The 72,089-nt window shown below is 37.0% G+C and overlaps 4 protein-coding genes and 1 long non-coding RNA gene across 5 annotated transcripts; all 5 read left to right on the top strand.

Moving 5' to 3' along the window:
* Positions 1–36,220: 36,220 nt before the first annotated feature.
* Positions 36,221–39,284, top strand: LOC104215357 (uncharacterized). Its single transcript, XR_011406350.1, has 2 exons — positions 36,221–36,571; positions 38,735–39,284. It is a non-coding gene; the product is annotated as an uncharacterized lncRNA (long non-coding RNA).
* Positions 39,285–41,730: 2,446 nt separating this feature from the next.
* On the top strand, positions 41,731–43,493 carry LOC104215358 (uncharacterized). The gene is made up of 3 exons (XM_009765145.2): positions 41,731–42,444; positions 42,560–42,732; positions 43,152–43,493. Exons 1-3 carry the CDS (start codon positions 41,845–41,847, stop codon positions 43,327–43,329), a joined length of 951 nt encoding a protein of 316 aa, XP_009763447.1. The 5' UTR covers positions 41,731–41,844; the 3' UTR covers positions 43,330–43,493.
* A 1,711-nt stretch (positions 43,494–45,204) lies between these two features.
* LOC104215359 (methyl-CpG-binding domain-containing protein 11-like) lies at positions 45,205–47,632 on the top strand. Its single transcript, XM_009765146.2, has 2 exons — positions 45,205–45,597; positions 46,406–47,632. The coding sequence occupies exons 1-2, from the start codon at positions 45,523–45,525 to the stop codon at positions 47,363–47,365; spliced, it is 1,035 nt and encodes a 344-aa protein (XP_009763448.1). The 5' UTR covers positions 45,205–45,522; the 3' UTR covers positions 47,366–47,632.
* A 5,356-nt stretch (positions 47,633–52,988) lies between these two features.
* Positions 52,989–54,599, top strand: LOC104215360 (cucumber peeling cupredoxin-like). Its single transcript, XM_009765147.2, has 2 exons — positions 52,989–53,853; positions 53,963–54,599. The coding sequence occupies exons 1-2, from the start codon at positions 53,670–53,672 to the stop codon at positions 54,397–54,399; spliced, it is 621 nt and encodes a 206-aa protein (XP_009763449.1). The 5' UTR covers positions 52,989–53,669; the 3' UTR covers positions 54,400–54,599.
* A 4,119-nt stretch (positions 54,600–58,718) lies between these two features.
* LOC104215361 (blue copper protein-like) lies at positions 58,719–59,003 on the top strand. Its single transcript, XM_070170572.1, has one exon. It carries the CDS (start codon positions 58,719–58,721, stop codon positions 59,001–59,003), a length of 285 nt encoding a protein of 94 aa, XP_070026673.1.
* Positions 59,004–72,089: the final 13,086 nt, after the last annotated feature.

Genomic DNA, 72,089 nt, shown 5'->3' with positions numbered 1-72,089 from the left:
TCACTTTTTTTCTCAAAATTTCTATTTTCACCCACCGATCAACATGCAAATTCGAAGCAAATTAAATGTGCCAACAAACAAGATGTAGCAGGATGGTCTTTTTTGTTCCAGGATGCTTTTCCTAGACGGGCCCAACCCCTGTGTTGAGCCCCTTAAGTCAAATGCAACGTGATGCAAAATAAACGTTTCCTACTAGGGATCCGGCATGAAGTCATGTTTTACTAAGTTTCAAAACTGGGTTTTGTTCTAGACCTGGCTTACCCGAGCGGACAACTCGAGTCTAGGAGGGGGCTACGTACCGGGGACCCGCGGGATCATCCAACTTTGTAACTTATCCGAGCCTCTTTCTACTTGGGTATGACACTAACAGAATAGGGAGTCTCAAACCAGTGAGCAGCATCCCCGAAGGTAAGAAGAGAAGGGTTCGACACGGTTTATATATACAATCAAATAATATCAAAGCGGTAACACGTATCATTGGCATATGAAGCACATATCTCATGATAATATCAGATAATAAACAAAGCCAAAAACAACATTTATTCTAAGCTCGAATTTCTAACCCTGAACCGGTGGTTCAGCAGCGAAATTTGTCCCCAGCAGAGTCGCCAGAGCTGTCACACCTCCTTTTTCCACCCCCGCGAGGGGTGAAGGAGTTTTTCCAATTAAAGGACAATCAAAACGAGATTTGTTTATTTATTTCAGAGTCGCCACTTGGGAGATTTAAGGTGTCCCAAGTCACCAATTTAATCCCGAATCGAGGAAAAGAATGACTCTGTATTACAGTCCGCGAACCAGAAATCCGGATAAGGAATTCTGTTAACCCGGGAGAAAGTGTTAGGCATTCCCGAGTTCCGTGGTTCTAGCACGGTCGCTCAACTGTCATATTCGGCTTGTTTATCTGATTTTATACAATTATGAGCTAATGTGCAAGTTTTAACTTTTAACCGCTTTCGTCATTATTTATATATTTTTTCAAGAATTGCAACATCATGGAAATACATCTCCAACCACGTCACAATCAATGTACCCGTGGTCGTCGACACACTTTGACTCTGTTGAGATTTGGATTTGGGTCACATAAATGTGCACCCGAGTTTAAGAAAATTAAATTATTAAAGGCGCGCCTAAAGCGACTAGCGTATCATTTACTTTGGGTAGGGCCGTGAAATTTTGCTAAACGGTCCATCCCGAAGTCTAAGCAATTTTAAAGCAAATATTTACTGAGGGCCCTGCAATTTTGTATTTTTTATTCGGTGAGGCTCATCTCATTCTTATTTTTTGAAAGGAATTTGCAACATCATGGACACGCTTCTCGAACCACGTCACAATCAATGTACCCGTGATTAGAGACACATTTCGATTCCGCTGAGATTTGGATTTGGGTCACATAAATGTGCACCCGAATTTAAGAGAGTAAGATTAATTAAGACGCGTCCTAAAGAACTAGCGTGTTGTTATATTGGGTAAGGCCGTGGAGTTCGCTAAGCGGCCTATCCCGAGTTCTAAGTAATTAACACATACATTTTTTGTGAGGGCCCCGCAATCTGTGCGTTTTATTTGGCGAGGCTCGTCTCATTTTTATTTAAAAGGTCGTCCTATAGTGGCTATGTTTTCTATTTTTGTTTGTATCTAAAATAAATGAAAAGGTCCTACTTTATTTACATACTTATGAGTTATCATAGTTAAGTTTCGAACGTGATTTGTTGAAAGAGGGACGTGATACGGGCAGTTCGTTTGGCAGTTATGGGCCCAGGCCCAACGCACACTGTATGGACTGGACCTGGGCCATTCCTTTTCCGATAAGGGCCTGGTAATTCAGTCGACTCAGGCCCAACATTTATAAAGCTGAAATGGGAACCAATGTTATTTTATTCTAACGGTATTGTTGCAATTTATAACGAGGCAACCTACTAAATGAAGTGAGATTAACTAGCAACGGATAGTTCAGCACTTAACATGCGTTAGAAGATATGCTAACCATAAACACAGCTAAAATTCAAGATATTGCTTACTACACTATCACCTTCTTTATCTACCAGCATACATACACAGTATGACATTAAGTTGCCATACATGACGTCTAGTTTTACATGATGACTGCCTTCATTATCCTAGAAGATATGAACTATTATACACAACTTAATGTTCAATATATAGACTATGTATGATTAAAAAAAAACAACTTCAACTCTTCCTTTTTTGTATTCATGTTTCAACTTTCAGCTTACATTGACAGTGTATCAGTGGTGTACCTGGTATTGAGAAAAGCAAGAGAAGAAAAGGAATGATCAGTGGAAGCAGTAGCATACACAGCAACAACAACAACAGAAAAGAAGCAGCACAAAGACAGCAATAACCCAGCAGTCAGATTTTTGGTGATTAACAGCAGGCCCAGTAAGGCAAAATCCAAGAATACCCAGTAAAGAAACCAACAACAGATTTGAACCAAACAGGAATCCAGTGAACTTTCAAAAAACTCAAAATACCCAGCTGAAACAGTGTTGTACCAGCAGGGAAACCAGGGAAAACTACGATGAAAAACCAGCAATGTCCCCAACAAATACAGGCTAAGCAGAGAAGGAAAACAGATGCAGAAAAGTAGTAACTTCTGATTGTTATGTTCAGAAATCCAGCACTCTCTTAACTCTCTATTAAACTGAAATTAGGCCGACCTATTCAAGGTTTGAAAGTCCAGCCTTGTTTTTGCTTTTCTTTTTATCTCTCAAACACTCAAAGCTGTCCAGCTCTCAACTTAACTGTCCAGCCCTTAAACTTAACTCTCAAGCCAAAAACTCCAGCCCTCAATTTCTGATGTCCAACCTTAATTCCTGATTTTTCTAACTAATTTCTGATTTTCTAACCCCTGAACCTTACCTTAAATGAGCATATTTATAGGCAAAATACAGGCAAGCCCCAGGCTGCCTTGAACCCTTCAGCCTTTTCCTACCCATACCCCTTTAATTCCCATGCCTAAGTGTCTTTTATTGATCCCACTATATTGTTCCCAATGCTTATCCTATTTGTTTTAACCAAGAGTCATGGGTGTATTATAATGTTCACTTAATTCCCATGCTTGTTGTTTTGTTCCCCATTGTCATTAAAATAAGTTTAATGAATGACCCCTAGGCAGACCCCAACTTTAACAGCCTATTAACATGTTACTAAACTCCCAAAACTACCCCTTAACCCTTGCATATTACAGTATTACCCTAACCCTTAACAGTCAGTATATAAGCCCTCTGAATTTAACTAATAATTACTGACTATTAGCTAATCAGCTTAAGCCTAACACTGATTACTAACTAATCAACTTAAACTCGATACTGGTTTTAGGTTGGTCTATTAGATTTCTATAGCTATACCCAACTCTCTACCTAAGTTCAACCAATGATTCAAACACAATCAAACAAGGGTGCTAATCAAATGGCAAGAGTTGGTCATATTGGGAGCCAATCCTGACCAACTCACAGCCAAACAATGCAAAAGACAACAGCCCACAGGCTAAGCTCGAAGCAGTGATGAATATCGAACAAGATTCTATGAAAAGCCTGAGGTTACTGCCTGAACGAGTAGCCTAATTCACAGACAAAACTGAACATATTCCAAAGGTTCAATATATGCTAGTATACAGATCTAGATGAGCTATTGTCCTGGCAAACACACATGGTTTATGAGCTACTGTCATGTTTTCCTCTAATCTCAAACAAATTAATTGACGACGCTTGTTTAAACGACTATACAAACTATAATATACATCAGGCAATCAAATAAAACACTAAAACAAACTAAACATTATCTCAGGGTTCACAGAATTGACAGAAAAATCAGAAACAAATCAAACCAAACATGAAAGACAGATAAAATCTATAGGAGAACAAAAGAAAAGGGAAAATTACCTCAGGGATTTGAAATTAAAACTGACTCAAGCTCGAACTCGGACTCGACCATCTTTGGGGTCGAATGGACTTTAATCGAAGTGTTCTCAACTGAGAACACCTCGGTTAAAGTCTATTAGACCCCAATCCTTTTGTTGATTTGGACAAACCCCCATTAATCTGAGTTCTAGGGTTCTTGGTGGTCTGATTTGGGATTCGTTCAGTTCTGGTCAGATTCGAATGGAACCAGCAACATTTAGGGCATGAGGGAGGTCAGAAGGTGTTGTGGTATGAGTATGGGGTCAGTGGGTGTAGATCTGTTTTTTGCTCGAATCTTCGATTGAAGATTCGAGAGGTTGCAGGGTGATTCGAGGTAAATGGTTGGTGGATTCGTGTTCAGGGTGGTTGGGTGCATCAGGGGTGTTGTTTTGGTAGCCATCGGAGTCCGAGTGGCCGGGTTTATGGTGGGGAATCCTAAGGCGGCTAGGGTTTGAGGGGGGGGGGTCTGGGGACGAAGGTGAACAGTGTGTGAGGAGGGGTTTGGTTTGGGGCGTGGGGTGACGAATTGGCTTTATATATGGGGTGGGTGGTTTAATCCTGGCCACTGGATCATTCAGGATCGATGGCCAGGATTAGGGGAGCTTATCCATACGGTGTCGTTTGGTTAAGTGGGGGGGGGGGTCGGTTCGAATCCAGGCAACGGGTCGGGTTCAGGGAATGAGTAAGGGAGATGAGATCCTGGCCGTTGGATTGATTTAATCCAACGGCTCCGATTAAAAGGAGCAAAACGACGCCGTTTGAGGCGTCAGGAAGCTTGACCAAATTGGACCGGGCATGGGGTTGCTTTGGGCCTGGATTTGGGTCCTCCTAGGGTAGCCCAATCCCGATTTTCCTTCATTTTCACCCATTTTCCTTCTTTTCTTATAATTATAAAAATTAAACAAAAATCCTAAATAATTTATACAATAAAAAATTACACATATATTATTTAATACCTATAATTAAAACTAAAATCACACAATGACAAGAAATACGCGTGCATATTTTTTGTGATTTTCTTTTAACCAAATTATGGTTAATTAATTCGTAAATGCACCACTAATTCCTAAATGCATGCAACATATGTTTTTTTTGTATTTTTTACTATAGCGAGGCGAGCATTTACGGACAAAACAATTATCAAAATGTCACGCAAATTCTCAAAAATTGTACACAGATGAAATTTGTTTTATTATTTTTTTTTGATTTCTTTTGGAGTAGTTTTCCGTGAAACAAAAATCATGTGCTCACAGCACTAAATGCTTCATTTCACTTTTTCCCACAGAATACAAACTAGATACATACTTGATAAGAGCAGAAGTTCCATGCGTCCAGCTGTCACGGTCCAAAATCCTTCCGAAGGAGTCGTGATGGCACCTAGTCTCTAAACTAGGTAAGCCTAACCTTTACTGAAATAACATAAACATTTACTGACTTCAAATTAAATAACTCTCAATAAATCACAATTCCCAAAATCGATGGCACAAGTCATAAGCCTTTCTAAGAATAGTTATACAAAATAAATATAACAATGTTCCAGAACGAGAAGGAATCAATGGAACGTAAATACAAACGAAGGTGACTCCGAGGCCTGCGAACGCAGCAACAGGTTACCGTGAGTCTCCACTGTCACACCTCCTTTTTGCGCGCCCGCCCCCGAAGGACTATTTTTCTATCGGAGTCAACAAACAACTTCCCAAAAATAAAAGACTATTTTTCTATCTTTTTGTTTTTCTTTTTCATAGTAAATAAAACATTTTTCCCTTTTATTATCGCAAAATTTCGGCAGAGTTTTGACAGTAATTGGGCATTGCTATTTTTCAAAGTAGAAAATTAGCCTTATGCACTGATATTTTTTTTTTATTATTTTCAAATACTCCAAAGTCAGGTAACATGCATGTCCGAGACAAATAAATGCGCGGAAACAAATAGGATGCAACAAGATGGTCTTTTCATTTCAGGTTGCTAGTCCTAGACGGACCCAACCCCTGTGTTGAGTCCCCTAAGTCAAATGCAACATGATGCAAATAAGCGTTCCTACTAGGGATCCGGCATGAAGTCGAGTTATACTAGGTTTAAACCTTGGTATTTGTTCTAGACTGTGTACCCGAGCGGACAACTCGAGTCGAGGAGGGGCAACTTACCGGGAACCAAAAGGCCGTCCGGCTTCGTAACTTATCCGTCCTCTTTCTTATTCCAGGTATCGACACTAACAGAATAAGGAGTCTCGACCAGCGAGCTTCTCCCCGGAGGTGAAGAGAGAAGGGTTCGGCACAGTTTATATGCAGTTCAGATAATATCAAAGCGGTAAAAGACAACATTTAGTATGTTATGTCAAAACATGTAATATATATCAGATAGTGAGGCCAAATACAACAATTATTCTAAGCTCGAATTATTGAACCCTGAACCAGTGGTTCTGGGTCTAATTCTCCAGCAGCGGTTTTGTTATACTGGGTTTATAACCTGGGTATACGTTCTAGACTGTGTACCCGAGCGGACAACTCGAGCCGAGGAGGGGGCTACGTACCGAGGACCCGCGAGATCGTCCGGCTTTGTAACTTGTCCGACCTCTTTCTTATTTCAGGTATTGACACTAACAGAATAGGGAGTCTCGACCAGCGAGCTTCTCCCCGGAGGTAAGAAGAGAAGAGTTTCAGCACAGTTTATATACAGTTCAGATAATATCAAAGCGGTAAAAGACAACATTTAGCACATTATGCAAAAACATGTAATAAAGATCAGATAATAAAGCCAAATATAACAATTATTCTAAGCTCGAATTCTTGAACCCTGAACCAGTGGTTCTGGGTACATCCCCAGCGGAGTCGCCAGAGCTGTCACACCTCCTTTTTGCGCGCCCGGCCCCGAAGGGTTAAATGCGCGGGTGGAGTTTTTCCAATTTAAGTGACAATATTCGAAATGGGATTATTTATTTAATTCAGAGTCGCCACTTGGGAAAGGTTTGGTTTTTGGTGTCCCAAGTCACCGGTTTATCTTGAATCCCAAATCGAGGAAATTTTCGACTTTTCCAAATGAAGTCTGCGAACCAGAAATTCTAAGTAAGGAATTCTGTTGACCCGAGGGAAGGTGTTAGGCACCCTCGAATCCCGTGGTTCTAGCACGGTCGCTTAAATTGTTATAATGGCTAAATAGCTGATTTAAATACATGTTGTGACTTATGTGCTTTTATTAAGTTTAAACCGCTTTTATTATTATCATTTATTTTTATAGAATTGCAACGTCATGAAAATGCATCTCGAACCACGTCATAATCAATGCACCCGTAGTTGTTAACACATTTCGACTCCGTTGAGATTTGAATTTGGGTCACATAAATGTGCACCCGAATTTAAGAATGTAATTTAGTTAAGTCGCGCCTAAAGAATCTAACGCGTTATTATCTTTGGGGAAAGCAGTGGAATTCACTAAACAGCCTAGCCTGAATTCTAAATATTTATTATGATTATTTATCGAGGGCCCCGTGATTTTGCATTTTTATTTGGCGAGGCTCGTCTCTATTTTAGAAAGGATATCCTAAAGTTGCTACATTTCTAGTGTGTTTGTTTCTAAAAATAGAAGAAAAGATGCATGCTAACCTCATTATAATGCTTTGGCCAAATCCAGATTTTTAGTTAATCGTCTGATTAATTATTTACAGAGTGAAGAAACGTTGTACCTCATGAAACATACTTTTAACTTGATAGAAGAATTATATACAAGATTGATGAAATGCTACGACTGCTTGCAAGAGCTCCCTAACTCTGACTTATTTAGACAAGATTAATTAAAACTACTTATTAGAAAATGCGACTAATGATATTTGAAACTCATCCTATAAACTGCCTAATGAAACTGAAACTCAAGAATCTGAAACTGTATTATCTTTAGCTAGATTTAAAACAACCATTTGCCCTTACATATTCAAAGCATGCTGAAAGAGCGAGTTTAAGTTAAACAATCGTATTAAATAGCTGCACATTTCATGAATTGTATTTACATCTTGTATACTACTTAAACGAATAAAATGTCGCAGTTTCAGATTGGCATAGACTTTAATTAAGTACCACCTTAATAATGTATCTCTATTAGGCTAACTGACTAGAGACTTACATATCTTAACAACATTTATATAAAAAATTCGTAAGCAATGCAACAGATGATTATAACATTCTTCAGATCTTTCGATTCAACTTTCATTGCAACATCAGACAGATTCGAAATGTGTACCTGAGGAAATGCTTACAATGAAGAAAGTAGGGGAGTCAGTTGAGCAACAGTGCAAGCGGAACAGCAGTAACAGATGAACAACAGCAGGACAAATTCCCAGTGCAAAAAATGCTATTTAGAGCCAATGAAAGATGGCAGAATGTAGCAAATTCCCAGCAATATAGAATCAGAATTTAACCAGAATGGATCCAGAACTGAACTGATATTACACACAACCAATAATCTCAAACAAAACTCAGGATAGATCAATATAGAACAGGCAAAATCCAGACTAGTTGAGAATCAAGACAGAGATGAAAAATGCAGTTCCCTTCTTCTGTGTTAGGCCTCTCTTTATCTATTTCTGTCCGTGTGTTTTCAGATCACTCTCCCTTTCCTGTTTTCTTGTCAATGCCCCTTATCAGTGTATTCCCTTCCCTCTAATGGTTCTCCCTCTGTATGTGTGTCTATATGTGTATATGTATGTATTTTTGCTCTCTCTTCTCTTTCTTCTCCCAGTCTATCCGATCTCCTCTATTTATCTTCAGGGTCCATCCCTTTATAAGCCTTCAACTTACCCCTTTTAACAGCCTGTTTAGAGTATCAACACTCCTCCCATGTGCCTTCAACCTTTTCAGATTCCGATTAGTTATTTAAGTATTAACCCCATCATTCCCTTGGCAGGCTTAACTTTAAAAGGCTTAATATTTCTTAAACTAAAGCAAGGTATGGGGCAGTAGAATATATCTGACAGCATATGCTGTCAAACCATTTTAAAATTAAAAGCCCTTTTATGCAGGAAACAGGCTGTGCATAAAGCACATGAAGTGCACCAATGCACATGCTGTGCATGAGTGCACATGCCCTCCAATTCAGAGTTTAAACCAAACATCTCTTTTACATTACTGATCCAAATCAACAGCTATAAGTAAGCAAAACTGGTTCTTAATCGATTCAGGCAAATGTTCAACAGAAGCAAATCGATTTACTATGCTCAGACAGTTGAAACTAATTGACGACACATGTCGACTCGACTATATTAGCATCAACATACACAATCGTAGCCAAAAATCAGACATTTAAACAGTATCGATACATGGTTCGAATTATACTGACTAAGCAGAAATACACTCGAGGAGTCAACTAGTCAGTCCAAACTCGAAAATCAGCTACTTGCACAAACAAATACATAATGCCTTATCAGAATAGGAGGGGGGAATTTAGACAAAGAAACAAAGGTTCAGGCAAAGTGGTTGAAGCACAGTTGATAGAGGTCAAGGACATAAACAGAAAACGAACAGACCCTTACAACAATCAAACAAACCAAAACAACTAAGAAAAGAAAGAAAACTCACCTTAAACCGCAAAAAGATCAAAACCTTAACTCGGACTTGGTCAGGCCTTTCTTAAGGCTGAACGGACTTTAAACGAAGTGTTTCTCAGACGAGAAACACTTTGATTAAAGTCCATTAGACCTTAATCTCTTCGGTTGAACCAGTGACGGAGGAACACAAAATTTCCAAAACTCAGATCTGGGATTCATGCCTCCCTGATCAGATTCGGACCAAACCAAGTATGGTTTGGTCACGAGGGGGTCTGGGGAGTGTCTGGTATGAAACTGGGGTTAAACTGAGTAGATCGAGTTTTGACTCGAATCTTCAAATGAAGATTCGAGAATGTGGGGAGGGATTCGAACTACATGGTTGATAGATTTGGGTTCAGGATGGCAAGGGCGTTCTAGGGTGTTAAGGGGAAGGTCACCGGCGTTCATGCCGCCGGCTTCCATGGTGAAGGATACAGGGGCGGCTCTAGGGTTTGAAGGGGATGGGGTTGAAGACGAAGGCTGGGTATCGGATAGGGGGGGCAGGGTAAGGTTATGAACATATATAGTTAATGGGTGGACGGATCTCGACCGTTAGATCAATTTAGATCTACGGTCTGGATCTGATGGTTAAGTGGAACGGTGTCGTTTCAAGTGTTGAGGGTTTGGGTTCGGTCCGGGTAAGACGGGTCATGTTAGTTTATGGGTTATGGGGAATTGATCTTGGTCGTTGATCAATTTGAGATCAACGGCCCAGACCATACTGGATTAAAACGGTGTCGTTTAGACACCCTGGGCATCACTGGTGTTGGACCGGGCAGGCCTGGTTTGGACGTTGTTTGTTTTGGGCCAATTTAATGAATTGGCTCAATCCGGAAGAAGAAAGGGCCCTTTTCTCTCTTTTTATTTTTTATTTTTATTTCTTTTCTTATTTATTTTAAAAACAAAACTAAGCAAAAAAAATCAAATTAAAATTAAATACACACTCAATACAATTATTTGCACACACACTAAAGATATTTCAAAACAGGTAAAATCAAACAAAACAAAATCACGGACAAATAGGCCTGTTTATGCCTTTCTATGTTACGGTTCAGATTATGCATGACACGTATACATTTGAATTTTGTTTTAATAAAGTAAATAAATAAAAATGGGCCAAAGTCGCAAATAAATCAACAAAGTGCCGCACAGAAATCCAAAATTATACAGCAGGACCAATTTTTATTCTTTTGGAGCGACTGTCGTGCAAAAACAAAAATCACGTGCTCACAGCTGCCCCTCTTTGTTCGGAAACACGAAGAGTTTTCGTGCAAAGATAAAGTGAGCGTGTATGAGCGATTTTTGCCCATGGACCACTCCGTATGAAGCATGTTTTTTGAAAGATCTGACCGAATCTTGCTTCAAAGATTTCCTACATATCCTGGGCTAAACAGGAATCAGGTCAATGTAGTTCGAGAAGTTTTGGTAGCTGGGACTACCATGGGACTGCAATGCTTGCTGCTACTGCTGCTGCTGTTGTCACTGCTACGTCACTGACCGCCTTATTACAACCAAACGAAAATTAGAAACTGAACTAACTACTATATGTATGTCAACTGCTAGTTACAAGATTCCTATCTATGATTCTTTTACGACTTGATCTTGGGTCTTAGCTGATTCTGCTTGTAGACTCCGATCTGAATCTTGATGCTTGCGAGTTGCGGCTACTTGTTCAACCTCTGGGATACTGAGTGAGACGCGATTGGCAGGGTTTAGGACCTTAGTCAAACGTTGGAGTCGATCTGCTCTCCATTCACTCTGATATCTCGGGATGTCTCCTTTTGTCTTTTTCTTCTTTGATTCTGAGTTGAGACTCATCTCGTGGGTCATTTCGATCCGTGTGGCTCGAGGTTAGACCTGCGGGAAAAAACAAACAAACGAACGAAATTTTCTGCCCCAGTTTCACTAGGAAAATTTCGTTAATTATTTACCAGGAAGTTCATAAAATTGATGAAAGAGGATATGCATGCTCAGTTCAGGGTTGGAGCCCTAATACCGGCTAGCTGGGGAAAGGTTCAGTTTAGAGTTTAAAAACTCTAAAGCCGAACAAAGGAAGAATTCAGTTTAGGATTTAAAATCCTAATGCTGACTAAAGGAAAATTCAGTTTAGGGTTTTAAAACCCTAATGCTGATTGCATGGAAAGGTTCTCGGGTTATGCCGAAAAAGATTTATTGAGTTATGCTGGGAAGATTCATCGGGTTATGCCGGGAGGATTCATCGGGTTATGCCGGGAAGATTCATCGGGTTGTACCGGGAAGATTCATCGGGTTGTACCGGGAAGATTCATCAGGTTATGCCGGGGAGATTCATCGGGTTATGCCGGGGAGATTCATCGGGTTATGCCGGGAAGATTCATCGGGTTGTACCGGAAAGATTCATCGGGTTGTGCCGGGAAGATTCATCGGGTTATGCCGGGAAGATTCATCGGGTTGTACCGGGAAGATTCATCGGGTTGTACCGGGAAGATTCATCGGGTTATGCCGGGGAGATTCATCGGGTTATGCCGGGGAGATTCATCGGGTTATGCCGGGAAGATTCATCGGGTTGTACCGGAAAGATTCATCGGGTTATGCCGGGAAGATTCATCGGGTTATGCCGGAAAGATTCATCGGGTTATGCCGGGAAGATTCATCGGGTTATACCGGGAAGATTCATCGGGTTATACCGGGAAGATTCATCGGGTTATGCCGGGAAGATTCATCGGGTTATGCCGGGGAGATTCATCGGGTTATGCCGGGAGGATTCATCGGGTTATGCCGGGAAGATTCATCGGGTTGTACCGGAAAGATTCATCGGGTTATGCCGGGAAGATTCATCGGGTTATGCCGGGAAGATTCATCGGGTTATGCCGGGAAGATTCATCGGGTTATACCGGGAAGATTCATCGGGTTATACCGGGAAGATTCATCGGGTTATGCCGGGAAGATTCATCGGGTTATGCCGGGGAGATTCATCGGGTTATGCCGGGAGGATTCATCAGGTTATGCCGGGAAGATTCATCGGGTTATGCCGGGAAGATTCATCGGGTTATGCCGGGAAGATTCATCGGGTTATGCCGGGAAGATTCATCGGGTTATGCCGGGAAGATTCATCGGGTTATGCCGGGAAGATTCATCGGGTTATGCCGGGAAGATTCATCGGGTTATGCCGGGAAGATTCATCGGGTTATGCCGGGAAGATTCATCGGGTTATGCCGGGAAGATTCATCGGGTTATGCCGGGAAGATTCATCGGGTTATGCCGGGAAGATTCATCGGGTTATGCCGGGGGTTTTGGGTAGGAAAAGTTCCTTGGGTTATGCCAGGGAGATCCATCAAAATGCATGAAAATATTATGGGAAACTTACCTTTGGTCGTTTTCTGCTGCAGGGTTGTTTCAATGCTTGCGCGCTTTATCTCTTTTGGGCTAAACCTGCTTCTTGCACAGCTGCTTTGAGTCGCACCTGTCTCAATTTTCTTAAACAAAGAAAGATTATTAGTTTGACAACGGCGGTTGGTTTGGGGGCCTTGATTGTTCCAATTGCTCTGTCTTGGCCCAATTCTTGTTGAGAAACTCTGCTATTGATTGGATTTCACATGCGAAAACCTTTGGACTACTCAGACTTGCGTTTCCAGATTTTGTGATGATTTGTCTTATAAGGCTTTGGCTTTTCTGTCCCTTTCTGCTTGGGGATTTTGGTGGGGATTTTATCAGGGAGACTCTGTGGGGATTTTTTTTTTTTTGTAGCAAACTTGCTGGGGATGTGCTGGGGTGGACTTCTTTGGGGAATTGTACAAGGGATAGCCTGTGGGGATTTGTCAATTTTGGAAGCAAATCAACTATCATGGCCAGTCGGGATGGGACTGACGCGCCACCGAGGTTGTACATTTTATTCGACTCTCGCCAAACGGAGCCCTGTAAAACCGATCCTGCCACCTTTCTTTGCGATTACTACGGAATTAAGAGTTAGATCGAAAAGAACTCAAAGAGAACTATGTAAAGGAGAACATATGAGTTTAAAGAGAAACGCCCCTTTCGGGGAGAAAAGAGGGACTTATCTGGAGTGTATGCCAGTTTCAAACTGACATGACATGCCTTTTGGACTGCATGCGCGACCTCCGAGAACTTGCATTTCCTCATGAATCAAAACAGATCTATATTTTTTCAAAAACCCGGGAACCTTGCCAGGACTTTCTGAGGTGGAATCATCTTTTTGGCCGACAACGCCCTTTGCGGGTTTTCGCTAGTCGACCTCTCTCATTTCTCTTCTTACTGTCGCATGCTAGTACTCCTTGCGAGTTTTTACTAAACAAGCTCTCTCATTTCAATTTCTCTTCTCTCGTCGCCTCACGGTGCCCAAAGGTTTTCACCGACAAGACTCTCTCATCTTTATTCTCCTCATTTTGTTGTATCGGACCCAAATAATTCCATCTTCCTATTTTGAAATGCTTTGCTGATTGATCAGAAGGACTTAAAAAAAAGGTTTGGGGTGAAAAGAATTTGGATTGAACTACAACTTTGGAACCTTTTGGGTGGGATTATTGCTGAATCGTTATAACTTCTGCCCCAGTTTTACTTTCGGGGGAATTCCTGGATTTTATTGTTGGTGTGACTGAACCCCAAGGAGAGGTTGCCTACGTATCCTTTCGGAATCAAGTCAAACGTAGTTCATACACACTTTTGTTTTTTTGGATTTTTGTTTTTGTTTTTGTTCTGTTTTTGTTTTGTTTCTGTTTTTTTTTTGTTTTGTTTTTGTTTTGTTTTTGTTTTGTTTTTTTTTTTTCACTTTATTTTCAACAATATTTTCAGGTTCCAAAGAGGGTAATCAAAGAAGAGTAACCAGCTCAAATGGGTTTTGCAAAGGGTTGATAGTGTTTGGGTAGCGAGAATGAAAGCCTTCGTCATCTCAAACTGTGCAAAGATATCGCCAGAGTGATTTAGACATATCGCTGCACCTGCTTTCCAAGCAAGGCTGACGTCGTTTCTTTCGACGTCGCCCAGATACAAATGCTCCATTTGGTAACGTTCTTCAATGACGTATGGACCATTCTTTCTGGGTATAATTGCCCGTGACAAACCGCAATTATTAAGGTTATCATTCTGTACGGGTCTAAACCCATTTACTGCTCTCGAACTCTGCTTTAGTAACGGACATTTTCCAAACCATGAACCAATTTTCTTTAGTTGTTCCTACTTTTCAGATTCTTTATATCTCAAATTTTGACTCATTATTTGAAGTCTGATCGGAGTTCTCGTGATCCGGGCATGAAGTCCTCAAACATGTCATGTTATCTAAAGCTGCATTTATCAGAATTGAAGGGAACACAAAAGAAAACGTAGAAGAAGAAAGTGAGTAATCAAGCACGATTTCATTTCTTGGCATTTTGGGGAAGATAAGGAAAAAGGTTGACATTCAGGAAATTAAAAACATGAAACTGAAGAAAAACATCCGAGCCACCTTCTGGGGTTACTTGTGATACAGAGAAAGTGGCAAGACAGGTTCATTAGGACTTCCGTTTGATCAAGAATGGCGTAGCCTTCTAGTTTTGAAACTAGGTGCTTGGTCCCATGTACGATACTTCAACGATGCTAGTGCCCTCTCCTGGCTGGACCATGTGTATTTTGCATAGCTCTTCCCTTGTCGCCTCACATATTTCCTCACTCTCGTCGAGCGGGGACACCTCATCATCTCCCTCTTTGTTGTATTTTGGTTCCTGTGGTATGCGTCCGACAAACACTGGCTCGTTCGGCCGAGGTGTTTTGACCGTCCCCCATACCATGGAGGCCTGCTTGAATACATCACTTATTCCTTTTTCTTGTTCCGGAGTTACCCTGGGTCCCTTTTCTGTATCAGCAATAGCAATTATGGCTTTCAGTGCCAGATCGACTTCCTCGTCTTCACAAATCATCCCAACTATCGGCCCGTTGTCGTGGGCGGGCAACGGATTATTGGTCACATTTGGGATATCCTCGTCTCTCAACACAATCTTCCCTTGGTCTAACAGATTCTCTACAACTTGTTTCAATGTCCAACAGTCATTGGTGTCGTGCCCTTCTACCCCTGAATGGTATGCACATCTGACACCCCGCTGATATGATGGTGATCCCGGGTTCTGCCCATTTGGTGGTATGGGCTGCAACAAATTCATTTGGACAAGCTTAGGGAATAGGACGGAATAGGGTTCACCGATTGGTGTGTAGTTGGGTCTCCTGGGTGGTTCCCGAGGACGGAAATTATTTTGAGGAGGTCGAGGATTGTAGTGGTTTCGGTGAGGAGGCTGATTCCTAGGACGTGGGGCCTGCCCCCGATTGACTGGTTGTGACCGCTGGATATAAGGCTGGGTGCTCATAACCATGTAAGGCTGAGGGGCATAGGTCGCATTTTGGTGGGGGAAATAATGTTGCGAGGTTCTTTCCGAAGAACAAAGCCCGGGATTACGATATTCTCCCACCTCTGACACTACCATGGATGTTTCCTCTTTCTTCTTCCCTCTTGCTATTCCTCCAGACCCGCTTTGGACGGCTTGGGAGGTTGCCTTTATGGCTGCCTGACTCAAAATTCTTCCCGTTTTTAAACCGTTCTCCACCATCTCTCCGATCTTAATCGCTTCTGCGAAAGGCTTTTCCATGGCCGACATCATGTTTTGGAAATAGTCGGACTCTTGAGCCTGGAGAAAAGTAGTGACCATCTCTATCTCGTCCATGGAAGGTTTTACCCTTGACGCTTGCTCACGCCATTTGATGGCGTATTCTCTGAAACTTTCCGAGGGTTTCTTCTTTAAGTTTGACAAAGCATTTCTGTCTGGTGCGATGTCAATATTATATTGAAACTGCCCTACGAAGTCTCTGGCAAGATCATCCCATATATGCCAGCGAGATATGTCCTGGTCCATATACCATTCCGAAGCGACTCCCACCAAACTTTCTCCAAAATATGCCATTAGCAGTTCTTGTTTTCCGCCGGCTCCCCGCAATTGGTTGCAGTATTTCTTAAGATGTGCAATGGGGTCGCCGTGCCCATCGTATTTCTCGAACTTCGGGGTCTTGAAACCCGCTGGCAGGTGCACGTGAGGGAACATGCATAGGTCGGCGTAAGAGACGCTCTTCTGTCCGCTCAATCCTTGCATATTTTTCAAACTTTGTTCAAGGCTTCTCATTCTTTTGGCAATCTCATTTTGTTCTGCAATCCTGGGGCTCTGATCCTGCCTGGGCGCAAGCTCGCACTGAGGCGGTAGAGGATTAGTGCTGGTAGCGAATCTAGTTGGTTCCATTGAGAACGATGGTGCTTGGAATGTAAAAGAGGATGAGTCAAAGCTTGGCTTGTACGTGGCAGGCTGTGCCGTAATCGGGCAAGGCGATGCAGTAAAGATGTTCATGCTTGCATCGGTGGCTGACATTCGGGGATGAGGGTCAGAAGGCGATCCAGCAGAGAAGGCTGAGGTGGCTGGGTACCCGAATGGGGTAGCAGGATAATTTATGGGAACATTTGAAGTCCCACTTGACCTGGAGAATAATTCAGGGAATCCGGGGATGACACTTGGCGGCTCTTTCCCACTATTCCAGTCGTCCAACATTTCCAGCATGCGGATCCGTAGGATTTTATTTTCCTCCGCAGTTGCGGATTCAGGTGTGAGGACGGCTGAGATCGAGCTTTCCTCGGAAACCGGGGTTGTTTGCAACGGAATTTCTGAAGACATTTCCACACTTCCTTTTGACCTGGTGAAGTAAGTGTGAGTACTGCTTCTGGCCCTAACAACATGCAGTTGAACACTTCCCCTCGACCTTGTGAAGTATGAGTGTGAGGCCAGACTTTCACCAAACCAACCGTCTTTTCAAAAACCCTGGATATACTCAACGACAAGCGCACGGTTAATTTGTAGCAAATAACAGATAGTTAATCTCACGTTAGGCATGATGCACCTATACAGTTAAGTGGACTACTATATGTTTGCTACGAGAGCATGCGTCGTTCCGGTATTTCCCTCTTATTAGTTTTTTTTCTTTCCTTTTCTTTTCTTTTTGTTTTATTATTTTGCAGTAAAAGAAGCGCGACCGGATCCGATGAGGATTGCCTACGTATCACGATGCCTACGTGAATCAGATCATTACGTAGTTCGAAGCTAAAAAAAATAAAGAAGCAAGTGCTCATAGGACTCAAAAGATTTGTCTATTCTTTGTTTATTTACTTATTCAATTTATATATATATATATATATATATATATATATATATATATTAAACGAAAAAAAGAAAATTTGTTTGGTTGATTTTTTTTTATTTGTTTCACCTTTTCTACGGAAGAAAGAACGTATGTGATGTTGCCTCTTAAATTTTGAAAGAGGGACTTTTAAGAAAATGATGCGGAATTATGAGTTTTATTTATTTACAAAAGCACTTCTAAAGAAAAATCCTAATATTTTGAAATTCAATTTTTCAAATTTTTTTTTGAACATTTTACAAAAGAGAGACTAAAAAGCAAAGAGTATTTTTTTGGATTTTTATTGCTGATTTTTAATTCTTATTTCATTATTTCACATGAAAGACTTCAGAAAGAAGGAAACTATTTTTATTTGAGTTTAAAGAAAACTTCTATATTAATTTTTATTTCTTTTCTTTTCAAAGGGAAATATATATTTTTTTTTATTTTGAAAATTGGGGCCGGAACCGATGAGGTTTGCCTACGTATCTCACATCCGGTGAGAATCAGACCCGCGTAGTTCGGTCAAATTAACCGAATTAATTTAGAACAAAATTCTTTCCTTTTATTTTTCAACAAACAACTTCCCAAAAATAAAAGACTATTTTTCTATCTTTTTGTTTTTCTTTTTCATAGTAAATAAAACATTTTTCCCTTTTATTATCGCAAAATTTCGGCAGAGTTTTGACAGTAATTGGGCATTGCTATTTTTCAAAGTAGAAAATTAGCCTTATGCACTGATATTTTTTTTTATTATTATTTTCAAATACTCCAAAGTCAGGTAACATGCATGTCCGAGACAAATAAATGCGCGGAAACAAATAGGATGCAACAAGATGGTCTTTTCATTTCAGGTTGCTAGTCCTAGACGGACCCAACCCCTGTGTTGAGTCCCCTAAGTCAAATGCAACATGATGCAAATAAGCGTTCCTACTAGGGATCCGGCATGAAGTCGAGTTATACTAGGTTTAAACCTTGGTATTTGTTCTAGACTGTGTACCCGAGCGGACAACTCGAGTCGAGGAGGGGCAACTTACCGGGAACCAAAAGGCCGTCCGGCTTCGTAACTTATCCGTCCTCTTTCTTATTCCAGGTATCGACACTAACAGAATAAGGAGTCTCGACCAGCGAGCTTCTCCCCGGAGGTGAAGAGAGAAGGGTTCGGCACAGTTTATATGCAGTTCAGATAATATCAAAGCGGTAAAAGACAACATTTAGTATGTTATGTCAAAACATGTAATATATATCAGATAGTGAGGCCAAATACAACAATTATTCTAAGCTCGAATTATTGAACCCTGAACCAGTGGTTCTGGGTCTAATTCTCCAGCAGCGGTTTTGTTATACTGGGTTTATAACCTGGGTATACGTTCTAGACTGTGTACCCGAGCGGACAACTCGAGCCGAGGAGGGGGCTACGTACCGAGGACCCGCGAGATCGTCCGGCTTTGTAACTTGTCCGACCTCTTTCTTATTTCAGGTATTGACACTAACAGAATAGGGAGTCTCGACCAGCGAGCTTCTCCCCGGAGGTAAGAAGAGAAGAGTTTCAGCACAGTTTATATACAGTTCAGATAATATCAAAGCGGTAAAAGACAACATTTAGCACATTATGCAAAAACATGTAATAAAGATCAGATAATAAAGCCAAATATAACAATTATTCTAAGCTCGAATTCTTGAACCCTGAACCAGTGGTTCTGGGTACATCCCCAGCGGAGTCGCCAGAGCTGTCACACCTCCTTTTTGCGCGCCCGGCCCCGAAGGGTTAAATGCGCGGGTGGAGTTTTTCCAATTTAAGTGACAATATTCGAAATGGGATTATTTATTTAATTCAGAGTCGCCACTTGGGAAAGGTTTGGTTTTTGGTGTCCCAAGTCACCGGTTTATCTTGAATCCCAAATCGAGGAAATTTTCGACTTTTCCAAATGAAGTCTGCGAACCAGAAATTCTAAGTAAGGAATTCTGTTGACCCGAGGGAAGGTGTTAGGCACCCTCGAATCCCGTGGTTCTAGCACGGTCGCTTAAATTGTTATAATGGCTAAATAGCTGATTTAAATACATGTTGTGACTTATGTGCTTTTATTAAGTTTAAACCGCTTTTATTATTATCATTTATTTTTATAGAATTGCAACGTCATGAAAATGCATCTCGAACCACGTCATAATCAATGCACCCGTAGTTGTTAACACATTTCGACTCCGTTGAGATTTGAATTTGGGTCACATAAATGTGCACCCGAATTTAAGAATGTAATTTAGTTAAGTCGCGCCTAAAGAATCTAACGCGTTATTATCTTTGGGGAAAGCAGTGGAATTCACTAAACAGCCTAGCCTGAATTCTAAATATTTATTATGATTATTTATCGAGGGCCCCGTGATTTTGCATTTTTATTTGGCGAGGCTCGTCTCTATTTTAGAAAGGATATCCTAAAGTTGCTACATTTCTAGTGTGTTTGTTTCTAAAAATAGAAGAAAAGATGCATGCTAACCTCATTATAATGCTTTGGCCAAATCCAGATTTTTAGTTAATCGTCTGATTAATTATTTACAGAGTGAAGAAACGTTGTACCTCATGAAACATACTTTTAACTTGATAGAAGAATTATATACAAGATTGATGAAATGCTACGACTGTTGCAAGAGCTCCCTAACTCTGACTTATTTAGACAAGATTAATTAAAACTACTTATTAGAAAATGCGACTAATGATATTTGAAACTCATCCTATAAACTGCCTAATGAAACTGAAACTCAAGAATCTGAAACTGTATTATCTTTAGCTAGATTTAAAACAACCATTTGCCCTTACATATTCAAAGCATGCTGAAAGAGCGAGTTTAAGTTAAACAATCGTATTAAATAGCTGCACATTTCATGAATTGTATTTACATCTTGTATACTACTTAAACGAATAAAATGTCGCAGTTTCAGATTGGCATAGACTTTAATTAAGTACCACCTTAATAATGTATCTCTATTAGGCTAACTGACTAGAGACTTACATATCTTAACAACATTTATATAAAAAATTCGTAAGCAATGCAACAGATGATTATAACATTCTTCAGATCTTTCGATTCAACTTTCATTGCAACATCAGACAGATTCGAAATGTGTACCTGAGGAAATGCTTACAATGAAGAAAGTAGGGGAGTCAGTTGAGCAACAGTGCAAGCGGAACAGCAGTAACAGATGAACAACAGCAGGACAAATTCCCAGTGCAAAAAATGCTATTTAGAGCCAATGAAAGATGGCAGAATGTAGCAAATTCCCAGCAATATAGAATCAGAATTTAACCAGAATGGATCCAGAACTGAACTGATATTACACACAACCAATAATCTCAAACAAAACTCAGGATAGATCAATATAGAACAGGCAAAATCCAGACTAGTTGAGAATCAAGACAGAGATGAAAAATGCAGTTCCCTTCTTCTGTGTTAGGCCTCTCTTTATCTATTTCTGTCCGTGTGTTTTCAGATCACTCTCCCTTTCCTGTTTTCTTGTCAATGCCCCTTATCAGTGTATTCCCTTCCCTCTAATGGTTCTCCCTCTGTGTGTGTGTCTATATGTGTATATGTATGTATTTTTGCTCTCTCTTCTCTTTCTTCTCCCAGTCTATCCGATCTCCTCTATTTATCTTCAGGGTCCATCCCTTTATAAGCCTTCAACTTACCCCTTTTAACAGCCTGTTTAGAGTATTAACACTCCTCCCATGTGCCTTCAACCTTTTCAGATTCCGATTAGTTATTTAAGTATTAACCCCATCATTCCCTTGGCAGGCTTAACTTTAAAAGGCTTAATATTTCTTAAACTAAAGCAAGGTATGGGGCAGTAGAATATATCTGACAGCATATGCTGTCAAACCATTTTAAAATTAAAAGCCCTTTTATGCAGGAAACAGGCTGTGCATAAAGCACATGAAGTGCACCAATGCACATGCTGTGCATGAGTGCACATGCCCTCCAATTCAGAGTTTAAACCAAACATCTCTTTTACATTACTGATCCAAATCAACAGCTATAAGTAAGCAAAACTGGTTCTTAATCGATTCAGGCAAATGTTCAACAGAAGCAAATCGATTTACTATGCTCAGACAGTTGAAACTAATTGACGACACATGTCGACTCGACTATATTAGCATCAACATACACAATCGTAGCCAAAAATCAGACATTTAAACAGTATCGATACATGGTTCGAATTATACTGACTAAGCAGAAATACACTCGAGGAGTCAACTAGTCAGTCCAAACTCGAAAATCAGCTACTTGCACAAACAAATACATAATGCCTTATCAGAATAGGAGGGGGGAATTTAGACAAAGAAACAGAGGTTCAGGCAAAGTGGTTGAAGCACAGTTGATAGAGGTCAAGGACATAAACAGAAAACGAACAGACCCTTACAACAATCAAACAAACCAAAACAACTAAGAAAAGAAAGAAAACTCACCTTAAACCGCAAAAGATCAAAACCTTAACTCGGACTTGGTCAGGCCTTTCTTAAGGCTGAACGGACTTTAAACGAAGTGTTTCTCAGACGAGAAACACTTTGATTAAAGTCCATTAGACCTTAATCTCTTCGGTTGAACCAGTGACGGAGGAACACAAAATTTCCAAAACTCAGATCTGGGATTCATGCCTCCCTGATCAGATTCGGACCAAACCAAGTATGGTTTGGTCACGAGGGGGTCTGGGGAGTGTCTGGTATGAAACTGGGGTTAAACTGAGTAGATCGAGTTTTGACTCGAATCTTCAAATGAAGATTCGAGAATGTGGGGAGGGATTCGAACTACATGGTTGATAGATTTGGGTTCAGGATGGCAAGGGCGTTCTAGGGTGTTAAGGGGAAGGTCACCGGCGTTCATGCCGCCGGCTTCCATGGTGAAGGATACAGGGGCGGCTCTAGGGTTTGAAGGGGATGGGGTTGAAGACGAAGGCTGGGTATCGGATAGGGGGGGCAGGGTAAGGTTATGAACTTATATAGTTAATGGGTGGACGGATCTCGACCGTTAGATCAATTTAGATCTACGGTCTGGATCTGATGGTTAAGTGGAACGGTGTCGTTTCAAGTGTTGAGGGTTTGGGTTCGGTCCGGGTAAGACGGGTCGGGTTAGTTTATGGGTTATGGGGAATTGATCTTGGCCGTTGATCAATTTGAGATCAACGGCCCAGACCACACTGGATTAAAACGGTGTCGTTTAGACACCCTGGGCATCACTGGTGTTGGACCGGGCAGGCCTGGTTTGGACGTTGTTTGTTTTGGGCCAATTTAATGAATTGGCCCAATCCGGAAGAAGAAAGGGCCCTTTTCTCTCTTTTTTTTTATAATTTTTATTTCTTTTCTTATTTATTTTAAAAACAAAACTAAGCAAAAAAAATCAAATTAAAATTAAATACACACTCAATACAATTATTTGCACACACACTAAAGATATTTCAAAACAGGTAAAATCAAACAAAACAAAATCACGGACAAAGAGGCCTGTTTATGCCTTTCTATGTTACGGTTCAGATTATGCATGACACGTACACATTTGAATTTTGTTTTAATAAAGTAAATAAATAAAAATGGGCCAAAGTCGCAAATAAATCAACAAAGTGCCGCACAGAAATCCAAAATTGTACAGCAGGACCAATTTTTATTCTTTTGGAGTGACTGTCGTGCAAAAACAAAAATCATGTGCTCACATCCACCGTGACAACCCGCACAACTACTATCGATCAATACCTGAATCTGTACACAAATATGCACAGAAGTGTAGTATGAGCACACCACGGCGGTGCCCAGTAAGTATCAAGATTAACCTCGGTGGGGTAGTGACGAGGAACAGTCAAGACACCTACTGGTCAAATGATATGAACAGGATATGATAATATAATATCGAGATAAAGATAACGAAGTAATATCAACAACTGAAAGAAATCAAAATACAAACAGTAGAAACAATAAAGGGAGAACACGGGTAGTAACAAACGATAACCAAGTAAATCATATAACCAAGTAAATCAACACTGACATAACAGGAACAGAGACAAGTAAGAATGTATTCAATTAAATAAGGCAATGCCAACTCAATCAATCACATCATGTCTAGTACACAATCCCGACCATCTCAACCCTCGATTTTTCATATCATAATCTCAACTTCCGAACCTTCAGCACACATGGCACCTTGTGCCCCCATATTTTCCATCTCACTTTTAACAACAAAATCCACATGCTATACAATACATAATGTCCGTACAATGCACTCACTATGTCCAAGAAGTCTCATTTACCTAATATAAGTAAAATTACAATTTCTAAACTAATTAGGAAAGCCAGCGAGAAAAGATGAAGTTGTTTCTTTTGAAATCATTTGAGTAAAGAAAGTACCCCTTTTAAATTTAAAATACAACATCGAATGGATTATTACCTTTTACATGAGAGTTAATAACTTAAAACTTAGTAGAAATTCCTTTTTAAGTAAAATAAAACCTCAGACGGTTTAAGGGGATATAATTGTGAAACTGATTGAATTAAGGATGTAACAATTTTTGAAGTTTGAAGTATTATATATATATATATATATATATATATATATATATATATATATATATATATATATATATATATATATATATATATATATATATATATATATATATATATATATATATATATATATATATATATATATATATACAGTGAGGTATTGAAAACACTATCGATTCTACCACAAAGGATCACAACATTAAAGAGATTTAAACAGTTTAAACACTTGAATTAATAACAACAAATAAATACAGAAAGTTGGCATCACCCTTCGTGCTTTTACTCTAGTTTTCCCATAAGAATCAATATTTACTTTTATTCTTTCTTGTTGCGGCGTGCAACCCGATCCTAATCATATAGTACTGTTGCGGCGTGCAACTCGATGCAAATCATATAATGATGTTGCGGCGTGTAACCCGATCCAAATCATATAATATTGTTGCGGCGTACAACCTGATCCAAATCATATAATGATGTTGCAGCGTGCAAACCGACCCCACCTGTCCACCCTTATTACTCCTTGTTGCGGTGTGCAATCGGATCCCATATAATATTGTTACAGCGTGCAACCCGATCCCATATAATACTATTGCGGCGTGCAACCCGATCCCAATATACAAATCAATACCAATCACAAAAGAATCTCGGCAAGGGAACAATAGTATAACAACAATATCCCGACAAGGGAAACAATATCATAAGTAATAACATCCTGACAAGGGAACAATAGTATAACAACAATATCCCATCAAGGGAAACAATATCATAAGCAAAAACATCCCAACAATGGAAACAACAAGTACATAATAAGCACGTGATAACTACGCCAGTAACCACAACAATTGGACATGTAACCTATTTTCACGAAGTCATAGAGGAACTCACAATCAAGAAGTATCAAAACAATAAGGAATGCATTCACTTCAATTAAGGCAATTAAGGGTCAATGTAACACGTAAGAATTAGATGAAAGCTAACAACATCACATGGAGAATATAGAGATAATTTAAGTAATTATTAAACCCAATCATAACAAGATACTTTCCACATAACGAACATAAGGACCTAAGCACCCTAGAGCAAATTTTCCACAAATAAGTCCGAGCACACACTCGTCACCTTGCATGCACGAACAACAATTACATAGAAGACCCAAATCCTAAGGGGAAGTCCCCCACACAAAGTCAAGATACTTACCTTAAAGACGACAAATAGATACTCTAAAATGCACTTCTCGGGTGAAAAGACCTCCGGATGACTCAAATTTAACCAAATTAACTTCAAAGCACAAATAAAATACATAAGAAACTATTCCAGATCATAAAGTCTCAATCTTTAACAAAATCCAATAATCGGTCCAAAAGTCGATCCCCAGGACCGCGCCTCGGAACCCGACAAATTTTACAAAAATCCGAAAACCCATTCCAATATGATTTGAACCATACAAAATTTATTAAATTTCGATACCATTTGGCCCCTCAAATCATGATTTTTCATTTAGGAATTTTCTTCAAAAATTAACATTTTCCTCAACCCAAATCACAAATTAAATGATAAAAATGAAGACAAATTTATGGAATATAATCAATTTTAGGTGAAGAACACTTACCCAATCATTTTGCTTGAAAAACCCATAAGGTATCTCCCAAAACCGAGCTCTAGAACTCCAAAATGATGAAAATGGCAAACCCTCGGAATACAACACTATTTATTCTGCCCAGGTCTTAAAGCATCGCGAACGAGGAGGAAGTATCGCGTTCGCGAAGAAGAAAAAGGAAGGCTGCCCAGTTGTGCTTCGCGAACGCGAAGATGGAAAATATTATTGCCTAGAGATTGCTCTTCGCGAACACGTGAACTAGTACGCGAACGCGAAGAGTGGAACGATATAACTACGCGAACGCGTAAGGGGGACGCGAACGCGATGAAGGATAAGGCAGAGCTTCGCGAACGCGAGGCGTGTTACGCGAATGCGAAGAAGGAAAATGAGGCAACCAACAACAACACATCGCGAATGCGAAAGGCTGTTCGCGATCGCAGAGAAGGAATACCAGAAGCAGAATACAGCAGTCCAAACAATGGGAAAATGACCCGTAGCCCACCCAAAACACACCCGAGGCCCCCGAGACCCCATCCAAATACACAAACAAGTCATATAACCTAACACGGACTTGCTCGAGGTTACAAATCACATTAAACAATGCTGAAACGACGAATCACACCAAGAATCAAACTTAGGAACTTTCAAACCTTCAAACTTCCAAACCTCGTGCCGAAACCTATCAAATCAATCCAGAATGACGTCAAATTTTGCAGACAAGTCCAAAATAAAATAACGGAGATGTTCCAACTTTCGGAATCGCATTCCGACCCCGATATCACAAAAGTCAACTATGAGTCAAATCTCTCCATTTTCCAAACTTCAATTTTTCCAACTTTCGCCGAAACACCTCAAATTAGACCTCCAAATCCGAATTCGGATGCACGCCTAAGTCCAAAATCACCATACGAAGCTGTTGAGATCACCCACGACCCATTCCTGGGCCGTTTATTCAAAAGTCCAATTCCAGTCAAATTCTCACGGTTTAAACTTCCAAAACTGGTTTCCTTCTTCCAATTCGACTCTGATGCATCCGGAAACAGAATCCAACTATGCATGCAAGTAGATATAAATAATATGAAGCTTCTTGTGACCTCAAACTGCCGAACTTGATGAAATTGCTCAAAACGACCAGTCGGGTCGTTACATCCTCCAACTCTTAAATATATGTTCGTCCTCGAACGTGCCCGGAGTCGTTCTAAAGCTATCGAACCACTGCATGAGCTCACCATACATATACCCGGGGGTGATTCCCCATCACCCAACCTAAACAGAACTGACAATGCAACTTAATTGAAGATCCCATCTCCTCCTTAGCCCATAACCAAAACCTCAACATCTTAAATTCATCATCGGATCTTAATCCTGCGTCATCACACTGCATAAACCTGAACAAGATGAATCGATCCAAATTCCAATCCAGAATACAATCACGCATTGCTCCACACAACCTAAATGCCCGAAGCAATAACCTTTAACCATCATAGCTGCTCAAATAATATTCTGGATGCCGGTAACACACCTCACATTGAATATAACCTTATTCCGAACCTCCACGTCGTTGTTTATGATAAAGAAACATGCGGGAACTTATAGCTGGACATGAATACAACAAGTCAAGAAGATCTCTCGCTCGCCAAGGGCCATCACCCAAATCTTAGTAGAAACACCCAAATCTTAGTAGAAACACCCTTATACTTCCAAACACTCCTCACCCCCGATACCATAGTACTAATCTCAGGTCTAAGAACCTTATCTCAGCCAATACAATCTGCACAACTAACAGCTTATCACGGAACCACATGGATTCTCACATTACATAATTCGTACACCAAACCAACAATAACTCAATTATGCAGCACAAGTAAAGAAAAGCAGAGTATAAGAATTATCTAACAAGTACAACACGTATAACAACAAAAGTGTAGTTCTTTATCAAATCATCTCTCAGAGGGAAAATACAACACCAATTAAACACAAGGAAAGGGTATCACACACAACATCCATTGCGGCGTGCAACCCGCTCCCAATATTCATCAAGCCAAAAATGCTTGGGCTCACTGAACATATGAATAATGATATCAAGTACAACAGAGTGCACAAATAAAACTGTGGGAAAGTAAATGAAAGTGCTAAAACATGAAAGAAGCAATCACAACTAAGGTGCCATGAGCAAATCAACATCACGAGGGCTATCTCGCCCGCATCACCATAACGCCTACACAGAATTACAACATGTGTGGGGAATAATCATACAATCTCACCGCCTAACACAACATAAAAGAGTAGTACATAACATAGGCTAGGGGCACCGATAATATCCATTCTGCCTGATAATATAACCATAATGACTATCTCACAGGAGCACACAAACTTGACCTGATACAAGATACATATTCTCATTGAGCTTTCAAATAGCCCCCAATCCATATCCTGATTATTTCCACATAGGTAAATATTCTTTAAAAAGATCCACAACAACCTATCGATAACACATGCGATTAATTATCCCATTATCAATATTTCTCCACAATCCGCAAATAAGAAAAAGTTCATATATGAGGGCATCTATCCCCAAAACCTCAAGAATACCAAAAATTTCCATACCCGAACTCAACTCACAAATCAAATGACTGATACATCACTCACACCCCATCGTTCTACTGAAGCACTCATATAGAGTTTCTAGCCGCGTAACAAAACATGAACCTCGAGAGCCTCAAACCCAGTAATCACCATGCTACCAGCCACGCACCCACAAACTAAACCTCAAGGTCCTTTCCAAAATTATACACTCTTCATATATGATAGCTAACAATGCCAACACTCTATTAATTTCAGATGCCGATTCAGGAGAAAACCACAATGTACCACATATTTTTTATGTCCATAGTAGACACCCAACTCAAGTCGTAGTCAAACCATCGAGAACCCTCTGAGATCTGCCCGCACACAACTAAGCCATCAGGACTGTACCTCCCAAACTCAACCGAGTCGCACAAATCGTCCAATCCAAGGGTACTGCCACAAATGCTAGTAGAGAATTCCCATTCAAAAGGACCATTTACTTTCATGGCTATGCTGACCCAACACTATTAAACTGACTCATTCTTCGGATAGTCGATATGCAATAACTCCCATCAAAGCCCCACATACAGATGACTCTAGCATGAACCACATAGCAAGAAACTCACACACCACTGCATTTCCTCTAAAGCACCCCGTTCTGCTACAACCACGATACCCATGCTGAATTGACCTCCTGTGAATCCGAAGTTGTTCCTCCGACTCCCCTTGATGCTGATATGTAGATCCATCATTGACATAGAAATACTATAAGCCCCAACATTATCTCGTGCAAGATCTCAGACCCTAGTCATACCCCAAACTCGGGAACCTACCAATACTATATATACACATACCTCAAGCTAAAACTGATATAAATCTGACTCTGCAATCTGAATGTCGCTATTGGACTCCTCCACTTGGCGCAAAGCCATAGAAAACAACATCTGATGATCCGCAAAACTAACCTTCATGGCTCGCACAACACAAATCACAAGGTACTCCAATACCACCAACTATTCCCAATCAACACCCACCTCGTGACCTTGCCACAATCGTGATGACTAGTCAACCAATTAAACATTTCCAAGCTCGCACTCATCAACCAGATGCCAAAAACCGTTGCGCCTCCATATGAACAACTGAATAGTCTCTCAATACCTCTATATCTTCAGCATGGATAGCATGTTGAGACAATGCCTGAGCATCTCTGACTCCTTCGTAGCCCGTTTGTCGCATCACGAACCACTAGCGTATGGCGAACGCTGAGAGCGTAATATTATACACGAGTAGATGCAAAGGAACATAAGTTATATACTTCGAGCTGAATCAATATCACACGATAAGGAATGAAAGAAGTGGAATTTCCTAACAGTTCCGTAGCCTCTCGAAGATAAGTACAGACATCTCCGTACCGATCTGCAAGACTCTACTAAACCTGCTTATGACTCGTAGCACCCATGAACCTAGAGCTCTGATACCAACTTGTCACGACCCAAAATCCCTCCGAAAGAGTCGTGATGGCACCTAGTCTCTAAACTAGGTAAGCCTAACATTTACTGAAATAACATTAACATTTACTGACTTCAAATTAAATAACTCTCAATAAATCAAAATTCCCAAAACTGGTGGTACAAGTCATAAGCCTTTCTAAGAGTAGTTATATAAAATAAATACAACACTATTCCAGAACGAGAAGGAATCAATGGAATGTAAATACAAACGAAGGTGACTCTGAGGCCTACGAACGCAGCAACAGGTTACCGTGAGTCTCCACTGCGACGACTCGCCAGCTACTATCGATCAATACCTAGATTTGTACACAAAAATGCACAAAAGTGTAGTATGAGCACACCACGGTGGTGCCCAGTAAGTATCAAGACTAACCTCAGTGGGGTAATGACGAGGAACAGTCAAGACACCCACGGGTCAAATGATATGAACATGATATGATAATATAATATCGAGATAAAGATAACGAGGTAATATCAACAGCAGAAAGAAATCAAAATACAAACAGTAGGAACAATAAAGGGAGAATACGGGTAGTAACGAACGATAACCAAGTAAATCAACACTGACATAACAGGACCGGAGACAAGTAAGAATGTATTCAATTAAAGAAGGCAATATCAACTCAATAAATCACATAATGTCTAGTACACAATCCCAACTATCTCAACCCTCGATTTCTCATATCATAATCTCAACTTCCGAACCCTCAGCACACATGGCACCTTGTGCCCCCATATTTTTCATCTCACTTTTAACAACAAAATCCACATGCTATACAATAAATAATGTCTTTACTATGCACTCAATATGTCCATGAAGTCTCATTTACCTAATATAAGTAAAATTATAATTTCTAAACTAATTAGGAAAGCTAGCAAGAAAAGATGAAGTTGTTTCTTTTGAAATTATTTGAGTAAAGAAAGTACCCATTTTAATTTAAAATACAACATCGAATGGATTATTACCTTTAACATGGGAGTTAATAACTTAAAACTTAGTAGAAATTCCTTTTAAAATAAAATACAACCTCAAACAGTTTAATGGGATATAATTGAGAAACTAATTGAATTAAAGATGTATCAATTTTTGAAGTTTGAAGTATTGGAATGTGTGTATGTGTGTGTGTGTATATATATATAAATACGGTGAGGTATTGAAAACACTGTAGGTTCTAACACAAAGGATCAAAAAAATAAAGGGATTTAAACAATTTAAACACTTGAATTGATAACAACAAATAAATACAGCAGCAGAAAGTGCATTGCATCACCCTTCGTGCTTTTACTCTCGTTCTCACCATAAGAATCAATATTCACTTTTATTCTTTCTTGTTGCGGCGTGCTACCCGATCCCAATCATATAGTACTGTTGCGGCGTGCAACCCGATCCAAATCATATAATGATGTTGCTGCGTGCAACCCGATCCAAATTATATAATATTGTTGCAGCGTGCAACCCGATCCAAATCATATGATGATGTTGCGGCATGCAACCCGACCCCACCTGTCCACCTTTATTACTCCTTGTTGCAGTGTGTAACCCGATCCCATATAATATTATTGCGGTGTGCACTCCGATCCCATATAATATTGTTGCGGCGTGCAACCCGATCCCAAGGAACAATAGTATAACAACAATATCCTGGCAAGGGAAACAATATCATAAGCAATAACATCTCGGCAAGGGAACAATAGTATAACAACAATATCCCGGCAAGGGAAACAATATCATAAGCAATAACATCTCGGTAAGGGATTCAACAAGTACATAATAAGCACGCGATACGCCGGTAACCACAACAATTGGACATATAACCTATTTGCACGAAGTCATAGAGGAACTCACAATCAAGAAGTATCAAAACAATAAGGAATGCATTCACTTCAATTAAGGCAATTAAGGGTCAATGTAACACGTAAGAATTAGAGGAAAGCTAACAACATCATATGGAGCATATAGAGACAATTTAAGCAATTATTAAACCCAATCATAACATGATATTTTTCACATAATGAACATAAGGACCTAAGAACCCTAGAGCAGATTTCCCACAAATAAGTCCGAGCACACACTCGTCACCTCGCATGCACGGACTACAATTAACATAAAAAACCCAAATCCTAAGGGGAAGTCCCTCACACAAGGTTAGACAAGATACTTTCCTCAAAGACGACAAATCGATACTCTAAAATGCACTTCTCGGGTGAAAAGACCTCCGGACGGCTCAAATCTAACCAAATTAACTTCAAAGCACGAATAAAATACATAAGAAACTATTCCGGATCATAAAGTCTCAACCTTTAAAAAATCCAAAAATCGGTCCAAAAGTCGACCCCCGGGCCTGCGCCTCGGAACCCGACACATTTTACAAAAATTCGAATACCTATTCCAATATGAGTTCAACCATACACAATTTATTAAATTCCGATACCATTTGGCCCCTCAAATCATGATTTTTCATTTTAGAATTTTTTTTTCAAAAACTAACATTTTCCTTATTCCGAATCACAAATTAAATGATAAAAATGAAGACAAATTCTTGGAATATAATCAATTATAGGTGAATAACACTTACCCAATCATTTTGCTTGAAAACCTCACAAGGAATCGCCCAAAACCGAGCTTTAGGACTCCAAAAATGGTGAAAATGACAAACCCTCGAAATAGAGTACTATTTATTCTGCCCAGGTCTTAAAGCATCGCGAACACGGAGGAAGTATCGTGTTCACGAAGAAGAAAAAGGAAGGCTGCCCAGTTGTGCTTCGCGAACACGATAGCACGCACGCGAATGCGAAGAAGGAAAATATTATGGCACAGAGATTGCTCTTCGCGAACGCGTGAGCTAGTACGTGAACGCGTGAGTGGAACGGCATAACTACGCGAATGCGTGAGGGGGATGCGAACGCGAACGCGATGAAGGATAAGACATAGCTTCGCAAACACGAGGCAGGTTACGCGAACTCGAAGAAGGAAAATTAGGCGACCAGCAACAACACATCGCGAACGTGAAAGGCTGTTCGCGATCGCGGAGAAGGAACACCAGAATCAGAATACAACGGTCCAAATAGTAAGAAACTGACCCGTAGCCCACCCGAAACACATCCGAGGCCCCGGGACCCCGTCCAAACACACAAACAAGTCATATAACCTAACACAGACTTGCTCGAGATCACAAATCACATCAAACAACGCCGAAATGACGAATCACACCAAGAATTGAACTTAGGAACTTTCAAACCTTCCAACTTCCAAAATTCATGCCGAAACCTATCAAATCAACCCGGAATGACGCCAAATTTTGCAGACAAGTCCAACATGACATAACGGAGCTGTTCCAACTCTCGGAATAGCATTCCAACCCCGATATCACAAAAATCAACTATGAGTCAAACCTCTTAATTTTCCAAACTTCAATTTTTTCAACTTTCACCGAAACACCTCAAATTACCCTACGGACCTCCAAATTCGAATTCGGACATGCCCCTAAGTCCAAAATCACCATACGAAGCTGTTGAGATCACCCACGACCCATTCCGGGGCCGTTTACTCAAAAGTCCAATTCCGGTCAAATTCTCACCGTTTAAACTTCTAAAACTAGTTTCCTTCTTCCAATTCGACTACGATGCATCCGAAAACAGAATCCAACCATGAACCTAAGTCGATACACATAATATGAAGCTGCTCGTAATCTCAAACTGCGGAACTTGACGAAATTGCTCAAAACGACCAATCGGATCGTTACACCAGCCTAATTGCAAACAACAATCAGTAAAGCAAATCAGTGTAATCCATACAAATTTTAAAATCATTACTGGTGCTAATTTACAGTTAAGAAGTACTTGACACACCTTGTCTTCTCAAGTGCTTTCTTTTGAATACAAAAGCAAAAATACTATAAGAACGAAGTTGGCAGATATTGCAGAAACAATTCTTGCAATAAAAAGTATGTGGCTCCGAGCTGAATTCCTAGATACGTGATGAGTAACTGCATCCAGAAGACAAATGGTAGATAAATTAGATAAATTTAATTTTCTAGATAAATGAATCGTTATTAGTAGAATTGATAGGGATTGAAGTGAAAATACCTGGCTCAGAGCCACGAACTCGAACGTAGAGAGCTCTGCCAGCAGCATAGTTATGTGCAAGGTCTAGTAAATCTCCAAACCAAATTAAACAGGTGCTATTTGAATAAGCATAAACCGAGCAGGAACAGTTTCTAATGCACTGAGTTTCACACTCCGTAATGCTCATATTCGCGAAGGAGATAGCATGATCGGGCAACTTCATATTCTCATGCTCATATTCCAGCCTTGTTTATTACAATAATAGATTGTCATAATAAATGCAATTTATTTCCCGTCATTGGTCCAACAACATTTCCAGCCATTGCACTAAATGTCAGTTACACCACCAGTTTCGTCTCTGTTACACTAGTTTCGTTTCTGTTATTTGCAATTTCCTTGAACCGTTTAAAACCGAAAAAATAGATCGAAAATAACCGAATCGAAATTTGAAAAAACGCACTGAACCGTAAATACTTTAATTTGATTTGGTTATTAATATTACAAAACCAAAAACCGATAAACCGAACCGTACTTTCATAATAATCGATTGAACTGACCGACGCCCACCCCTATTTGGAACTGAGCTAATCGTAGAGCCCGTTTGAGCAAGTTGTTAAAAACTGCTTGTTTTGAACAGTATCTTTTTAGAAGTATTTTTTCTAAAAGTATTTTTGAAAAAAAATAATTTGTGTTTGACCATGGGCCAATTCATTTGAGATAGGTAAATAAATTATGTTTGGTCAATCTTTCTAAAAAATGCTTTTGAGTGTCAAACTACCAAAAAGGATAGTACCAATGATTTATAATTATTTTAAATCAAAAAATAAATTTTAATATTTGTTGTAAGAGACTTTATATTATTTTTATTTTATTTAATTAAATAACATAAAGTAAATATACATACTAAATATTTAAATCAATATAATATAGTTATACTAAAGTAATAATATTACCTAGTATAATTACTAATTGTATACATGATGATAATCTTCAACATAACTTTATCATAGTTTTTTCCGATTCTATTACCAAACTTTTGCACCAGATTAGACCATCTTAATCTGTTGAAGTGAGTCACATGATGATTTCCGGCTAAAATTTTTACCACACATATATGTAAAAATAGTTATGCGGTTTCTACATCCCATTTAACTTTCTCATAGTTGTTATCCAGTAGCACTTTCTTGCTCATTCTTTTTCATTATGCATTAAGAACATGTGATTAATAATAACATTAAACAATAAGAGAACTAAAAATTTATCATGTCAAAAAAGGAGAAAGATAAAAAAAAAAATTAAGAGGGAAAAGCTTTCAACCGTTAATCGCTCATATTATTTAAAATAAGTGTTATTACACATGAAAGTCTAAAAAAGGAAACCAGTAGTCACTTTCACAAAATATTAGAAGTATCGCTGGTACATGCACTCACGTTAAAAAGAATAGATAAAAGTATATACTAGATATTGTGTATAATAAATTGGTACACTATAAAGGAAAAATAAATAAATCATACCTTACGAAAAAAGTGCTAGAATTTGTTATTAGTTTTGTTATTTCAAAGAGGGATAAGAGACACAAAAAAAAAAGTATACAAAAAAAAGGTAGAAGAGGACTTTTATAGTAATTGATGGGAATTCTTATGTTGTAGAAAAAAATCGAGGATCTAACCTATTAAAGTTACCAGGAGGATTTGAGGAGATCTATTACTTTAAAGAAATTAAAAATAAGATTAGTCAAAAAAGAATTTGAAAAATTACACAAAGAAAAAATAAAAACAAGAAAAGTCAAAAAATAATTTGTTGCAAGTTATACATGTGATATCTCTAATTTAAAAGAATGGCATAAACTAGAAACAAAGAAGAAGAAGAAAAGGTTAAATCAATGAGTGGTAATTAAAAAAATATAAATTTATAGTGAAATGCTTTTGCACCAATCACACTTTTCCGTCTTGGCCAAACGGATCAAATCTCTAAAAAAAAATATCTTTGGCCTCACATAAACTTTGCCAAACAGGCTCTTAGTAACAAATCCATCTGGATGGCTCGACAAATTTATTTCAGTAAAATTATTCCAAAACCAAGTCATGTCATTTTAGTAGCAAAATTGTAGCGAGAGAAGAGAGAGAAAAAGAGTCGGGAAAAAATAGAAACAGAGAAAAAGAGAAGCAAGAAAGAGAAAAAAAAAAAAAGAAAAAAAGAAAAAGAAAAAAGGGAAAAACTTGTCGCAGTCGGGAAAATTAAATGAGACGTGTCCCAAATTAGTCCGATTGTACTAGTTTTGAATGGAAATGACTTGCTTCCTATCACATTCCAAAATCCTATAACAAAATTCCAAAATGAAATCGTTGCTTTCTCTCAAGAACATTCACCGTTCCCCGCCAACTGTTTCCACCTCCGCTGTTAATTCCGTAACGCCATCGCGCCGGTGTTCGCACTCCACCGCTACCACCACCACCTCTAGCCTTCGTTTCTCTTCTTTTATGTTACATCCACAAAGCTCAATAACCCAATCCTCTTCTTATCCTAATACGTCATTCGGTCGCTGCCGGGCTACCAGTTCAGGCCCACCTTCGCCTCCACAAACCGACCCACCCAATAACGAAGAAGACTCATCCTCATCTCCAGGTATTCGTAGCTCATTTGCTTGCATTTGTATTGAATTTTTGTTTTCCTATTTATTGCTTCAGATTAAACCGCTATCAATAGCTAAATTTGACTTTGATGCTACTACTTATTGGAGTAGTATCTTTTAGTAAGAACTACTGCTGTGTTTGAAACAAGATTCATATCATGAACTATATTCTTAGACGAGGTTTTAGCTTCAATATACCATCTCTGTTAGATATAATATCTGTTGGGAAGTAGATTCATTTATTACCAATTCTTTGCAAAATTATGTAATGACTTGTAACTAACTCTTAATCACCTAGGGGAGAAGAAAAGGAGATTGTGTTTCTTGCTTGATATATTTTCGAGCTATTCTTTTCAAGATCAAAATTTGATGCAATTTATCTGAAAATTAAGATGTCTTAGGAGCAATTTTACCACTTCTTCACGAAACCATCCATTAGTATATGTTGATGCTTTGCTAATCTTGTAAGCATCTTTCTTCAACTTCGAAATTTTTTTCATGTATAATGTAATTACTTTCAGTTTCAACTATCTGTTGCTTCATATTTAAAGATGGAAGCTGTTGGAAAGAGTGCACCTTGGCTTAGGGTAGTAACAACTATAGAGCTATCTTGCATACTTATATGAATCCTTCAATACCCCCTGCTGCACTGATACAACACAGATTTGGGTGTGTGGTACATACCAGATTTGATCAATTCTTCCAGGGTGCGTTGGCGGCCAAGGAACTAAGAAACATAGGTTTCCGTGGTTCCTTTTTACTCAGTTAACATACATACTCTATATATATACACATATAACTGTAAAATATTTCCCCCAGGGCTTTGGTCCGGTGGTAAGAGCACAGTGCATGATGTGTAGGTTAGGTACATCATGGGTTTTGAACCCTGCCCCAGTCAAAAACCTGGTATTTAAGTGGATAAGGGTAGAGGGACGGGCCTATTATCCCTCATGAATTTCTTGGCAACCAACCCCACCCCCACCCCCCCTAAAAAAAAGAAAAAGAAAAAAAGAATTGCATTAAGTATTAGAATTTTTTGTTATTGCATGAGATATGCTTATGGAATAAAATTATTTATTTTGGTTCGATGTCTTTTCAATTTATTTTTGTACATTTATTAGACGATCCCAGCATACTAGTACTCATTCCCGTTCCCTGGATCCTATGTAAATATAATAACAACAGGCCAGTGTATTACCACAAGTGGGGTTTGGGGAGGATAGGATGTACGCAGTCTTACCCCTACCCTAGAAGGGCAGAGAGACCCTCTACCCTCAGCTAAAGAAAGGATGAACAACCAAATGTTCGTTCTGCAAGATACATTGATACTTGGATGCTAATCATCAGAGGAGAATGAGAAACACGATGACAAAAACAAAACAGATGTCATAACGTGGAGGTTAATGGTTGGAATGAGCTGAACACTATCGTCATTAATGAATTTTGACCAGTGCACTTATATTTTGGGATGCTTTTTAACTATTTATGAAATGACCTGGATGAAATGATCATTGGCTTAAAAAGAGAGAGTAATTATCCAATGAATGATTTGTGTCACTTGCTCAATAACCTGAAACAAATATTTTGATACCCTTTTCTTGTTCCTCTTTTTTTTTTTTTTTTTTTTTTTTTTTTGTTTTGTTGTTGTTGTGTGTGTGTGGTGGTGGTGGGTGGGGGTTGAGGTTTAGGGTCAAATCCAGGTAAAAATATCTGGCAGCTACTTAATACATTGTTAGTGACACGATCCAATGAGTAGAATTGATCAGGATTAGCAACTGAAGGACAAAAAATTGTTAACCTTAAAACATCGCCTGAAATTTCATCTCGCGTTATTAAGTTACTGGCTTACAATAGCTTTTCTGCTGTGCCATTGTTTTTGAGTCCGTGTTGGAGCTTGTTTTTGCTGTATTTTCTCTATTAAAGGAATCGTCTTGCAAATTATTTGTTAATCGATTATTGTTTAGTATATGAGATACTGATGGTCAAGCATCAGACTTAAGTGATAATCTGGGAAGGTGTAAGGATTGATGCCAGTAACTTTGGTACTGTTTACTTTTCTTCTGAAACTAATGGAACTCTCTTTTACCTTGAGTGTACGCTGTGACAGTACTCATATTATTACGGATACCTGACAAATGTTTAAATTTCTGAATCAGGTATCATGGCATCTTTCTCCAAAGCGCAAGACAGCATGCAGATCTTTTTTGCTGTGTTGTTCTGGATGTCACTTTTCTTCTGGTATTCTGTGTGGGATGGGAAGAATGATGGCAGACCAAACAAGGGTTCTCGATTTAGAAGATAAAATTGTAAGGAGTTTCTTTATGGTGTCTTCTACAATTAATTCCTTACGTTGTCTTACATGGTAGTGTAAATCATGGATAGCTAAGGGAAGAAAGAAAAAGAGAAAGGGTTTAGTGTGTAAAGTAGTTTAGTGTTACTGAAACATGGAGATCGTTCTGTCTGCTTCACTTAAAGGTAGTATAGAGTTCCCTGTTAGCCCAGCTAGCATTAGTTCATTCATGCTGCGAATCTTAAGCTTCTACTATAGGGCTTTGAGAGCAAAATTTGCTGTTCAATTATATGGAATTAGAGTCTATTTCAATGCTCCCTATATTCTGCACTCTTGGATAGAAGAATACTTTGCCCTGTCTTGTTCAAGAATTTATGAGATTTTTTTGTTCCAAAAGTAAAGCAGACTTTTCCTTCTCTTTGTTGTCTTGTGGCGTGTGTGTGTGTGATTGAACTGAAAAGAAATCCTAAATAATAAGAATGTTGTTGGCTATCAGGTACCACAACTACTTAACCTAGTGTTTTAAAGAAGTTCCCTGTAGGAAGTTTTGAACCGTGATATGAGAATGAGTAAGTAAAGAGTAATTCCTCCTGCGCTCTCTGTATGGTATGATATAGAGAAACATATGGTAGCGGCCTTCATCCTTGTGAATTCTGTTACCACATATCTTAGTGTAGAAATATTCTAACCCCTTTTTTCTTTTGGTGAAAGAAGAATTTGGAGTAATTGTTATCTAATGAGCTGAAGCAACTATTACCGTCTTTTCCTTGGTGAATGTGGTGTGTATTTTCTTTTTTCACCGGAGCTATATTTCTTCTCCCTTACTGGTGATTGAACGTAAAAGACTTGCACAACATCTATTCAGATAAGTCTTGCTAAATTCTAGATGTTGCTATTTGAATGCGACAAACAAGCAACACAGCTGGGGATATAAGCTGTCCCATAGTTGTTTTTACACTTCTCATGATTTGGCCAACTATTTGATACTAAAGCAACCAACTACTAGTGTATTACTGGTGTGATATGATTGTCTCTATTGAACGTGTTTGGCAACAGGGACCTCCTTTGACTGCACTTTAGTATTCGTGTCATTTGTTAATTAGATCCCATCAAAGGAAGAAACCCCAAAATAATCCCCATTCATATTCAGATGGAATCTAATTGAAGGAACTCTGTAGTCTTTGAACTGTTCCACTAGTATAAAAACTCCATAGATTTTTATGCTTTGACGTCCATCAATGGGAACTTTACGAAAAAAGAAATTGAGGAGGAACTGCTTGTGCTAGTCGTTTTCAACATGGGAAAAAAATCTGTGTCAATTTGTAATTGTGTGACTTCTGGGCTCACTTCAAGTTTACTGAACTGCGAGGATCCAATCATTTGAGAAAGGTGGAGCCACCCTGTTCCAAAATATCATCTCTGTTTACTCAAAATTGGGTAACAATTAAATTTCTACGTGGTTTAAAGGATACGTGGTTTAATTTAACACAAATAATTAAGAATAATAAATAAATGAATTAAAGGTGAAATAAACGATCAAATTACTCGCAATGTTAAGACCAAGACTGATCTTAGATTGAATAGTGAGCTCGTCCTCGATTAAAGCCCATTCCCGGATAAAGAACATAACAAGTGAATAACGCCTTTAACAGTAGCTAGAAAATAAAAGTAAACTTTTATTGCCTTGAATTGCATGTTACAATGTGTCAAACTAAATACAAACTTTCCTTTTATATAGTAGGAGAGTTTCAGTTCTAGTATAAGTCTAAAGAAGGTAAAAATCTTCCTCCCCGGTAATTGTTGATCCTTAATCGATTCTAAACGAGATTTGCGCCGTAATAACTTGTTGAGGGAGATTATTACGGCCCCTATCCGTCGTGCATAACCGTTCACTGCGTCTTCCGAGGTCTAGAAGTTATGCCTGGTACGAGGTGCGTCGATTTACCATGTCCGATGTTGGATATATCGTTTAGTCTCCCTGGGTTTTGATACGAAAGGTCTCTGGCCTCACTTACATTCTCGCGGATCCGTGTTCCTCCTTCGTTCTCTCATCGGGGGAATCGGGTAGACATTGCCCCCGACTTTACCGGTACACAATCTCATCTTTCATCCTTTAAGATGTGGTGTCTTTAGCATTAAATAAGCCTTTTACATTTCTAACTCGTAACATAGCTTATAAGGAAATATGCCTTTCTTCATTTCACAAAAATATTTAAAAACTTAAATTGCAGTGTACTACTTCATCGGTTAGAATTTATGTGAACATGGAGTTTAAGAAAAAATGAATACTTAAAATTTGTGATACTAAACAAGTCAAAAAGAGTTCCAGAATATTTGTATGGTTATAAAAACTTCTCATCAAGAATAAAAATGAAAGTTTAAACTAAATTATTTCCAAATTTAAAAAGAATTCAATCTTTTTGAAATAAAAAAAAAAAAGAAAATAGGTCAACCTCAATTGTAACTGATTAGTTACAATTTCTTATACCACTAACTAAAAGTCTTTCCTATGTTTCCTCTACTTTCCCTACTAGCGAGTTTGCCCCTCTAAAAAAGTCGCTACAAGTAATTTGGCCCGTGTATGTAACATAAAGTTACGCATATGATCATCGACCGCTCCAAAATCACACCATCTTTCCTACTCCTATTATCAAATCATCGTGGGACCAGCCCCAAAACTATTTGTAGCCCACTGAGCAGAACTGGACCCACGCTAGTATGGCGCTCACCACCTAAATATTATACTATTCAACGTGCAGATTTATATCACACTGACTTTTGTCGGTTTCCGGGGCATTTGGCCAATCAACGGCTCTGATTTATTTCCATCAGCGATCTTCTTTTGGCTTTAAAAGCGTTTCAAGTTTCAACTCAGCCAACCACTTCTCACTCTCTCCTCCTTTGGAGGGACTCCTTTGGTTACTCATTCTGATTTCTGAAAACAAAACCTAATCTGCGATTGATCTCATCCAAAAGATGCTATTAAGAAGTTCATCAAGTCCTTTATTGAATTCATGGGTACCAATCTCGTGCGGGTCGTCGCCGGAATCAGACAAGATGCTACCAATACAGACGCCGCAATTGATTAGGACTGGATCTCATTCTATGTCTACGTCGTTTGGTCATGATGAATCTCCGACCAAACATTCATCCAGCCGGTGCATGCGCGAATCGGACCTCCGAGATCCAGCTGTACTTCCAAAGAAGAACAAAAACGGGTCAAAGAAGCCGAAGCCGGCGAAGCTAAAAGAGAGAGAAGTGGGTTCGACAGAGGTGAGGAGATTGTTGTCGAATTCCGGATTGGGAAAGGCGGAGGAGGAGACTTCTGCTGCGGCTGTTGAGGAAAAAGGGAGGGTGTTGCAGTCGCTAGTGGCGGGCGGTGCAGGTGGAGGCGGCGGAGGTAGAGTTTGCGGTGGAGGTGGCAGCGGCGGGTCACGTGACGGAGATGGACCGGATTCTCAAGATTCAAATAGTTGGCATGGACATGAGAGTACGGAGGCTTATTACCAGAAAATGATCGAAGCCAATCCAGGAAATGGTCTCCTTCTGGCCAATTATGCCAGATTCTTGAAAGAGGCAAGGCAATTCTAGATTTGATTTTCATTGCCTCTCAATAATTATGTATTTTTAAGTACTTCATTTATCAATATTTTTTATTGGGTCATTTGATGCCAATTACTGGGGCAAACAGGTTAAGGGGGATTTAGAAAAAGCTGAGGAGTACTGCGGAAGAGCAATATTAGCAAATCCAAATGATGGTAATGTGTTGTCACTCTACGCTGATCTAATATGGCAAACCCAAAATGACGCAGGTCGTGCCCACACATACTTTGATCAAGCCGTGAAATCTGACCCTGATGACTGGTATGCATATGCACGCATCTCTTTCTTTTTAGCATTTGAATCTTTAGATGAGTTAAAAAATTCTAGTTGTCACTTATTAGATATTGCTATTTGTTATCATGTTAATGATTGATGGAACCTTCAATTGATTCCAGCCTGAATAGCTCTACTATAGATGGACCACATTTTTATGCTATTTGTCCACTCTCTTGAAAAATCTTGGTGGTCCATTTGCCCACACTATCACACAATTTGTTAGCCTTCCGGAAACAGTCTCTTTGCCTTCTAGGATAAGGGTAAGGCTGCATACATATCACCTTCCCCAAACTCCGCTTGTAGGAATTCATTGGGTTTGTTGTTTTTGTTGACCCTGTTAAGATTATGGTGGTGTGCTTATTTATCTTTTAACATGACGAATGGGTGCTATATTGTTAATGCAGCTATGTGCTGGCCTCGTATGCTAGATTCCTGTGGGATGCTGAAGAAGAGGACGAGAACGAGGAAGAAGAGGTAAGCGAGGGAAGTAGGCAATTTGAAATTCAGAATGGAAATTCAGCAGCAACCCAGAACTACTTTGGTGCACCATCTCATCGACCTCCCTTGACTGCTGCTTCTTAGTTTTGCAGTCTGTTCTTTTGTTAATCACACTCTGGAGCAAATAGTTTAGATAACTAGTACTACTATATAAGTAGCTAAGAAATAGATTACTCTCGAGTTTCGACTATGAAGAGTTCTCTTCCTGTCTCTTTTACAAGCACTAATAAAACTAGAGTTCTGACTAATTATAATTTTGTGATGTCTGTTAACTGAGTAGTATCATTTGTACCCTTCGTTACTCTGAAATAAAGCATAAAGCTAGTTGTTCTGTAGTATAATAAGTGCTCACTAATTCTCCAGAAAACACTTAGGAGGCTCTAATGACTATAAATTTAACATTGGAGGGGATTCAATTCCTCTTCAAGAATACCTTCCCTCCATTTTTTTCTGTTGGATATTGGATTTGAACGTGTCCCATTGAAAGTTCGGTGGACCAAATTTGTTTGGTTAACCTAAGATGAATAACTCTGGCCTTTGCTTTCCTCCGATATCGTTAACTCTATCTGAAGAAAAAGTAGAAGCACTCTTGGCCAACCACACAAATCTGGTATATTGGAAAGAGAGATCATCTCGAGTGCGATCATTGCCAAACTTGAGAAATGCGTTCCTGTTCCCCTTGCTTCGGGTAAAATACAACAATATTCACTTTTAAGCCCGCTATTTAATTCAGGACTAAGTGTCCTGAATTTCTGAGCTACTAATTTAAATTCAAAACACAAGATTCGAACTTCTGAACACAATTTTCGAACTTTAGGACATGAGTTTGAATTTTGAGGTTTAAACTCTAGGATGTTGTGTCCTAAATTGTGGGCAAAATTGGTTAATTTTTAAATATATTGTAAATTATAGATATATTTTAAACAACATGATTAAAAGTGGCTACGAGGTGTCATTTCCACCTTTTCCAAACAGTCGCGTGCTCTTTTGAATTGGGCCACTTACCCATGCTAAAACTAGCCCAATTTGGACTTGGCTACCTCCATATTGCTGTGGTGGGCTGATTCTCAAGTGTGCGCAATTCAGCTAAATCCTGAGAAGAATCGTTAGAACAAATTGTTAATTCAGCACTGTCCTTATATGTGGACCTAAGTATTGACCTGTGTTGCAATATTTTAGCCTCTGGCAAAATGACAGTTCGTTATCTAATAAACTTTAAAAATTAGGGTACTAAAACACTCCCAAAAGATTTTGAAAACAAAGAATTTTCATACTAAAGTATCTTGTTGTGGCCAATGCTTGTTTCAATGGCATCTTTTCATCTATTTTTTGGCTCTTAATTTGTTGTTATTATTTTTCTGGCCCTTATTGTTGATATTGCTTGTTTTTATTATTTTTTTTCCATCTTTCTTGAGTTGGGAATTTATCGAAAACAACCTTTCTACCCTTCGAGGGTAGGGGTAAAGTCTGTATACACACTATCCTCTCTATATTCTACGTATAAAATATTACTGTTGTACATATTTTAGTAGTGTAAATATAATCATTTTGGCAAACAAGTAAGTTGTTTGCTGTATTACACCCAAGTCTAAAATGAAATCTACAACACTAGCAGACGTGTAGTGCAGCTTTATTAATAAGGCCATTGATCATGAGTGATTCTCTCAATATCTTCTGTACATATTTTACTGATAATTATGTTTTTTAAAATAAGCTCTAAGGTTCAATTGCCTAAGAAAGAGAGAGTAGAGGACTGAGATTCCGGACTCAAAATGGTATGCTTAAATTCAATTAGTAGCGTATTCGGGAACGTTATCCACAAAAAACCGTGGTGTGGCACGAGATCCATCACACAGACGGCATCCAACGGTAAGCCAAGAGAAACCACGTGTCAAACATCTAGCACCTTCTCGTAGATCACAATTATTAATAAATCATGATATATAGATATTTTCCACCGACTTTGATGGCAGACCTAGGAGAATAAATACGTTATCCAGAATAGCTTTTAATTAACGAATCTCATCCGTACAGTTGCAACTTTTACATTGCAGATTATTCTGAAAGTAAGATAAACCACTAATAAAGTATTGGAACTTGGCTTAGTGGCACGTGTTGGTCAATCCGTTGCGTGCTGAAGCGGTTTTGTACAGTTCGAGCTGCTTTACTATTTAGCAAAGCAAGCTCAGCCGACAGTAGCTTCTGATTTTATTTTACTGATATATGCACAAACAGAACTTTTGTTGAAACAGAGAAGTTTAGTTTTTGGAGGAGAGAATGATGGCAAGTAATATGGATAAGGGTGAAGTTTTGCCTTTGGAGCTTCCTGCACCTTCTTCTTGGAAGAAACTGGTATTTCTTTCTTCCTAAGTTTCTCTAGTGTCGTTTATTTTGCTTTAGAAAATGAAATAATTTACTGAAGGCTTAAACTTTTGAATTGGTAAAATTATGCTAGTAGCTTATTATATTGTTGCAGTAGCCACGAGGTCAATTTCTATTTAGAGCCAGGGCACATTCTAAACGCTTAACACAATGAATTTACAAGGAACCGAGAGTGATAATTTAGTGGAACTTAAGTCAAATCATTGGATGGGATGAGTTGCGTGCTAAATCCCTGTTCTTTTGGTTGATAAGTCAGATGCTGCCTAATATTTCAATTGTTCCTGAACAATGGATTAGTTCTGAAGTAGGTCTAATTCAGGCAGATATGTGTTGTAAGTTGCTACTTACTCTAACATTTTCCTCACATTCAAGAATAATAATTTTATTTATTTTATTACGGTATCCTCTTTTTCCACTGAAAGGAGAGAGGATGATCCTATACCCAACAGATGGGAGGAATTAATTTCCGTACTTCATTGTCTGCATCTATTTTGTGGTAAATTAAGTAGTTATGTTAAGGTAATTGATTAAGGTAATCACCATTATGAGCTTGGTGTTCTGTATCATTTAATTCTTGTTTGAGAGATCAGCGTCCAAAATCTCCATCGATTCTTGAAGAATAGTTGCCCCTAAGCTGCACCGTAGGGATGTGAGGGTTTTGGGGGCAGGGGGTGGGGGTGGGTGGGGCTCCTTTGGGAGAAAGGAGGTACCTTGGACAAGGGAATTAAGCAAGCGTAGTTGGATAACTTACATTATTTCTTTTTATGTTACTTTGTAGGTCATGCCGAAGAGAGGGGGTAAAGTAAAGAAGAATGAGGTTGTATTTGTTGCTCCAACTGGAGAGGAGATCAGGAACCGCAAACAGTTGGTGCAGTACCTGAAAACGCACGATGGAAATCCTGGTGTATCAGAATTTGATTGGAGTACCATTGAGAATCGAAGGAGATCAGCGCGGATCAGTGAGAAGGTTAAGGCAATGCCTCCTACGGCAGTGGTTGAGCCGACAAAGAAAAGACGTCGAACAACATCAGCTACCAAAAAAGATGAGGAAATGGAAGTATCAAATGTAGAGAAGGAAAACTTGGACAAGAAAGAGATGGAATTTTCCAGAGAAGAAGAGGAAAATGTAGTAGAAGCTGATATGGAGGAAGAGGAGAAGGACGAGATAGGGGCTAAGAAAGAAGACACAGAGAACAAAAAAGAAGAGGAAATGCCTGATAGAGATGCTTCAGAGAAGAAAATTGAGGCCAGCAATGACACTGAGGTTGACAATGGAGATAAAATGGCAGGAAATGGCTCAGAGGAAACCATTGCCATTGATGCCGAGCTACATAACAATTCCACGGACAAGGATAATTTTGAGGGAGTGGTAGCAGATGCAGTCTTTGGAAAAGCAAATGCTGCTGAAGCTGAACTAGAAGTCGAGGAGAAACATGGATCTGGAGAAAAGCTAGAGATTCAAATTGATGAAGATAGTAGTGCAGGTGACGTGAACCGAGATATTCCAGATAAGGTCACACCAGAAAGAAGTGTTGCAGGAGACGAAACTGACAATATCCAGGAACCTGGATTAGTTGGGAAAGCTAATGATTCCTACGCGAACTTTGGAGAGTACAGGTCGCTGGAACAAGAGAAAGAAAAGAATAGAACAAGTTTGATGATGGATAATGGCGAGATCAACCAACCAGGGCCAGCACACACCCCGCAACATCAACCAGGTGCACCTATTAGTTGCTAAGTTTAGCATTTAGATTACCTTAGGCTTTCTCCCAGTGCATGTTTCATCTCTCACTGGGATGTGCTCGAATAATTGTAGTAGTATGTTTAGCAGTTTAGGAACTAATCCTTTTGGGATCAGCTTAACAGATCTTTATGTGGACACTTCATCTGTTATCTGTACGTAATCACAACGTGGTCTGTTAATCTCTAGTGGCAGGACTAGCTTCTTGTTCCATATGTGGAATTCATATATTAGTTGATCAAGAAGAATGTTCATCTTTGCTTCTTTCTTTTTTTCCTTTGTTTTTCAACCCGGTGCATTCCAGATCCAACTCCAATTACCTAATATGTTAGGTGCTTGATTTCTGGCAAATTAGGATTTTATACACTAGGCGGCAACTGTGAGCCGAACCTCTTGCGCTTTAGAATGGTGTGTCTTTTAAGAATTATTTGCAGATTATTATTCATTGTACTTTGGGAAACTTTAGAAAAATCTGTCCGTCTTGTTAGAATCGAAAAATCAGGTGTTATGCGGAAGCTAGCAAAACAAACCTTGAACGACGATAAATATATCAAAAGAGACCAATATTTAACGTGGTTTGGTCAATTGACTTACATCCACGGCGGAGATGAACAATCTACTATGTAAAAGAGAGTACAAAATATCGAGAGAATCTCACGAAGAGACAAACACAAGTAACACACTAACATTTGTCCTGTAAAGTTCCCCCCTAAACACGACTCTCAAACCTATATGGCTACATTGTGGATGTTATTGAATGAGAAGGACAGATCTTCAACTTATAGAACTCTGAACATTTTCCTACAAAAAAAAGGGACTAGCCAAATATGGAGGAATTATATTTTCCTTTTAGGAAAAGAAAAATGTAATTATGATAAATATGTTATCCTTTCCTTCATGAGATAGGAAAATTAATTATGGTAAATATGTTGTCATTTCTTTCGAGAGATATGAAAACCAAATATGGTAATAAAATCAGGACAACACCTAACACGTCTCATCTTGAATAGTTCCTCTAGTTTAATTAGGTCGAATTGTTGTCTTGAACTAGAAGTGAAGCGTTTGATTTAAGAAACAAATTAATGAGAAGAAATGGGAAGGAAAGGAAGAGCACGAAAGTTACTCCAAAGAAAAATCGGGTTCGAAAGTATCAGAGATAGAAGTTCAATACAATATTTTTGTTAAGCAGATGAATGCTTTGCTATTTTGTTATATTTCTGCTCATAAGACAAAGAAAAAGGGCATTTGCATCTATATCCGCTTTTTGTGTCACGTTTTAACTTGTGTTCGCTTTGCAAAAAAAATTGCAAACGTACCCGTTTTTTCGCATAACTTCAGCATACGGGGCTGAAGTAGCAAAGACAATTGCGCAAAACTTCAGCATTCTAGTAGCCGGGCCTAAAGTTCAGCTCTAGAGCAGAAGTTTTTGTTTTGTAACTGTCGAACTTCAGCTCTAGAGCTGAAGTTTTTATTTGTAAGCTTCGGCTCTAGAGCTGAAGTTTTTGTTTTTTAACTATCGAACTTCAACTTTGTTTGTAAGCTTCAGCTCTAGAGCTGGTAGCCGGTGGAACTAAATAGCAACTTCACGATCCACAATATACGTAATCTAGAAATGTAAATTCCGAATAACAAGTAGCAACACCTAATAAAATGAACATTAACAGTAGTTCAGTTTATTTACACATATACACAATGCAGCAGGTAGCGGGAGGAATTAAAAAAGCAATTTCACGATATATACAAAAACTAGATATGTAAATTTCGAGTAACAAGTAGCAATTCCTAATAAAATGAACATCAACAGTAGTTCACTTTATCCATACAAATACACAACGTAAAATTTATATATTAGTGTGGAATTTGAGAGTGTGTGCGTGTTACCTGGATAGAACAGAAAGACGGGAACCCCCTTTCACTGAAGTTTTTGTGTTGTAAGCTTCAGCTCTAGAGCTGAAGTTTTTGTTTTTTTTAACTGTCGAAGATTTTGTTCGTAAGCTTCGGCTTAAGTTTTTGTTTTGTAACTGTCGAACTTCAGCTCTAGAGCTAAAGTTTTTGTTTGTAACTGGCGAACTTCAGCTCTAGAATTTAAAGCGGACGATAACATAAAAAGCTTATTTTTCCAGAAAAAACTTCAACTCAAACTTCAGCTCTAGAGCTGAAGTTTTTTCTGGAAAAATAAGCTTTTTATGTTATCGTCCGCTTTAAATGCAGCAACCTCATTTCGTCTAACTCACGCTCAGCTTTGCTCAGCCATTTTTATTGCTAAGCAGCTGATATTCGAAAATACAAAACAATTAGGAAATCCTTATGAGGATTTATCTTTATGATATGTTGGAATCGAAGTCTGGCTTATAGGTTCAGTTAAAACTTTAAAATAAGAGAATGACAACGATTAAGGGTAATGGCGCGTAATGCAGTAAAAGAGAAGCAACACAGAAAAAGCATTCCACTTTGAAATGAAAACAACAAAGACTTAGACTACCAAGAAATAATGATTCCTAAGATGACATATTCAAAAGATTCAGTAGCTCCACCACACTGTACAATCTCAAACAATCACCAAGGAACTTGCATTCACAGGTTATATACATAGCCGTAACAAATTTCTTGCAGAAAAGGGAAAAGGAGAAGTTTGAGAAAGAAGAGGCGGATATAACTTTGAGGAGGAGAAGGAGGAGGAGAAAGAGGGCTGGAGTTATTTAAATAGTGGGTACAAGTTAAAATTTTTTTAAAAAATGGGTATAGGTTAAATGGGGGCGACCAAATAGGGCGCCCCGTGCAATTTTTACAAGAAAAAAAGGAGACAGAAACAGTAAGCCTGGTCAATTAATCCAAGTCATGCGCAAGGCCGGCTGAAGGGCCAAGCAGCTAAGGCATGGCTTTAGGCCCCCAATTCTTTGGGGCTCCATTTTTTTAAAGGGATTTTTTCCTAACTATACCATATATGAAACCTTATTACCAAATATGTGCATACTATGTAAATTACCCACCCAATCCACAATTTTCCTACAATTTCGGTACCATTTGTTTAATACACGATCAATTGGGCAAAATCTTCCATAATTAACGCGCTAAAAATCAGGAAAAAATCTTGCGATTGATTGAGTCTACATTAAATTCAAGTTTTGAACGGAAAGGAGATTTCTCTTCTTCATCTTCATCTTCATCTATTCTTCCATATATTTTCCACCATTGATAGCCATTAAAAAGCTTAAAAGCTTTGAATTCAAATTTGAGTTTTCAAAAATTATTATTTGTTTGGATTGGGTGTTGTTGAAAATAATCGGGAATATGGTTTGGAGTTTATCTCTCAATTTTGAGGGGTTTTGGTGAAGATTAGACTTGGTTTTGACTGAATTTCAGATTGAAACTCGAAGAAGAAGAAAAAGAAGACATATTGCAAAAATTGTAGATAAATTGTAGTTAAATTGTAGATTATTTGTATTCTGATTGTAGATGCTTTATTTTCTGTTTTCATAAATAAAAAACTGCTAAAACTTCTACAAATCTGCTGAAAAACGCAATTATGTCAAAAACCACAATTATGCTACAATTGGATGGGAATTGGGATATAAAAATTTAATGTACCCAGTTTGTAGATATTTTGTAGATAAATTGTAGATTATTTGTATTCTAATTGTAGGTGCTTTGTTTTTTGTTTTCACACATCAAAAACGACTAAAACTTCTACAAATCTTCTGAAAAAATGCAATTATGTCAAAAATCCCAATTATGCTACAATTGAATGGGAATTGGGATATTAAAATTCAATGTACCCAGTTTGTAGATATTTTGTAGATTTGTAGATTTTCAACATAGATTGTAGTTTAATTGTAGTATAAATGTAGTAATTATGTAGATACCCTTACAAATAATACTGCTTTATACATACTTAAAATTGATTTGTAGTATATTTGTAGAATATTTGTAGATGAAGAGAAAAATTTTGTAGTCAACATGTGCGAAGATGTATTTAGTTCAAATTCTGATCAATCCAACTGTAACTACAATTTATCTACAATTTCTGCAATATGTCTTCTTCTTCTTCTTCTTCTGCAATATGTCTTCTTCTTCTTCTTCTTCTTCTTCTTCTTCTTCTTATTCTTCTTCTTCTTCTTCTGCAATATGTCTTCTACACCTCAAAATTGAGATATAAACTCCAAAACATATTCCTAATTATTTACAACAACACCAATCAAAACAAATAATGATTTTTGAAAACCCAAATTTGAATTCAAAGATTCAAAGCTTTTTAATGGCTGTCAATGGTGGAATTGTTGCTCTTTTATCTCTTTGAAGGTTTGTTCTTCTTCATTGAGAAAATTTGAAGCTGAAGGTAAATGTGTGTATGAACTTTGAAGATTTATCTTCAATATTTGGTGAAGACAGTAGCTCTATGTCGTAAAACCATAAGAATATGATTTGAATCCGAAAAGAAATAGGAAAGCGTGGGCCCTACTATTTTGTACGTAACAAAATTGCAATTTCCATCTCTATATTTTGAGAAGAAGGAATGGAGAAGAGGAAGAAAGGGGAGGGGAAAAACTGCGTAGGTCTTAGGAATTAGGGGGATAGAGAAACGTGAGATATATGGACACCTTTAATTAAGGAGTAAAAACTGCCCATTAATTAGACCCTTAATTATGTATGGTATAAGATTGGTAATTTGGTATAGTAAGTGTAACAATCAAACCTTAAACATTGAGGGTAATAAAGTTTCCTATGTGGCATAGGAAGGTAAAAATTCCCTTTTTAAATATGTTTTCTATGATTGATTTTTCTTTCATAAAATAAATAATATAAGGTAAACAAATGAAAGATTACTATTTACTCAAGGATTGCTAATGAATGTTGATTAATTTACGGTATGACATTAATTATTTTTCTCCCTTTTTCATAATAAACTTGTACTTTGTATTTTTTTCCTGCTCCTATTAAGCTATTTATTCTCTAAAAAATAAAGGCAAGGATATTGAATAAATTAAATTGTACATTCATTATCATTATTTCTCAAGTTTTCAAGCGCGATCATAATCAAAACTAATTAGAGCTGTCAAATTTTGCTTTGTATATATTTATTCGTTTCACTTCATAGGTGTAGAGTGTTTTTAAATTATATACATATTATTAATAATTTTGTATCTCAAAAGTAAAAAGAAAAAAAGTACTCCCTCCGTTTCAAAAAGATTACCACTATTTCTTTATTAGTTTGTTACAAAAATATAGACACATTCCTATATTTCCTTGATGAGATCATTTACAGTCAACCAGTTACACAAATAGATATTACTTGTTTAAGATTACAAGTTTCAAAATAATTATGGCTACATAAATATTATGGCCTATTTATTCTTCCTCTCTTTGTTATATTTTATGTCAAGGCAAAATAAGACAACTAAATTGAAATGGAGGGAGTATAATTTTTTTAAATCTTATCTTTCACAAAATTTCGCTTTAGGCCACAACTTTTTTGAGCTGCCCCTAGTCATGCGTAACAGGGTGACAAGTCAGAGGACCCTAAAATTCTGTTATTCAGAAATTACAACTAAGAGTAAGAAGTCTAATTGTCTAAACCCGGAGACTGAAATTCCAGCATTTCAGCAAGTGGCCTAGCTACAGGGAGAAGGTCTCAGAATTCTAGAAGCTGCATTTAGAAAATCAATCAATTAGCAAAAAGAATAAAAAAAACGGAGTATATTTAAAAAATCGACATCGTTTGGAGGAATTTAATTTCTTGGAATTCGCTTAGTCCATTATCGCCATCGTCTGCACTATTGAGAATCAAACAAGATGGTGCTCGTTCTTGTCTACAATACTATTTACCCTTGTTCTGTTGGTAAGTCTCAATATTGAGTAGGAATTTACCTAACAGGTGTAAATCAACTTCGTAAATTGTTTGGGAAACAAATGAAGTTTCACGTACTGTGAAAGGAGATTTCCAAGTCAAGGTGTCCATTGACTTGCTGCATTTGATTATTTTGGGAGTTGAATTAGCTCGCATTCTACTTTTCTTTTTCTTCTGCTTCTTCTTTCAAACATTGAAGAACAAATGATCCACTCAGCATTAAATTCCTGCTTTGATTTCCCACCGCTCTTGCTATAGTTGAAATTCAAGACTTAGCACCATGCAAGTTAAGAGTCTTGAACTATTCAAAATCCTTTCCTTTATATAAACAGCCAAATTATTCTAGGTATCTCATCCTCCTCTAGCAAACTAGCAATTGGCAAATCCCTCAGTTGTGATAGGATCTCTTCCAAAATTCTTTTTTCGTAAGAAGAAAGTTACCAAAAATCAAAGACAATGGACATAATGTTGTGCATGATTGTCTTTGTTGCTTTAGCCGTCACAAGTTTGGTGCAAGACTCAACAGCCCAAACGGTGCATGTGGTTGGGGACAACATAGGTTGGACTATACCGAACAATGGCGCGGCTGCTTACACAAATTGGGCTGCTGGAAAAACCTTCAGGATTGGTGACACTCTAGGTACACTTAAATTTCTCGTTCCAGATTTCCTTTTGAGATATCCTTCAACTTAAACTAAATTCAGTACCTTATTATCATTTTGTATTTTTTTTTTTTTTTTTTTTTACAGTTTTCAATTTTATGACCGACTCACATGACGTGCTGCAAGTACCAAAAACTTCATTCGATGGGTGCAATTCACAAAATGCCATAGGCAATCCCATAATGGGAGGACCAGCGAATGTGACTCTTGACTCTGCTGGAGATCACTATTACATTTGCACTTTTGGCCGGCATTGCCAAAATGGCCAAAAGTTGGCTATTACAGTTTCCAGCACTGGTACTCCAGGGGCTAACCCGCCTACACGGAGCAGTCCTATCACTCCAGTCGTGCCTTCACCATCCTCTCCCAACCAACCGGAAGCGTGTGCACCTACACCAGCTGCTGCTGGACCGTCAAGTTCTACTCCTGGTGGTAGTGCTCCTCCTTCTCCTTCGTCCTCATCAATCGTATTGGCCAGTTTTCTGCTCAGTCTATCCTCGATTGCCTTGGCTACTTTTCTTTAAATTGAACAAATCGAGGGGTTTGTTGAATTTCTCATTTATTATAGTGAAGTATATACTACGATAAAAATAACCATGTGATGGATCTATTTTTATTTTTTGGTTTACCGGCTTGTATGGGATTCAGTTTTGTTACGGTCACTGATTGTATTTGTAATATTTTGTGAGTTTCACTACAACTATATGGAAGTCTTTTTGCAATCATCTGTGCAGATAACTTTCGTTGGCATGTCATGAACTATTTATATGTCCCTGTAGACTGTTGTATGGGAAAAAAAATCTAAAGCAAAAAATAATAATGATGTACATCAATTCAGCAATAAATCCTACCAAGCATGTAAATTAAGCTGGTAATGTTGCCATATACCGGTAATAAAGAATAAGACTGACGCTCCCGATTTTAATTTCTCACGCTTTAAAGCATGCTGGTCCGCAGTAAATTCGTGGTTAAATTTCAGTGGTCGTCCGTAATCTGCTAGTAGGGTTTACAAACGAAACTAACAAACCGCACCAACCCGATAATCTAAGTCAAACCGAGAAAAAACCCGACTATGGTTTGGTGTTGCAAGAAAAAATCCGACCATAATTAGTTTGGTTTGGTTTTAACTAAAGAAAGTCAAACCGAAACAAAATCAACCCGACATTACATATATAGAAATTTTAGATATATTTAATATATAAATATACTTATTGTGATGAATTTATAAATATTTCTTAAACTTTTTCATAATTTTATCTTTTAAGATATTATTTCAAGGTTGGATTTAAAACTTTTGAATGTTCCAAAGTCATTAATATTAGTAACTTAAATAATGCTAACAAAAGCCCAATCCAAAATCAAATCAATACTAATGCTAACAAAAGATATCCAATTCAATACTACAAACGACGATGTATTGAATATCTATTTTTTGTTTTGCAATAATTTAGATAAGAATGCATAATCTATTTTTATTTTTTCTTTAGCGTTTAGTCATGTACACTACAAGATAATATATTTATAGCTACGAAATCTCAGCTGCGAATTTAAAAATCATGGTTAATACCTAACAATAGCCACAAAAATTATAATTTTCTAGCTATTTATAAATTCGTAAAATTTGCTAGCCACAAAAATTAAATTGGTAAAGCTAATTCCTTATTTTTGCTATAATTTCTAAAAATCGTAGCAATAATTGCTTAAATAGCTACAAATTTATTGCCACAATAAACTGCGAAGCTAATTCATAAGTTTTAGCCACACATTAAAAGTTATTATAGCAATAGTAACCTTTTAGCCACAATAAATTATTTAAAATAAAATATTGTAGCTAAAGAAATACATTTGCTTCAAGTTATAAAAACTATGGCAATAGGTAAATGATATAGCTACCGATTTATTGTTATGACATAATATTGTAGCTAATTATTAGTTTTTGCTACGAACGGAAAGTTACTGTAACAAAAGTAACATTTTAACCATAATAAAATATTTAAAATAAAAAATTATAGCTAGATAAATATTTTTTGCTTCAAGTTCTAAAATATCATGGCAATAGTTGTCATTACAGAATAATCTGGCCACAAATTTATTGGTCCGATAAAATTTCGTATCTAATCATTAATTTTTGCCACAAGTTGAAACTCAATATAGTAATAATAACCTTTTAGGCCAATGAAATTATTCAAAACAAAATCTAGTAGCTAAATAAATATTTATGCTTCAAATTATAAAGAAAATAAAAATAATTTGATTAAAAACAAAAATGGATGCCATGACAAATGATGAATGTTTTTGGTCGATTATGAAAATCATGACAAGAGTCGTCTAATACTATTATGTAATGAAAAATAGTAATTGTATATGATTAAGGAAGAGAATAGTAATTGTATATGATAATAATTATTTAAAATGCACAGTCAATCTTCATTCTCAAACAATATTTACCTACTTATAGCAGCAAAACTTATCAATTGACTTTTTAGACTTATCAAACTCATATTTTATTTTATTGTAGTTGTTGTTAATTATATGATTTTGTATTTAAAATTTAAATAGTTATTAATAGTTGTAGGTATTTAAGAAGTCATTTTTAAATAATTGTTCATGTATTGAAGAGCTTTGTTGTGGGGAGGCTTGGTACATTTAGTTTTAATAATGACCAAAGGCTTCAATTATATAAAAGAAACATATTTAACACTATAAGAAAATAATAATAACCATCTTAATGAAATGACATTTTGTAGCTACGTAATCACAGATTTATGATGAATTTATGGTTGCATCATTAATTAAGAAAACTATATTAAATAATAAGATTTGCAATGGAAAAAAATTATTGCTAATTCTAGCCCTAATATATCATTAAAAAAATTTAAAGATAGGATCTCTATGAATAACATTATTATTTATATTAATTTTATATAATTCTCTTATATCTAGTTACACTAAGATATCCAAATCCCTACAAAAATTAATTATATTGTTATTCTTGTTAAACCAGTATTAGTAGTAAGTTCCAATTTTATTACAAACATGGAACTATATTTAATTAATGTGTGAATAACTAATTATTGAGAATTAAACAGCAATAATATTATACCAATTACATTGTATAACAAATTATATATGTATATATTTATTATAGAAGATAAAATATGTTATAATGATATGTTATTTACCATCTTAATAATGATCTAAAATCAAATTACCGAATCTGAAAATTAAAAATTTAATATCGTTCTTATAGGAGGTATTGTCTCTCTTGTTAGTATTATTTGTATTTAAGAATAGTTACATATTTACACTATTTTTATGCCTAGTAGTGTTAGAACCCGCATGATGTGTGGATAATTTTATATTATACTGCTCAAAATTCTTCAGTTACCTAAATTTATCAATAAATTTTTTGAGTGTTTTTTATTTATCTTTTTTAAAAAAAAAATTAATTCGAAGTAAAAATATCCTACATTATTTTTATCCCTTTTATTCGTACAATTTTTTCTACTGTAATTGATTTTCTCATTTAAAGTTTACTTGAAATTTAAATAATATAATATTTGTTAATTAAATTATAATTTTAAATTCATCAAAAGTGTAAGGAGATAAGCCTTTTATTATTTTTATAAGAATCTACCAATGTTTATATATATAACATTTCCTTGTCTAATGTATAAATATCTTAATATTGTCCTTATAATTTTGCATTTTCTCAATAGGAAATTATGAGTTCTATTTATTTACTAAGATTTTTCTATATGAGAAATTTTATTAATATATACATTTTTTACACTATCGCTTGGAATTTTTCTTTTTATCCTTTATGACTCTTTTTTATTATGATTTTAGTTACGTGTATGTAACGATTCGACTGGTCGTTTTGAGCTTTTGCACCTTGCTCGTCAGTTCCCGGGCATGTCTTGCCCCATGTGATGTATTATGACTTATGTAAATCGTTGGTTTTGGTTTTCAGGGTAATCAGAACGAATTTGGAAGAACAGTTCTCAGTTTGAAGCTTGAAATTTGAAAAGTTTGTCCAAGATTTGACTTGTTGGTATATGATCTCGGATTGGAATTTTTATGATTTGATTAGCTCCGTTAGGTGATTTGGGACTTAAGAGCGTGATCGGAATGCATTTTGAATGTCAGTGGAAGGTTTAGGCTTGAATTGGCGAAAATGAGATTTTGGCGTTTTCCGGTTGATAGGTGAGATTTTGATATAGAGGTCGGAATGGAATTCCGGAAGTTTCAGTAGCTTCGTTATGTCATTTGTGACGTGTGCGCAAAATTTCAGGTCATTCGGACGTGGTTTGGTTGGGTTTTTTTTTATTTATCAAAAGCGTAATTTGGAAGTTCTTGAAATTCATAAGCTTGAATCCGATGCAAATTTGATGTTTTAAGGTTGTTTTGAGCGTTCTGAAGGTTGTTTTAATTGTGTAATCAATCATTTAGTATTGTTAAATTGTTACAGACAAATTGATGTGCATGATTGTTTTTGGTGCTTTAGCCGTCGCAAGTTTGGTGCAAGACGCAACAGCACAAGCGGTGCATGTGTCGGGGACAACATAGGTTGGACCATACCAAACAATAGTGTGGCAGCTTACATAAATTGGGCAGCTGGGAAAACCTTCAGGATTGGTGACACTCTAGGTATACTTAAATTTCTCGTTCCAGATTTCCTTTTGAGATATCCTTCAACTTAAACTTAATTCAGTACCTTATCAATGTATTTTTCTTCTTTTTTACAGTTTTCAATTTTATGACCGACTCACATGACGTACTGCGAGTACAAAAAACTTCGTTCGATGGATGTAATTCGCAGAATGCCATAGGCAATCCTATAATGGCAGGACCAGCGAATGTGACTCTTGACTTTGCTGGAGACCACTACTACATTTGCACTTTTGGCAGGCATTGCCAAAATGGCCAGAAATTAGCTATTACAGTTCCTAGCACCGGTACTCCTGGAGCCAACCCACCTACCCCGAGCAATCCGATCACTCCAGTTGTTCCTTCGCCATCCTATTCCACTCAACCGGAAGCATGTGCACCTACACCAGTTGTTGCTGGACCGTCAAGTTCTACTCCTGGTGGTAGTGCTCCTCCATCTCCTTCATCCTCATGTTAGGGATATATTAAATATGCCCTAAATCTGCTCCTCCATCTCCTTCATCCTCATGTTAGGGATATATTAAATATGCCCTAGATCCAATCTCATATTTGATGATTTGAACATATTTTTGTGAATGTTATTTGATATAAAAATATATGGCATTTGATATTCTTTTATATATCATAGTTATTATTAATTATTTGATTAATTTGATAAGGTCCTTGATTATATTTTGAGATTTGTCATCGTGATAGAGATCATGATAATGAGAGCAAAGTCTCTTATAATTTAATCTAAATTTGTTCTTGATCGTAGGATTATTAATTTGGACATTAGTAATCCGGTTAGATCAATATTTATGTGATCGTCTTTATTGGATAAAGATTAGTTGATCTCATTAACTAAATCACATAGATAGATGATGCATATAGAGATATGATCATTGAACCGACTCATTGGATAATTCCTAATGGTTAGAATTACCATAAACTGTCAATAGGATATTCTCTTGAAGAATGTGATGTAAGAGTTTCCTTTGACCTGAGATCGTCATAGTAATTGACAAGTTATTTATTGTGCTTTGATACTAGACATCTATGGCCCTAGGGCGATAGTTCAAAGGATATTGGGTAATATTAAATACTTGTAGAATTCGTGATTGATCAAGATGGAATCTGTCAACTCTTGGTAATGAGTTTAAGCTCCATGTTGTCATGAATTATAAATGACCAAACTAAGACCTTGGCCAGGGCAATTGAATGAAAGAAGAAATGAGTTTCTTAGGTCATTCAATGGTCGATTATATCTGACATGAACACATAGTTGGTCGCCTATTAGGATTTGACAGTTGAACCATATCCTAGGGTGATCCAGAGCTATAAGGACAGGAGGAATTACTACATTATTCTTCTAGTGGTTCTTGAGAGTAAATTGTTTACTTCATGCTATCCGGTCGTTAAGGAGTGTTGCTAGGCACCACCCTTGATTAATATATTGATGTGGTCAATTTACTACCGGCTTAGTATTGAACCTATGGGGTCGCACACTAACGAGTGTTCTGATCTTTGCTAAAGGATTAATTAACTTATTATTTGATAATTAAATTAAGGAATTTAATTAGTCAAATAAATTTAGTTATTAGTCCAAATGAAATATTATTATATTCTTTGCTAGCACAAAGGGTATGATTAATATTGTGAATAAATTAAAGTTTTCTATTTGGAATAGAAAATTAAATTATATCTCTTCGTTAAAAAATATATATATATATATGATATATATAATTAACACTTATTTTATATAAGAGATGTTATATAAAATATTAATTAAAGACTTGTTAGTAATTCCAATTTGGAATTGGAATAGTTCACGTGCATATTTAATCCCAATTGGAATGGGATTAGTATTTTACTAATATGAAAGTAATAGATTCCAACTTTGAGTTGGAATAATATTCATGTGACCGTCTTTGGCAAAACCCATCTGGATGGATTCGAATTTTTTATGAAAAAATTGCACAAAGTTTGTTTTTGAAATAAATTCTTACCCTAAGTAAATCACTATCTCAACCAAATAGGAAAAGGGTTTATAGGTGATGCTATATAAAGGGTGATGGAACAAAAATTTGCACAATTTTTTTTTCTTGAGAAGAAAACCCACTTTGTGAAAGTGAGAGTGAAATACAAAGCCAAGAGAGAAAATACAATTGCAAGAAAAGTGTTTCTTGTTCTTCTAACATTGAGTTGAGATTTTTGTGAAAAATTTCAACACAATATTTCGTTCAATTTGTTCGCGGGTTTCATTGATCAAAGAGTTGATAGCAAGGATCAGTCTCGGTGTGGATACGCATAGAGTCTTCGCACTATCGAAGAAATTTTGAAACGAGACTATCTTCACCGGGTACGTCTTAGATGTGATCTATTGACATGTAAATAAATTTTAAACATAAAAAGATCTGCCTAGGATTGTTATTGTCTTCCGCTGCGTGTTACGAACACCTATACGCAATCCTTCAGTGGTATCAGAGCAGTGGTTTATTGTGTCTAAAATTTATTTACGAAATATTTTTATATTATATTTGAAGAGTTCAAACCATAATACATGTGTCTTGTGCAATAGTTAAATCGTTTGAACTATTGAGATAGTTCATAACTTGAATTTAAAATTTTGTATTAGATACAATGGGAATCTATAATAGGTTACATGATTCTATTGTTATTTTCAATTGTTATTAGTTCATGAGATGTTAATTAATAATAATATTCTAGCATGAATTCTTTTTATGTGATATATAAGATAAACATGTTAGAGGATGTTGAATTTTGTTTTAAGTCACGTGCTTGTTCATTATATAATTTTGAATTATTTATTACATGTGATGTAAATCAATTTAGGACTAAGCATGTAGACAACTTGAACTAAATTCACATGCTATAAAAGATTTGATCTTCATGTTATTAAAAATTGTTTTAGTAACAATTCCCTCTTACTAAAATTTGAGTTCTTAAATAATAAAATATAAGATATTTTATTATAGAGCTATCCATCAAGGTAATTAGTTTTACTTATTTCTTGTTTATAAGGAGCGGCCTGATTACCAGAAGACTTATAGTTTGAGAATATGTTAAAATTATTTATTGCATTAGATGTATGGATTGAAAGAATTATTCAATTTTACACTAGACACCTGGACTACGCAGGGGAGTATAAAATTTAATAAGTTCTTTGCTATCATGATGGTTGAACTCAACTATGCCAATAGGATCGACCTGACTACCAGGGGACTATTTGGCATATAGCTATTTAAGAAAATTGTATGGGGATACAATTGGTAAGAGTACCTACCTTTAAAATATATGTGAGAAACGGCTTGACTTCCAAGGGGCTCATACATATTGTTAAAGGATTCTGTTACTACACTAACAGAAATAAAGATTTCGTAAACTATAATGAGGGTAAATAGTTTAAAATAATTAGTGAAAATATCATTTAGATAAAAGTCCATGTCTTTATGATATATGCAAATATGTTCTTATATTATTGCCTTTTCTTTTCTATATTTTAGATTTCTCAGTATGTCTGTTATATCACTGTGTGAAATACTTGAGACCAACAAATTGGTAGGACCAAACTTTGATGACTGGTATAGAAATTTGAGAATTGTTCTCATGCATGAAAAGCTTATTGATGTGATCGATAAGCCTGCAAAGATAATCCCACCAGAGAATGATGTTCAAGGCACCAAGGTTTATCAGAAATACTTGGAAGAATGCCTTGCTATTAAACACATCATTCTCGCTTCTATGAGTTCTGAACTCCAGAGGAAACATCAGAATATGGATCCAACTGCAATCATTGAATATCTTAAGAAGATGATTGATACATAGTTGGACATTGAAAACTCTCCAGTTGGACCCCTTGTCAATCATATGACTGTTCTTACTGAAGAACATGAGAAGTTGGGGTACAAGCTTGGTGAAGAGCTTTATGAAGATTTGATCTTGCAGCCAGTATATGATGCTGAATGTTTTCACTGTAAGAAGAAATGGCATTGGAAGAGAAACTGCAAGGAGTATCTTGCAACACTAAAGGACAAGAAACAAGGTGAGACATTAATGAAAAATATTTTCAAGGTTTCTTTAGCTACTACTAATTCTTCACTGTGGGTATTAGATACTGGCAGTGGTTATAACATCTGTAATATGTTGCAAGGGTTCAAGGTAAGTAGGAGGCTAAAGAAAGGAGAAGTTAATCTACAAGTTGGAAATGGTGCAAAAGTTGCGGCCGTAACTGTAGGATCAATTTCTTTAATAATATCTACGGGCAAAGTACTTATGTTGGATGATTGTTATTATGTTCCTAAATTTGTTTCGAACATAATTTCAGCTTCTATGTTAGACAAACGTGATTTTCGCATAAATATAGGCAATGGTATTTGCTCTATTTATTATAATGATAATTTATATGTGAATGGCTATCTCCAACATGACGTTTATGTCTTACCTAATGTGAATGCTAATTCGATTATGCATGTTTCAAGTCTTAAGAGGAAAACAGATGATCAAGTAAATCATGCATACCTTTGGCATTGTAGGCTTGGTCATATTGGAGAGAAAAGAATTAACAAGTTGTACAAGGAAGGGTACCTTGACAAATATGATTTTGAATCATATCCAACTTGTGAATCTTGTCTCAAAGGAAAAATGACCAAATCTCCATTTACTGGAAGTGGAGAAAGAGCTTCTGAATTATTGGGACTAATTCATACAGATGTTTGTGGGCCCATGAAAATTCAAGCTAGAGGTGGATATTCTTACTTCATCACCTTCACTGATGATATGTCAAGATATGGATTTGTGTATCTTATGAAACACAAGTCTGAATCTTTTGAAATGTTCAAAAGGTTCCGTAGTGAAGTTGAGAAGCAGACTGGTAAAAGTATCAAAGTACTAAGGTCTGATAGAGGTGGAGAATATCTTAGTGAAGATTTTACCAGATATCTCAAAGAGAATGGGATTCTCTCACAGTGGACACCTCCAGGAATACCACAACACAATGGTGTGTCTGAAAGGAGAAATCGAACCTTATTAGATATGGTGAGATCTATGATGGGGTTCACTGATCTTCCAATATTTTTATGGGGATATGCTTTGGAAGCAGGAACATACTTACTTAACAAAGTTCTCACTAAGTCAGTCTCTACAACACCATATGAGATATGGAAAGGATGTAAGCCTAACCTTAAACATATTAAAGTTTGGGGTTGTCCAACTTATGTTAAGAGACTACAGTCTGATAAACTTGACTCAAGATCTGATAAGTATAGGTGCATTGGGTACCCCAAGGAAATAATGGGATATTATTTCTATCACCCTTCTGACCATAAAGTGTTTGTGGTCAGAGGAGCAACCTTTTTGGAAAGGGAATTTCTTTTAGAAGGAAATTATAATGGAGAAATAGAACTTTATGAAGTTCAAGAAACTAATGAATCAACACAATGTAAAGATCATGAAACCCAAGTTGAAGAACCTTTATTGGATGTTTTGAAGTTGCCAAGGAAGTTGTCATCTTCAATGGTTGAAGTCCAAGAACTAAATGAAGTTCAAGAACAGGTTAATGAACCAGTTCCAAACCAAATTGAACAACAACCAAATCCAGCACAAGGTGAACATGTTGTACAAGTACCTCTTAGAAGGTCTACACGAGAACATCATGTACCAACTAGATTAAATTTAATGGTACAAAATGATGTATCAAATGAGGTTGATCATAATGATGATGACCCTAAGACCTATGAAGAGGCTATACAAAGTTCTGATTATGAGAAGTGGCAAAAGGCCATGGAATCCGAAATGGAATCTATGAAGGAAAATAAAGTATGGACTTTAGTTGAACCTTCAAAGGATATAAAACCTATAGGTTATAAATGGGTTTTTAAGAAAAAGATTGGAGCAGACGGAAAGGTGGAGACCTACAAAGCCCTTCTTGTTGCCAAGGAATATCGCCAGAAAGAAGGAGTCGACTATGACGAGACTTTCTCTTCCGTAGCAATGCTCAAATCTATTCGGATTTTGTTTGCTATAGCAGCATACTATGATTATGAAATATGACAAATAGATGTGAAAACAGCTTTCCTTAATGGTGAGCTAGAAGAGGATGTGTACATGACACAACCTGAAGGTTTCACATCTTCGTCTGATCATAATAAAATTTGTAAGCTACAAAGATCCATTTATGGACTAAAGCAAGCTTCTCGAAGTTGGAATATTCGCTTTAACAAGACAATTGAAAAGTTCAATTTTGTTAGATGCGAAGAAGAACCTTGTGTGTACAAAAAGGTTAGTGGGAGCACAATTATATTCTTAGTATTGTATGTTGATGATATATTGCTCATAGGGAATGACATACCAGCATTGCAAAGTACCAAGATTTGGCTATCTGAACAGTTTTCCATGAAAGACTTGGGAGAAACAGCTTATATATTAGGAATAAAGATCCATAGAGATAGATCTAGGAAGCTATTTGGACTTTCCCAGTCTTTGTACATTGATACCATCTTAAAGAGGTATAAAATGGATAATTCCAAAAGAGGCTATTTGCCGATAGGCACTGGAATTTCTCTCAGTAGGGAGGATTGTCCTAAAACACCTGAAGAGAGAGAACGCATGAGTAGGATCCCATACGCTAGTGCAGTGGGAGGTATCATGTATACCATGACATGTACACGTCCTGATGTGGCTTATGCACTTGGAGTGACTAGCCGATATCAGGAAAATCCTGGTGAGGAACATTGGAAGGTGGTGAAGACCATTCTTAAGTACTTAAGAAGGACTAAAGACTAATTCCTCATCTATGGGGATTCTGAGTTGAAACTTGAAGGTTATACTGATGCAAGTTTCTCTTCAGATAGAGATGATAGCAAATCTATTTCTAGTTATGTATTCACCTTAAATGGTGGTGCAGTGAGTTGAAAAAGTTCTAAACAAGCTACAGTAGCTGATTCAGTGACTGAAGCAGAATATATAGCAGCTAGTGAAGCTGCTAAGAAAGCTGTATGGATGAAAAAGTTCTTAACTGAACTTGGTGTGGTTCCTTCAATAGAAGGTACAATTTCATTGTTGTGTGACAACACTGGAGCCATTGCTCAAGCAAAAGAACCAAAATCACACCAAAAATCCAAACACGTTCTGCCAAGGGATCACTTGATAAGAGAATCATTGAATGTGGAGACGTTTAGATTCAAAAGGTTGATGGAAAGGAAAATGTTGCACACCCATTCACTAAAGATCTTGACGCAAAGGAGTTTGACAAGCACAAGTGGAAATTGGGAATGAAGTACAAGAGTGATTGGCTCTAGTGCAAGTGAAAGATTGTTAAGGATATATTAGATATGCCCTAGATCCAATCTCATATTTGATGATTTGAACATATTTTTGTGAATGTTATTTGATATAAAAATATATGGCATTTGATATTCTTTTATATATCATAGTTATTATTAATTATTTGATTAATTTGATAAGGTCCTTGATTAAATTTTGAGATTTGTCATCGTGATAGAGATCATGATAATGAGAGCAAAGTCTCTTACAATTTAAACTAAATTTGTTCTTGATCGTAGGATTATTAATTTGGACATTATTAATCCAAATAGATCAATATTTATGTGATCGTCTTTATTGGATAAAGATTAGTTGATCTCATTAACTAAATCACATAGATAGATGATGCATATAGAGATATGATCATTGAACGGACTCATTGGATAATTCCTAATGGTTAGAATTACCAACTGTCAATAGGATATTCTCTTGAAGAATGTGATGTAAAAGTTTCCTTTGAGCTGAGATTGTCATAGTAATTGACAAGTTATTTATTGTGCTTTGATACTAGACACCTATGACCCTAGGGCGATAGTTGAAAGGATATTGGGTACGATTAAATACTTGTAGAATTCGTGATTGATCAAGATGGAATCTGTCAACTCTTGGTAATGAGTTTAAGCTCCATGTTGTCATGAATTATAAATGACCAAACTAAGACCTTGGTCAGGGCAATTGAATGAAAGAAGAAATGAGTTTCTTAGTTCATTCAATGGTCGATTATATCTGACATGAACACATAGTTGGTCGCCTATTAGGATTTGACATTTGAACCATATCCTAGGGTGATCCAGAGCTATAAGGACAGGAGGAATTACTACATTATTCTTCTAGTGGTTCTTGAGAGTAAATTGTATACTTCATGCTATCCGGTCGTTAAGGAGTGTTGCTAGACACCACCCTTGATTAGTATATTGATGTGGTCAATTTACTACCGACTTAGTATTAAACCTATGGGGTCGCACACTAACGAGTGTTCTGATCTTTGCTAAAGGATTAATTAACTTATTATTTGATAATTAAATTAAGGAATTTAATTAGTCAAATAAATTTAGTTATTAGTCCAAATGAAATATTATTATATTCTTTGCTAGCACAAAGGGTATGATTAATATTGTGAATAAATTAAAGTTTTCTATTTGGAATAGAAAATTAAATTATATCTCTTGGTTAAAAAATATATATATATATATGATATTATATCTCTTGGTTAAAAATATATATATATATATATGATATATATAATTAACACTTATTTTATATAAGAGATGTTATATAAAATATTAATAAAAGACTTGTTAGTAATTCCAATTTGGAATTGGAATAGTTCACGTGCATATTTAATCCCAATTGGAATGAGATTAGTATTTTACTAATATGAAAGTAATAGATTCCAACTTTGAGTTGGAATAATATTCACGTGACCGTCTTTGGCAAAACCCATTTAGATGGATTCGAATTTTTTATGAAAAAATTGTACAAAGTTTATTTTTGGAATAAATATTTACCCTAAGTAAATCACTATCTCAACTAAATAGGAAAAGGGTTTATAGGTGATGCTATATAAAGGGTGATGGAACAAAAATTTGCACAATTTTTTTTTCTTGAGAAGAAAACCCACTTTGTGAAAGTGAAAGTGCAATACAAAGCCAAGAGAGAAAATACAATTGCAAGAAAAATGTTTCTTGTTCTTCTAACATTGAGTTGAGATTTTTGTGAAAAATTTCAACACAATATTTCGTTCAATTTGTTCGCGGGTTTCATTGATCAAAAAGTTGATAGCAAAGATCAGTCTCGGTGTGGATACGCATAGAGTCTTCGCACTATCGAAGAAATTTTGAAACGAGACTCTCTTCACCAGGTACGTCTTAGATGTGATTTATTGACATGTAAATAAATTTTAAACATAAAAAGATCTGCCTAGGATTGTTATTGTCTTCCACTGCGTGTTACGAACACCTATACGCAATCCTTCACCTCAATGATCGTATTGACCAGTGTTCTGCTCAGTCTATCCTCGATTGCCTTATCTACTTTTCTTTGAATTGGACAAATTGAGGAGTTTGTTGAATTTCCCATTTATTATGGTGAAGCTTATATTACGATAAAAATAACCATGTGATGGATCTATTTTTAATTTTTTTGTTTACCGGCTTGTATTGGATATATTCATGAGTTTTGTTACAGTCGCTGATTGTATTTGTAATATTTTGTGAGTTTCACTACAACTATATGGCAGTCTTTTTGCAATCATTTGTGCACATAAATTTCGTTGGCATGTCTTGTATTTATAAGTCCCTATAGACTGTAGTATTGAAAACATAATCTAAAGCAAGAAATAACAATTGTGCACATCAAGTCAGCAATAATTCCTACCAAACATATAAATTAAGTTGGCAATTTTGCCATATTCCGGTGATAAAGAATTAATAAGACTCACGCTCCCGATTTGAAATTTTCAAGTTTTAAAGTATGGTGGTCTCCTTTAGATGGTAAATTCGTGGTAAAGTTTCAGCGGTCGTCCTTAATCAGTTTGTTGTTTCACAAGTATTTATTAATGTAGCCTTCATCGGATATCAGGAATTGAAGACTTTTACCTAGATAGTTCCTGCTTTAATTTATTATTACAATTTAGTTTACTCGTTTTAAAAACAGTGCTAGTTTCTTCTAATATAATATTAAGTGATGTATAAACTAAATAATTAACGAAGTATATTTGCTGCATTTCAGCAAGTGGCTCGCTATTAGGAGAAGGTCTCACAATTCTAGAAGCTATACTTAATTAGGAAACCGATTTAGTGAACATCCTTTTGGAGAACTTAATTAATTGCTTAGAACTATCATACTCCTTCCATTCATTTTTAGTTGTCCATTTGAATTTTTCACGTCGCTAAAGAAACAATATATAAAATATGTATTTTACATTTTACCAATAATAATGATAGTATTTCCAAAAGTCTTGAGAAATAATTTAGGGAATAAATACTTAATGCTAAGGGTAAAATAAAAAAGATTATCTATCTCTTGATTTAGTATGGTGGACAAGTAAAATCAAGAATATATTTTTATTATAGTGGACAAGTAAAAGTGAAGAGAGAAAATAGTAAATTACTCTTATTTATATCACTATCTATTGTATTGTATTTATAACCAAACAAATCACTGCTCTTTCTTTTCTAAAAGACTAATCCAATCCGTGTTTAAGTCTCAATGTAGTGGCCATTTTTGGTTAGAATGGAAGTATTGGTACAATTTATAGTAGTACCAGTAAATTTACCCGCGTTTTGCGCGTGATTTAAGAAACATCAATAAAGTTAAGAAAATTATCAAGCTAATAACAAATGTAGATATTATGATGAGAAAGAAAATCGCCAATAGATAAAATACATTTGGTTTAATTCATAAATTTAATTTGTTTATTTGTAGCAAATAATCTATGTGATATATAGTTAATTGTATATTACCAATAAAGATTACTTAAGTTTTATCTAATTAAGAATGTCCAAGACTAATAAAACTAAAAACTAAAATAAAAATAAAAGCTGCATAGATTCTTACTACTAATTACACAAATAAAATAAAATAAATTATTGTTATTTGTGTATTTAGAAGATGAAAATTTCTATAAGAAAAAATACATACTTTTTGACAAAAGATCATTAGGAAGACCTCCTCCTCTCATGCAACATAAATGTTAAAACTTTTATTCTGCTAATTTATTGCATTATTCTGGTAGTTAAAGCATCTAGTAGTTAAAATATTTTTTTATGGGATACATTTAATTGAGTAACTACAAAATTAAATTAGAGATAATGACACATTTTAAAGAATAAAATTCACTAAGTATTGAGATCAAATGGGATTTGATGAATAGTAAAAATAAATGGATAATGAGGACAAAGTATACATAAAATAAGAAAAAGGTTTAAAATTCTGAGAAAAAAGATAAATTGTCATACTGGTTAAAGAGACATACCACATAATTTTTTCATTCCCGGAAACATTCTAGATTAAATATGAAATAATTCATTTAATCAATATATGTGAACTTAAATAAAAGATACATAAATTAAATAAAATAGAAATACAAAAGCGAAATAGTGATAATATATAAATCCAGGTAATGTAAACCTGACATATTTTTGCTTTTTTCCACATGCTCTAAGTTCTTTTTTTAAAATTTCTTAAGAATTATTAACACTTATGTTCAATGAAGTTAACATTTTTCATGGCTCTCAAATAAAAGTTAAAAACAATAAGGAAAGGAAACAACAATAACATAAATATTTTAAAACAAACGAAAGAAAAAGGAAAACAAAAATTAAATGTATCCCATCAGTGATATGATCAAATGCCTTAGTTCCTTATACTTTTCTTTTGCCTATTCTCTTCCATTTCTTTATCTCTTCCTTTGTAACATTTTTATCCTCTTATTCCAATTCCAACAACCGAAAACTCCTAATTTTATCCCTAAAATTACAATATAACAAACCAAAACCTATAACTCTTACCTTTTGGGTTTATTTCCTGGGAAATCAAGAAAGTTTTGATTGCATATAGTGATGTTGATATATCTTGATTGGAAGGAGGTCACGACCCAGATTTTCCACTCTTAGGAATCGTGACGGCGCCTACTAATGTGAGCTAGGCAAGCCAATTATTTGAACAAATTACTTCTTTATCCATTTTATACTCTTTAACCATTATAAAGCCAAAGCGTATGGACATCGGAAAATTACAATAAGCGGAATAAATGCAGTAAATTGTCTGAATATATATATCTAATACAACTGTTTGAACCTCGACCACCCAGAACTGGTGTCACAGTATCATAGACAATCTAAGAATGCTACATACAAAGTTTGAAAATAAACAATACACTGTTTCTGAATTAAGGAAATGAAACAGGAATAAAGGGATAGACGGAGACGCCATGGCCTGCGGACGCCTGCAGGTCTACCTTGGATCTCCGCGTGGACTGAAGGCAGCCACCCAATCTACGGTCCAAATGTTGCTGCTCCGAGATCTGCACATAGTGCAGAGTATAGTATCAGCACAACCGATCTCATGTGCTGGTAAGTGCCTAGCCTAACCTCGGCAAAGTAGTGACGAGGCTAGGACCAGACTACCAAATAAACTTGTGCAATTCAACTATATACAGCGGAGAAGAAGAACAATAATATACAGTCAAGTATGGGAGGGGTAACATGCTGTGGGGGAGCTATCAATTTAGAATAGAGACATGCTGACCTCTCCACTGAACACGAATAGAAGGAAAACTCTTCGATCTCAACTGACAAACCTGCCGATCTAGAATAGCTACCGGCTCCTCCTCGTAAGACAAGTCCTTGTCCAACTGGACAGTGCTGAAATCTAACACGTGGTATGGATCGCCATGATATTTCTGAAGCATGGACACATGAAACACTGGATGCACGGCTGATAAGCTTGGCAGCAATGCAAGTCTGTAAGCCACCTTCCCACTCGATCCAGAATCTCAAATGGGCCAATGAACCTAGGGCTAAGCTTGCCCTTTTTCCAAAATCTCATCACGCCCTTCATAGGCGACATCCGAAGAAATACCCGCTCACCGACCATGAATGCCAAATCTTGAACCTTACGGTCGGCATAACGTTTTTTCCTAGACTGAGCTGTACGAAGTCTATCCTGAATAATCCTGACCTTGTCCAAGGCATCCTGAACCAGATCCGTACCCAACAACCGAGCCTCTCCCGGCTCAAACCATCTAACTGGGGATCGGCACCGCCTAACATACAAAGCCTCATAAGGAGCCATCTAGATACTCGACTGGTAGCTGTTGTTGTAGGCAAACTCCGCTAAAGGCAAAAACTGATCCCACGAGCCTCCAAAGTCAATGACACAAGCTCAGAGCATATCCTCCAAAATCTGAATGGTCCGCTCAGACTGTCGGTCCGTCTGAGGATGAAACATTGTGCTCAACTAAACCCGTGTGCCCAACTCTCGCTGAACTGCTCTCCAGAAATGGGAGGTAAACTGCATACCTCGGTCCGAAATGATAGACTCGGGCACACCATGAAGGTGAACTATATCTCCCGGATATAGATCTCAGTTAACCTCTCGGAAGAGTACGAGACTACCACAGGAATGAAATATGCTGACTTGGTCAGCTTATCAACAATAACCCACACTGCGTCGAACTTCTCTGAGTATGTGGGAGTCCAACAATGAAGTCCATAGT

Source organism: Nicotiana sylvestris, chromosome 3 (genome assembly GCF_000393655.2).
Source record: "Nicotiana sylvestris chromosome 3, ASM39365v2, whole genome shotgun sequence".
Lineage (NCBI taxonomy): Eukaryota > Viridiplantae > Streptophyta > Magnoliopsida > Solanales > Solanaceae > Nicotiana > Nicotiana sylvestris.
Note: the sequence above shows the minus strand (reverse complement) of the source record. Positions and strands in the feature narration are given on the sequence as shown.

Coding starts and splice junctions, on each gene's coding strand:
- LOC104215358 (XM_009765145.2), top strand. CDS start 41,845: ATGCTATTAAGAAGTTCATCAAGTCCTTTATTGAATTCATGGGTACCA. Junction 42,445..42,559: donor ATGCCAGATTCTTGAAAGAG/GCAAGGCAATTC, acceptor TGGGGCAAACAG/GTTAAGGGGGATTTAGAAAA. Junction 42,733..43,151: donor AAATCTGACCCTGATGACTG/GTATGCATATGC, acceptor TTGTTAATGCAG/CTATGTGCTGGCCTCGTATG.
- LOC104215359 (XM_009765146.2), top strand. CDS start 45,523: ATGATGGCAAGTAATATGGATAAGGGTGAAGTTTTGCCTTTGGAGCTT. Junction 45,598..46,405: donor CTTCTTCTTGGAAGAAACTG/GTATTTCTTTCT, acceptor GTTACTTTGTAG/GTCATGCCGAAGAGAGGGGG.
- LOC104215360 (XM_009765147.2), top strand. CDS start 53,670: ATGGACATAATGTTGTGCATGATTGTCTTTGTTGCTTTAGCCGTCACA. Junction 53,854..53,962: donor CAGGATTGGTGACACTCTAG/GTACACTTAAAT, acceptor TTTTTTTTACAG/TTTTCAATTTTATGACCGAC.
- LOC104215361 (XM_070170572.1), top strand. CDS start 58,719: ATGGCAGGACCAGCGAATGTGACTCTTGACTTTGCTGGAGACCACTAC.